Source organism: Peromyscus leucopus, chromosome 3, assembly GCF_004664715.2.
Source record: "Peromyscus leucopus breed LL Stock chromosome 3, UCI_PerLeu_2.1, whole genome shotgun sequence".
Classification (NCBI taxonomy): domain Eukaryota; kingdom Metazoa; phylum Chordata; class Mammalia; order Rodentia; family Cricetidae; genus Peromyscus; species Peromyscus leucopus.
In genome coordinates, this window is record NC_051065.1 from 45,107,958 (window position 1) to 45,168,905 (window position 60,948).

Below are 60,948 nucleotides of genomic sequence, written 5' to 3' on the forward strand. Positions count from 1 at the left end.
ACACTGAAGTTCTGAGGTCCCTGGAAGCTCAGAACGCTAGGACAAGGAGCACTGGGCTCAAGGCTGCTTGGTGTGGTTTTCCCACCTAGGTGGCTTCTGCGTTTTATCTACCTATCTTTCCCATGCTTGTTCAATGTGCTGACTTTTCTCCCCTGAAACTTAATCAACGAAAGTCTGATCATTTCTGTCCTTAGACATTTTTCATTATGAAGTGTTTCAAAGCTACATAACGAAACTGTACGTACAGTTTTCAGATGCTGACATTCTATCACTTTCCTAATCTCTCCCTCTCCTTCCTGTTCCCGCTTCCTTTCCTGTCCCTTTTCGGAAACCTAGCCTCATAGCCCCATCCTTGGAGGCAGGTTAGCTTGGACTCTTCCCATATGATTTTTACCTTTTATGTATATTTCTACAGAAGCAACATGCATTTTAATTCTAACGTTTGACCTCCTGACTGTACTGTCAATCCTGACTTCTTGTATTAGAATAGGACTTAGCGAGCATGTCAACAGCCTTCTCCCTTAGCTGGGAATTCTGAGACCTGGACAAGTAATGGCCTATACTTCCTGTCTCTTGGAAGCGCTTTATATGGCAGGACCTGTACTCTGGTTATTTGATTTTGTTCCAAGTGGTCTCTCTAAATAAACCCTGCCACTGAGCTCACCTGCCCAGAGGACCTTTGATTGGCATTCATATGGATTTATATGGGAGAAAAGCTATTGAAAGGAAATGGAGAGAGGAAGTGGAGTTTGGATGTGCATCACAACCCTACTTGGATTCAAATGTGTGTGTGTGTGTGTGTGTGTGTGTGTGTGTGTGTGTGTGTGTGTGTATTCCTCAAACACAAAACACTGAATCTTGGGATGTCTGAATATTTATTTTTGTCAGATAATCACACAGTTTTATTTATGCCTGGTATTCACTTGAGAACAAGTATTAGCCCGTCCCTTTAAGCCTTCTATCTGTGACAGAGGTATTCATTTATCATCCCCATCTCGCAAAAAATAAAAGAGGTGTAGAATGGTTGGTTAAATCCACACCGCTGGTGAAGTACAACACTGAGATTTGAGTCAGCCCCACCACTGACAGTCATTCTCTGCATTTTCCTTACGAGACCTGGCAGTGTAACAGCTGGCGTCATCACACAAACAGGGCCAGGCAGTTCATAAAGGGAGGTCAGCTGATTGTCAGGAAGGAAAGGTTTCCCACAACAATGCACTCCAACTGTCTATTGTTCTTTTGAAATATTATTTTGCACTTACTAAAGTCACACACACATAACGGTGAGATCAGTGTGGTTGTATACCGTGTCCTCTCCTGTTCCTCAGTTTAAACAGTACTGACAGGAAGAAAGGTCTGTCTCCTTTCTCCTCCCCACTACAAAAAAACGAAAGCATATTCAACAGCCCCTGCAATTCGTGTGTTTCCCTGGGCAATATATCAAGGTCCATCCATCCTAAACTAAACAGGGGCTCAGGTTCTGCGTAAGCATTCAGTCAGTCACAGAATGCCCCTGCCTTGGTTTGCTCATCCTGTACCCTCCTAGCAAATAGACATCACCCACAGAAGTTTTAATAAAAAAAGGCCATTCACACTGCTAGGATGAGACCTTCTCTAGGTGTCCCTGATCCACCTCAATGCCTTGTCGCCTGAGCCAGCGACACAAAGAAGCGTTGTCTCCTGCCAAGCGCCGCCCCTCGGGCTCCCACTCCAGCCAGGAGGAAGTGGGGAGGAGATTGGCTAGGAACCCCTCCTCTCCTCCTGCTCCGGTCTCCTCCCCGCTCGGCTCCAGGCTTTCGGCGGCTGCTCTGAGACGCCTCGGTACTCTGCCGAGAAGCCCCAGGCCCGCCCGCTTGCGCGGCCCTCGAAACGCTAAGACACTTGCCCTGGTGGAATCTCAGGGTGAGTGGCCTGCAGGGACAGCCGGTAGGCGAAGGAGCCTGTGATCAGGGCTGGGGCCTGGGTTGGAGGCGTGCGGGTGCGGGGCGGGTGGTCAGGGCTACGGGGGGGGGGGGGGGGCGGAGGACGCTGGCGAATTGCGAGAGGGACCTGGGTGCTGAGGGTCTGGGTGTGTCCAGATCTGGCCAGAGGCTCCCTAGTGCTTCCTGCCTGCCTTCTAACGGTGATTTTGCTCTGCTCGGTGGCTGAACATCCCACCCCCTACCCCCATCCCGGACCCCGCTATCTTGCTCCTACTGGCCTGTGTCTGACAGTGACGTTTGTGTGCAACCGCTTTGTGTGGGCGAGTTCCAGACTGGCCCCACCAGCTGTGGCCACATCTAATGCGCGGCTTTAGAGGAGGGGGCTGGGCGTACTTGTCACACAGGTAGCTGGTGATAGAGCACCATTCCATCCTAAGGCTTATTGAGCCTAGCAAGCAGGGTCACTAGGACCTAGATCTCTGGCCCACTCCGCATTGTTCACAGGGGACTGGAGTGTGGGTGTGTTTAGAGAAGAGGGCAGTCCTTGGTCCAGAGGCCTGGAGAATCCGCAGCCTGAGATTTTCCACTTGGCTGCCCTCCTCCTCTGCTAGCCAAACCTCCCTTTTTCTGCGCCTCCACCCCTCCTCTGACGTCACCCACATACTGTGAAGACTAACCATTACAGGGAAGGGAAAGGAAATGGGGCGGCGTGCGCCAGGCTCTTGCGTAGTTGGGGCTGCTCCGGGTGGTTTGGAAAGATCTTTATCACACAGCGAATTTGATAGAATCCCTCTGGGGCAAGCCGACCCACAGCTAGGAGGCAACACCTGGGCCTCTAATGGCGAAGGGCGCGTCTCTCAACTCCTGGGTCAGAATCCGCAGTTACCGTGTTCTTAGTTACCCAGTGAGAAAAACGAACAAACGTGATCTAGAAGGAGACAGTCCGGTGAAAGCCGTGGAAGGCAGGAGTCAGTGTGATGAGGCAGGAATATGGAAAGTAAAAGCCAAGTTTTTAATCTTACTCCTGTGGAGGATGGGATGGAGGGATCTAAGGTAGGGCTCCAGAGATATGACTTTGGGGTGCTGATGCTGTTAATCATAATCATGTATATGGAAGCCTAACCTTTTAACTATTGTATTATCATTTTATTGCCTATTCTACTGTATGCATTACACATCCTTAGAGATTGGAGATGTGTGAATGAAACAATTTAAGTTAAAATTAAATAAAGATGCAATGGAAACCGTCTAGGATGGAGTGTAAAAAAAAAAAAGAACTGAAGCAATTTCACTTCTGGTTTAGCAGAACGTGGTGGACATTGGGGAAAATATCCGATGTATAAGAAAGAAAGGCTTTTTAGACGAGAAGGGCATGGGAAAGAGAAGACATGGAGAACTGTGTTCCGGATATTAATGCAAGGTCAGGCTAGCTGTTTATTGAGAAGTACCCCTGGATGTGTGTTTAGTCTCATAACCATTTTTCAGTCATACATCCATGGAATAGCTACCTAGGGAATGCAAATCATAAAATGCATTCTCCGATCTCACATACTTAAGTCTGTGTTTCAAGATCTGAAATCAAACTGAAATGCAAGCTGTGAGGGATCCTTTTTCCCAAGATGGCCCCACCTCCAATCCCATACATCCTTCATGGGGAAAACCATGTTTGAGTCTATGGGACTGCTTTATGATAGGATTAGAAAGTCTGCTTCCAGGTTTTGCCTGGGATACGGTTTGCGCTGAAGGAGACAGTTGTAAGTTCAAAGGGACCATAGTTAGCACAGGGAAGAGAAGATAAGAACTATGGGGGAGCAATTTACAGGATGAAAATCTGTATGAGAAAAACTCTTCACCTCTTCCCTTCCTAATGTGACAAGGTTGCTGTGTTTAATGGTGGCTCCATGGAGCTCCTCTGAGTATAAAGAAAACCCTGGAACTTAGCAAATACAGCACACACATAGTGACTCAAAACTGCCTGTAATTCGAATTCCAGAGACTCCAACTCTTTCTGACCTCTGTCAGCTCCTGCAGGCACATGGTCAACATACATACTACTCAGACACATATAGTACTGGTTACGGTTACTATTGCTGAGATGAAATTCCATGATCAAAAGCAAGTCGGGGAGGGAAGGGTTTATTTGGCTTATACTTCCACATCATAGTCTTATCATTGAAGGAAGTCAGGACAGGAACTCAAGCAGGGCTGGAACCTGGAGGCAGGAGCTGATGCAGAGGCTGTGGAGGGCTGCAGCTTTGCTTACTGGTTTGTTCTCCTGGCTTTTGTTTTGTTTTGTTTGTTTTTTAAGTAGAACCCAAGACCACCAGGCTGGGGATGGCACCACCCACAATGGGCTAGACCCTCTCCCATCAATCATTAGTTAAGAAAATACCCTACAGCTGGATCTTATGGAGGCACTTTCTCAATTGAGGTTCCTTCCTTTCAGATGACTCTAGCTTGTGTCAAGTGGCATAAAACTAGCCAGCACACATATCCATGCACATAAAATAGATACCTATTTTAAAAGAATTGTACTTCAGCTCTGCATTTCCTGTATTGGGATCCTAGATTCATCATTTACCTACCTATGTGATATTAAGCAAGTGACAAATTCCCTGGCCACTCAAAACATTTGGGGTTTTCTTCCCCAGAAACTGTACTATGGGGATAATGATAATATATGCCTTATAAGTTTGTCGGAATTAAGCAAATTTAATAAATTAGGTGTTACAATATGAGAAAGCTGATGAGTGTGTTGCAATGACTGTCATTGCTACAGTTGCTACTCTTGTTATCATTGTGTTAGCCACAGAAAATAGGTTCAAAATTTACACGGGGGCTTGAAATCCTCACTAAAAGTATTATCTAGGTCATTCTAAGTAGATGCCAAATAGATTTAGCTCATGTACACACAAAGTATCTAAGAATGACTAATGAGATAGAAAGATGAATACGAATTCTCTTCTCAGAGTGTGTGACCGTCTACACTGTGGAAAGCATTGGCCAAGACAGAAGAGTCTGATGGACATCTATTGAGGGAATGTGTATGAGTGTGAGGAGATATACAATAGGACATCATTGGGGTACAATGGAGTGTCTAGGGAGATATGTGGAAATTGATTAAGTACATGATTGAGTTTCAGACCTGGAACCACATACATGAAAATGATCCTAGGAAACTCCCTTGTCTTTGATCTATGTTCATTCCTGGGTTTCACTTACTGGTGTCCATTTGTAGTTTTGTGGGGCATTCAGGATCCATGGACATATATCTTTAAATCTGCCACTCTTATTACAAGGGAGTATGGATGGGTCAATTAATTATCTTCATGTTCTCCTTCATCTTTCCCATCTTCTCTACTCTGTATCCTCCTCCTCTTAGTTCATTCTTTAAAAACCTTAATTATATTTCCTATTGCCTGTCTCATGGCATTATTTTTTTCATACCAAATGTCTCAAATTTCCTCCTCTGTGTACATTTTAACTTAGAAAAGTAGAGTTCCCAAGGACAGAAAGGTAGCGGTGTGGATGCGAGAGGGGGAGACAGAAAGGGAATTGGCAATGGAAGCAGAGCCTGTCCTAGGTAATAGTTTGAGGGAGGAGGGGAGGAGAAGGAGAATCTGTCCTGTTCTTAAAACATGAGGGAGGGAGGAGAAGTCAAGACTATCCTGGTAATAGCTGGAAGGAGGGAGAAGGGCATCCACCATAAACTTGCAGGAGCAGCCGCCCTACCCAATGGAAGGTCACATTGGGGAAGGGAGTCCAGTGGACACAGGTGAAGCTCTGTGGATTGCTCTTCAAGGACAAAATATTATTAGAGTACTTTCAGAAGAATAAAGGTAGGAACAGGCCCAAGAGACTTGGAAACCAGATTCCTTCAGTACAGACATGAATTACTAAAGAACCAAATTGGGTTAATCGCAGTGTGCTGGCAAAATGTCAGCAAAGACATTGACAGGGCTTGTGGCCAAATGGAAGTGGGATAAAATAGGAAGAGTGGTCATACTAGGACTCTGCACAGTGTGCTGCTGTCCCGGTTATTTGTGGGCAGCAGGAAGGGCGAGGAAGGGACACGCTTCTCCCTACCCAGTTCCTGACTCTGTATCCTTTAGATATTCTGTGAAGTGGTTAAAAAGTTAATGCTGGTATTTAACAGCTAAAGGCATCTGATATAATTTTGCTTAAAGAAGCTCTTCTTTTCTGTGAGAGAAGATTTTCTTTTTTTCACAGGCAGAGTCTCATGTAGCCAAGACTGCCCTCGAATTAGTGACATAGACCACCACCGTATCAGTTCCCAGAGGCAGCCATATGACATGACAACACATAGGGTGGCTTAATGTAACAGGATTTTATTTTCTCACAGTTTGCCTCTACCTCCTGAGTGCTGAGTTTCAGAAATGTACCACCATGTGCAACTTCAAATTTAAGGCTTCTGTGTTAGTGACACGCTACATACAGATAATCGCTGCACTTTTTTAGCAGAGACTTGAGTTTATTAGATACCTTGAACAGAGGTCTTCCCATCCATGGCTGTGAAAGTCAAAGCACACAGGCCAAGGACTTTTCCAGTGGTCCAGAGAAATATGTAAAAATATACGCCATTGCCATTATTACTCAGGGTTAGCATTAGCCTTAACATTAGCTTCAAAATAGAAGAACTATGCAATCACCATGAATAAACACTTAGTCTGGTGGTTGCAATATCCAACAATAGGTTATGCTTCTTTGTCTACTTTGTGAGTATTGCATATTATTCACAAACAGAAGTGAATTGAATGATTTGCTCTTAACCAAACAAGTAGAAGTGCAAATGTGTGGTATGTGCACATGACTGAACACCAATGGAAGATTATAAAGCAGCATTGAGTTGGCACTTGCAGTGAAGAAGCAAAGGGTGTTTGGAGCTGACATATACCGGTACACCTTCCTCACCTATGTCTTGGGTTCAAGGAAGAATCTGCCATAATTTCATAATTTGCTACTTTCTGCTTCTGGTTGTCTGGGACAGGTATTCAGCCACAGAGAACTTTCATGTCCCTCTTATTCAGCTTGTGACACTGACCCAAGCTGCAGATCCTTGACTGTTCAGCCTAGTGTTCTAAATGCTCCAAACTGAGGTTAGTAAGATCAGTGAGGAAGCGAAGATGGATGGGAGGAGTGAGAGAGCAGAGCAGTCTGCACCACTGCACCAGTTCCCAGAGGCTTCCACAGCAAATGATTACAACTAGAGTGGCTTAAAATGATGCTATTTTATTTCCTCAAAATCCTAGAGCAGTGGTTCTTAAGCTGTGGGTCATGACTCCTGTGGGGGTCAAATGACCCTTTCATAGGGATTGCATATCAAATACCCTGCATATCAGATATTTACATTATAATTCATAACAGTACCAACTTTGCAGTTATGAAGTAGCAGTGAAATAATTTTATGGTAGGGGTCACCACAACATGAGGAACTCTATTAAAGGGCTGTAGCATTAGGAAGGTTGAGAGCCACTGTTCTAGAGGGTTAGAATTGTAGCGTCCAGGCTTCAGCAGTGCTGATTCCTTTGGAAGTTTCAGAGGTAGAATTTGTTCCATGCCTCTCTTATAACTTCTGGGTTTTGCCAGCAATCCTTGGTATTCCTCAGTCTACAGACACATCTCAACATTCTTTATCTCCATCTTCTGATAGAAATCTACGCTATGTTTCAATCTCTCAATTTCCAATTTCCAAATCCTGCATGATTCTGTTGACTAGGTATCACCTCCAGACCCTACTTCCAATATAAGTCACATTCATAGATAACAGAGGGTTAGGAATTCAAACTACCGTCTTTTGGAGACACAATTCTACCATCATCCCTCCGTTCTGTGCTGTTTCCTTCTGTGGGTGAATAGAATCTTACTTTCTCTAAGTTTGACCCTGAGGATGGACTAAATGTGTGTATACTGAGCCTCAAGTTATTTCGATGTCAGTCTTATCACATGGTAAGGTCATTTCCACAGCTGGTGGAATAAATACCTTGCTTGGTTTTTGATTACTTAGCCATTCTTCACCAAACTGAATCTTTGCTCTTTTTCTCTGCAGAAACCAGCAAAACCATGGCGACTCCTTCTGCTGCCTTTGAGGCCCTTATGACTGGAGTGACGAGCTGGGATGTTCCTGAGGAAGCTGTCCCATGTGAACTGCTTCTTATTGGAGAGGCTTCATTTCCTGTGATGGTGAATGACATGGGCCAGGTCCTCATTGCTGCCTCTTCCTATGGCAGAGGTCGCATGGTGGTAGTAGCTCATGAGGACTACTTGGTGGAAAGCCAGCTCTTTGTCTTTCTTGTCAATGCTGTGGGGTGGCTTCGTTCCTCCTCTGAGTCCGCCATTGGTATACACTCATCCTTAGCACCATTGGTGAAAATCCTCGAGAGCTGTGGAATAGACTCAACGATTGAGCCCGAAGTGAATGACTCCCTGGGAGTTTACTGCATTGATGCCTACAATGAGAAGCATGACTGATAAGCTGGTCCAGTTTGTGAAACGTGGAGGGGGCTTGCTCATAGGAGGCCAAGCCTGGGATTGGGCTAACCAGGGCGAAGATGAAAGAGTTCTGTTCACATTTCCTGGGAATCTGGTGACCAGTGTGGCTGGTGTGTACTTCACTGAAAACAAGGCTGACACAAGTCTCTATAAAGTTTCTAAGAAGATGCCTAAGATCCCTGTCTTAGTTAGGTGAGTATCTTACCTAGTGGGAAGCTGGCCTCATATTAAAACACAGACATGATTCCATCTTCAGCTTCCTTCCAGACCAATAGAAAAGAATTTGAAACTCAGACATGTATTTGCCACAGTCCATTAGATTTTTTTTTAATACTCTGAGGCTCAGAGTATTAAATATTAGAAAAAGAAAACCACAGAACAACCCCATGGGCCTAAGTCTGGAGGGCTGTGAAATATTTTGAAATGTTTACATAGGGTTAGGATGGAAACAGGAAGTTGTTGGTTTGGAAGTTGATTTGAAAAGAGACAGTACAATTACACATACTAGACTTTCAAAGAGGACTTTTATCTCTGGGGTCAAATGATCATCTGAGAATGGAGAAGACGATGCTGGTACAGAGGCAAGCTTCACTGAAAGTTCTTGAGAGTATATTCAGGTTGGTTTTATGTACAAACAGTATTGTATATGCAACAGATTAATAAGCACTCAGCACACATTCATTAGATGTGTAATTAGATTGAGGAATGAAAGGTATTCTAAGATGCAGTCCTCTTAAAAGCAGAAAATGTACACTAGTCCACTTCTCATTATACATAAAATCCTTAGCTTTCTCAGAACAAATAACGCTGTTATTTCTGACTGATGGGAACAAAGTGAATTGGATTGAGTGAGGAAGAAACAATGAGGCCTTTAGAAGGATGAAAAGTAAGTGAAATTAATAAATCTTCATGATAAATTAACCAGACAATCTATGTACTCTCTATTTTTGGAAAGAAGTCACCTTGTCTCATCTTAACCCCAAATTGGGGCTTCTCCAAGGAATTCAAGCTCTCTTTTTGTTCATTTACCCATTTCAGAGTTTATTGAATATTGTCTCAGATATTATTTATTATCTTAGGACTGAGTTGCAAAGATCTGAGTACAAAAGGCATGGAAGATTCTCAAGTGACAATATCTGGAAGACATTTTAAAAGCCAAGTAACTGTGTAGCAAGACATTATGCATTGTAGTGCAGAAGAATCTAGAAATGGATCTAAGGCTAGTAACTGTACAGGGTGCCATTAGGATGTCCTTCCAACTCTTTCCACCTAGAAGGAGAGTGGCTAAGTACACCCTATGGGTTCCCCTTTTAGACATCATTCCCTTCACATCTTCTGGTTAGTGCTATCCTTGTGTGCTCCCAAAGTCATCAGGCATGCATAGAAATGAATGCTGGACAACTGATCATAGCCTGCATACCCACATGCTCTCAACACATTTGCTTAAACACTCACTACATTGAAACCTGAATTAGCCAACTTTCAAGTGTATGTTATACGTGTCCCTTCCATCCTGAATATTAGTGAAATGATATTGGCCATAGAAGAATCTTTAGACTTTCAGATTACTGTAAGAAATTTCCGAACTTTTAAATTTGAAAATAAACATTAGCTTGTCTCCCCCAAGTGACTTAGAAGACATCAGGGCAGGTGTAGGTAAATATTTGCAAGAAGGATCTGTAAATCCTTAGAGGTCGTTGATAGTTATGTGCTGAATATATATAGAATAGAGTAAATCAATACAATCTGTACTTGTTCGATTGAAAAACATCAGCAAAGTGATAACTGCTAAATAAACTGATCATGACAACAAGAGAGAATTAAAAATTTTAAGAATAGAAGGAGTGTCATTAATATGGGTCTACTGATATTAACAGGGTAATAAGGGAACTGATACAATCTATGCCAGTAAATTATACAACACAGATGAAACAGACTTCTTGATAGACACAAATTATGAAACTAAACATAAGAAAAAAGACAATGTGTACTAAAATAAATGAAACACAAGCAGTGTTTTCAACATATAGTTCTGGAACAACTAGACACCCTAATGGAAAAGGTGAACTCTGACCCTTAACGTAGTTCATACAATACTCAAAAACAGGTCTGGACCCAGGTATAGAAGAGAAACTGAAAAACTTCTAAATGATAGCACAGAAAAAGCAAACGAGACAAGCAAAACAACAGAAACACTTGCAACCTTGCCTTAGGCAAAGATTGCCTGTGGATGACTATGCACAAGACCACAAAATGAAAAGATTGGTAGCATCTCAGCCATCTCCTTCCTAATTATTGCCCCAAAGAAATGAAGTCATATCCTCACCAAAACTTCATGTAACAAATTATGTTCTCATCACTGAGCACACTGAGATTTTCTTCTTATCTTGGCTATTGTGAAAATGCTGCAAGGAACGTGAGAGTCTCTGATCTAATTTCTGTGGGTACCTACTCAATGGAGGATTAGCTAGGTCATATGGTAGTTCTATTTTAGTTTCTCAAGGACTCCTCAAACCTGTTTACATGCCTACCAACAGTTTGCAAGGATTTCTCCTTCTTCCCATCTTCATCAAACTTGATATCTTTTGACAGTTTGATAATACTCATTCTAATAGTTGGGGAGAGGTTCCTCACTGTGGATTTGATTTCCATTTCCTTGGTGAGTAGTGGTGGCAAGCACCTTTTTGTAGACCTGTTGACCATCTGTATGTTGTGATGTGTAGTGATCTTGTCCATTGTAGAGTGCACTGAAGTTCTGGGCTGATCAATCCTGGTTCCTGTGATGTGTTTTCCCAAACAAATGATAATCCTGGCCCTTTTGTTTCTCCATTTTCTCTTACTTATATGCATTCCAGATTCTTCTGCTCCCAGAGGTTTCTGATTCTTCTGGTTCCATCTATGTTGTGACCTCTGTAAATACCCCCCCTCCCAATTTTCTGATTGTGCCCTGTACAAGATCGGGTGATAATTACTAGTTTATCTTTATTTTAGTAACTTCTGTCCCATCTCGGAATAGTCTGTGAAAGACAAGTAAAATCAGAGCCAGGAGAGATAGTTTATCATTTTTGTGGCTAGTGCTTCAAGGAAGGAGAGGGCCAGCCTGCAACAGGGCCCCAGTTTCCCTGAAAATTTTCCTGAGCTGTGTACAGCACAGAAACTGAAAATCCATTGTCTATCTGACACCCATTTTGTATTACCTCTATGCTGATTCCTGACACATGAGTACCATGGCTTGACACCTACAGAAGTGAGAGATTCAATTCTGAAATTGCAAGCATGTAGAGGTCATCCTAAGCATTAGGGTTCAATCTCACTTTGGAGTTTATAGGGGGCCTGAGGTCCTCATGGTGGGAGGAGTTGGGTTATGCATAGGAAAAACACTGGTTCTGAGCAAAACGCCATAGCATGCAGCACTCCTGTTGGGCAAGCTACGGACAGGTGGAGTTCTGGATGTGTACTCCCTCCCACTAAGGGACCATAGGACTCATGAGAGTTGAGACTAATGACTGCTCTTACTCCATCTTCTGAGATACTGACTATTTGCTGGCACCACTAACTCTGCTTTTCACAGACTCTTCTATCAAATTAGTAGTGTGAAATGTATAAACAAAACCCATTATAAGATTAAAAACATGATGCCTCACCTAATTCTTTGGGTACTGGAAGACATGGATGGAATAAGCATGAACTTAAGTTAGTATCAGATTTTCTATGCAGTTTCCATTGAAGAATATGTGGCTTGAAAATGAGCATATCAGAATTAATGGTGATATCTTGTGTCTCCTTTCCAAAAAATTTTCATCCGCTCTCTTCTCCCAAATCTTCTACATCTGAAAATAACAATATTAGTCAAAGTAGTAGTGCTCTTGTGTCCCAGGCAGTGTTCAAGGAACTGTATGCAGAGTGGCCCCTCTAATCAAGAGTGTATGTATGTCTTTTGCAGTTGTGAAGATGACCTCTCAGATGACAGAAGTGAACTTCTGCGTGGCATCTCAGATCTGGACATCACCAACTCGGACTGTTTCCCATCCCAGCTACTAGTGCATGGGGCTTTGGCTTTTCCCTTAGGGCTAGATACCTACCATGGGTGTGTGATAGCAGCTGCCCGCTATGGCCGGGGCCGAGTGGTTGTAACTGGTCATAAGGTGTTATTCACTGTGGGTAAACTTGGCCCATTTCTGCTCAATGCTGTCCGTTGGCTGGATGGGGGCCGCAAAGGCAAGATTGTGGTGCAGACAGAGCTAAGAACACTAAGTGGTCTGCTTGCAGTCGGGGGTATAGACACCAGCATTGAGCCCCAGCTGACCAGTGATGCAAGTGTCTATTGCTTTGAACCCACGAGTGACGTGGGGGTTAAGGAGCTGCAGGAGTTTGTAGCAGAGGGTGGCGGGCTGTTTGTTGGAGCCCAAGCCTGGTGGTGGGCCTTTAAGAACCCAGGAGTGTCCCCTCTGGCTCGCTTCCCAGGAAACCTGCTCCTCAACCCTTTTGGCATCAGTATCACAAGCCAAAGCCTCAACCCAGGCCCATTCCGCACCCCTAAGTCGGGAGTAAGGACCTATCACTTCCGCTCGACCCTGGCAGAGTTTGAGGTGATAATGGGCAGGAAGAGAGGGAATGTGGAGAAGGGCTGGCTAGCCAAGCTGGGACCAGATGGGGCAGCTTTCCTGCAGATTCCTGCAGAGGAGATCCCTGTTTACATGTCCGTGCACCGACTCCTGCGGAAGCTGCTGAGCCGCTATCGGCTCCCAGTGGCAACCCGAGAAAACCCTGTTATCAATGACTGTTGTAGGGGGGCCATGCTTTCCCTGGCCACAGGTCTGGCCCACTCTGGAAGTGACCTCTCACTACTAGTCCCAGAAATTGAAGACATGTACAGCAGCCTCCATCTGCGCCCCCCAGAGTCTCCCATCACCGTGGATATCAACTGCACCAATCGAGGTATGGCAGGAGGATGAAAGCTTAGTTTTATGTGCATCAACAAAACGGGGACATGAGATTGCTGTGGTATTGGTAAGTTTGGTCACCTGCAGAGGGTCATTGCTATCCTTCACTGTCTTTCTCTTCAAGAAGACAGGGGTGGGTATTGAGCAGTGTTTGGAAGAGTCAGCACGGAGGCGGGGAAATGAGTGGTTGGCTTCATGGGGTCTGTGCAGCAATGTATGAAGCAGAGATAAAGTGCCCTTCCTGTGCTTTGGCAGGCACACGATACTGCTGGATGAGCACTGGACTCTATATACCCGGAAGGCAAGTCATAGAGGTCTCCTTGCCTGAAGAAGCTGCCTCGGCTGATCTGAAGGTAAGGCCACTCCCCATCTCACCACCTGATGCAGAATCCAAATGCTCCTGCTATTCCAGTTGGCATTGTATGGGGTCAGCATAATGCCCTACTGGTAATTCATGGCAGTTTTTAAACACTTTTCCCTTCTTAATGATGAGGAAACTGTGTTTTGATATATAACAAAATATATCCAAGTGACACATTTTGGAGCCTAGGACTCTGTATCATCTTGCCTCAGAATGCCAACTTCTACTCTTAAAATTTGCTCTTTTGACTTATATCATAGAGTGAGGACTAAGAGACCTCAATGGAAGGTTCCCTGACATTCCATAGGTATTCAGTCGGTGGATATTAGTTTACTTTCTACCTCATAACTTAGTACATATGAACTCAAGAAATGCTCTGATTTCATGACGATCATACACGATGTCATCAATGGTACATGCGGTCATAGCCTAATGCTCCTTCCTGAGTTTGCCTCCGATTCTCTTCTACCACCACTACCACCCCATCACTCATGTGACTGTGAGGGTGATTTCTCTGCTCTAGATACAAATCGGCTGTCATACTGATGACCTGACCAGGGCCAGCAAGTTGTTCCGAGGCCCCCTTGTGATTAACAGATGTTGCTTAGACAAGCCCGTGAAATCAATCACCTGCCTCTGGGGTGGTCTCCTTTATATCATCGTGCCTCAGCATAGCAAGTTGGGGTCTGTGCCCATCTCAGTGAAGGGGGCTGTCCGTGCTCCATACTTCAAGCTAGGTAAGTCAGCACTACAAGGTGCACAGTGAGAGGTGGGAGATGTGGAGAATGAAGACGTTTCTGGGGCTGTTTATTACAGGGGACAGGGGTAGACCAGTGGAGGGAGGTGGTGGGTTTCTTACATTCTGCTTTGATGCCAAGAAAAAAAAATCAAATTATACCCATAAGGGCTTCCAAGAAGGGTGGAGGAAAGGGATGCCACTGGTTTTCATCTTGGGATTCTCATCTGGGGCCCAAGTTGTAAGTATGCTTTTACTTAAGGGATTTGAAAAAGGACAGTTCAAAGTCTATGGCCTCTCTTCATAGGGGAAACAACCCAGGCAGAATGGAGGAGGCGTCTCCAGGAACATCCTGGTCCGTGGGGAGAGCTGGCCACCAACAACATCATCCTGACTGTGCCAACTGCAAATCTTCGAGCTCTGGACAATCCCGAGTCCCTGCTTCGCCTCTGGGACGAGGTGATGAAGGCTGTGGCGAGGCTGGGTGGAGAGCCTTTCCCTTTGCGGCTGCCGCAGAGGATTGTGGCAGATGTGCAGATCTCAGTCGGTGGGTATTCCGAGTGATGCTCACTTCCTCAAGTACTTCCCTTCTTTCCACAGCCTTGAAGGTACAGAGAGTAAAACTGTTTTTGCTAGCAAGACATATAGATATATCTCTTGTGGTTTAAATGAAAAGGGGAGAAATTACATCAAGATAAATAGTAGCTTAAGTTAGCATGTCAAGAAATGTCATCAAAGAAGTCAAGAGATGTCGCCTGAGCTTTGCTAGGTTCCTCTCAGGGAATCTTAAGAAGTGGGAAAATACAGTAGAAGGCCTTGACCTAGTTGAGATTACTGGAAGACTGTGAACAAAGAGCTGTTTGAAAATGAACCAAGGAGCCTGAACTAAAGGGGTGGGTGCAAACAATGAAGCCCCATGGAAATTTCTCTAGATCCTTATTTTTACATTGCATAAATAAATCCTGTAATATGGTGTCAATGTCGGTAATCCCATATTGAGGAGTGGGGCAGAGGCATCTTCAAAGAATCTGAGAAAGGGTTATAAATTACACAGTCTCCCGTGGGTACCACGACCACCCTGCCCCATAAAATAGGACACTCCAATAACAGCATATATGGGCCTCAGCAACCTATACCCCCCCAGGGCTCAAGTCAGAAGAAAGATGAAATTGTCACTGCAAAAAGAGCAGAGGGAAAATCTGGGAGTGTCTGGGCTTGGATGACCTCTTGAAGCTGCAGGGTGTTAGAAGGAGCCTGGGGCTACTGTGTGTTTTGGAAAAGAAACAGTTCCGAGATAGATTTCATGATGAGGTGAGAGGATTCTGACCTTATCCTCTTTCTTCTGCATCTCCAGGCTGGATGCATGCAGGGTATCCCATCATGTGCCATCTGGAGTCAGTGCAGGAGCTCATCAATGAGAGGCTCATCAGGACCAAGGGACTGTGGGGCCCTGTGCATGAGCTGGGCCGCAACCAGCAGAGGCAGGAGTGGGAGTTCCCGCCACACACTACTGAAGCCACCTGCAACCTGTGGTGTGTTTATGTACATGAAACAGTGCTGGGCATACCTCGAAGCCGTGCCAATATTGCCCTGTGGCCCCCTGTTCGGGAAAAGAGAGTCCGAATCTACCTGAGCAAGGGACCCAATATAAAGAACTGGACTGCCTGGACTGCATTGGAAACATACTTACAGGTACAGAGAAAGACTGGGAGGTGGTAAGACAAGTGGGGCCACCAAGCCCACATGGTTAATTCATAAGCTAGTGACTCTGGAGATTATCTACTCCATCTGCTTCCCACATTCAGCCATATGAAACCCTGAGAGAGTCTGGGGATAACAGATAATGTAATGATGGCTCTCAGTGCAATCCTTTGCATGACCCTACAAAGTGCATAGCCCTGCACTGACTTCATAATGTCCGCCACACCCCCAGAGAGAGGCACAGAGAACATAGCACTGAGAAATCTAAAATCTGGTTGAGGCACATGGAGTACTACAAATACACTTTACTCAATGTGGCTTTAAAGCCAGGCATACTGATGATTGAAGTCACCTTTCCTACTTCATAGCTATCAGGCCACCCTCCTCACACATTCTATGATGGGTTGTGACCCAATTTTTTCCTTAGATGAGTATACTTCTTCCTTGCTATGGTTTAGCCATGCCACAGATTCCACTGTATGTAGGCAGTTCAGGACTCCTCTCTGCCTTGGGTCTGGAGGTTCACCTTGCCTTTGAACTGTCTTTCTTTGCTCCAGTTTTCAGCCCCAGTGCCTAGATCAGTCCCTAGATCACTGGGGGGGGGAGGGGGGTGACATCATGTTGGATTCAAGCCCGGCATGATTTATTCTGGTTCTTCCACCTGTTCAAATCCTTCACTCTCCATGCTTACTGCTACTTTCACTTTGTGTGAGCTACTTGGCTCATCCATGAAGTAAAGACAGATTAGTTCTAATAACTACAAGGGGCCCCTTAGCTCCAAAACCATGTGACTGTAGATAGCATGGTCTCATTCCAATAGTCACATGAAGGTTACTTTTAAACAGACCCTATGACTCTGTCAAGCATGGGCTCTTTCCAATAGCCCCAGAGGATGACGACTTCTAACACTTTTAACGAGCTCATTCTTTGTTACAATTATCTAGACTGTACCTAATAGACTTCTACCTGATTCACTTTCTACCTCAAAGGCCATTTTTAGTGGCCTTGTGAATTAGTATTAGGATGAATGAGGGTTGTGGGGATTTCCAAGCTATTGGAATTTAACCTTGCAACTTTGAAAGATAATGAGGATTGTTCTACCCCACCCAGTGTGAAATCCCGTGTTCTTATCACATTATTCTTTTCATGATCTCACGAGTAGATGAGCAGTGACAGTGGAGGGAAGCACTGATCGTTGGAGCTGCTTCTGCAGCTGCCACTCACTGAGGGTCTGCCAAGCGCTGTGCTGTCCTCGACACTCTCCTTAAGATTAGTGGTGTAAGGCCAGCACACAAAATGGTCAGTGATGGATGCAAAGCTAACTAACATTTAGGAGACTGAACTGACTAACTTCACTTGTGTGGGTTGGGGGGCCTTCTTTTGGTAGATTGGATGTCTCACCTACCTGGAACTTTCCCTTTCCAGCTCCAAGAGGCCTTTGGTTGGGAGCCATTTATTCGCCTCTTCACTGAGTACAGAAGCCAGACCAACACGCCCTCGGATAATGCTGACAAAATGAATCTGTGGGTGAAGTTGTTCTCCCAGCAAGTGCAGAAGAATCTGGCTCCGTTCTTTGAGTCCTGGGCCTGGCCCATCCACAAGGAAGTGGCTACCAGCCTAGCCTATCTGCCTGAGTGGAAGGAAAATATAATGAAACTGTACCTCCTCACACAGATGTAAGAAGTGCCCATCGAGGTGGCAGGTAGAGAGGTTTGGGGAGGTAGGCAGAGGTGGGGGTTTATTCCTCTGCCTCTGTCTTCTAAAGTTCTGGCTTTGTCTTCTTAATTCATTGCTCCTGTGTCTTATTCCTGACTTCTGTCTCTAGGAAGTGGGTTAAGAACATGGCACAAAGTGAAGCCAGAATCCCTTAGGAATAAGGCCTGTGTTTTTGAGCTCTACCCCTTTGCTTCTCAGTTGTCAGGTACCCTCCTGACCCTGCCCAGCGCTGGGAGCTTGGGCATTTATTTCTGTGCTGGCCCTTGGTCTGTCTTGATGAACCATGGAGGACAAGCCTTCCCTTGGCCTCCTGGTCTTCGGGATAGGTGCAAAAGTCTCTGCCTCTTGGAGTGGTCATGGAGTGTCTGACTGATGGTTTTAAAGAAACGTGTGAACTATATGGTGCCTGATAACTAAAGCGTTGCTTCATTTCATGCTGACCCATTCTCTTTCACAGCTCAGAGGTTAACGTCACCCTTTTTCTTAGTAGACTCCCTGTACTCAAACTTCAAACTCTAGGTCTTTTATTGACCATTTCTATGTTATTGGCAAGATCCTTGACTTGTCCGTGGCTCTATGATCTCATTCTATAAAATGGGATCTATTGCATCTGATTATTGGGAGAACTAAGTTTTACAATGCCTCTAAAGTGATTACAGAAGTAAGAGGGTATTGAGGAAATGTCATTTGGCATTTTTATTACCTAATTAACCCAAAATTATTCTAGAGCCAGACTTCACTTTTAGGTAGTATTAACAGATGCTCTCATAGCCTTTTCATTTTTCAAACTGATACATAAAATATAAAACCTACATATATCAACAAGATACCATGTGATGTCTAATGCATGGATACATTTTTATACCTGAATTGAGCATAACACATCTGTCTACTCGAGCATCTGTCATTTCTTCAAAATCATTTATAGTTTTTTTTTTTTTTTTTTTTTTTTTTTTTTTTTTTTTTTTTTTTTTTTTAGATAGACAGTGTGTAACTGTTACTGAAGGCTAGAGAGAGTGGTCAGTGGGTAAAGACACCTGCTGCCGGGACTCAAGAGCTGAGTTCAATCCTCAGAAGTCACCTGGTGGCAGGAGAGACCCAACTCTTGTGTGTTGTCCTCTGACCTCCACATGTGTTCTGTGACACACACACAAACACACTAAACAAACTTAAAAGAAATAATTGTTATCTGTCCTACCCTATCCTACACTACACATACCAGCCTCTAAGATTATTTTGGTATATTACTTTATGAATCTAAAGAAAGCATTCTAAACTCACAATGGAGTTCTTTTGATCATTGTTTGAGACCAGGCCTTTCTATTTAGGCAGGGCTGGCTGACTTCAAACTCAATGATTTTTTCATCCTCAGCCTCCAAGTGTTGGTGTTACAGATGTGCACAGCCACACCCAGTTACACAATGCAGTCCTTTTTCTTTTGTCTTTCACAGCTACTTATGTTTGATCCCTTTACCTAGTTCTTTGAGCTCAAATTTCTTCTTTGCTAAAATCTAGAGATCTTGACAAAAAACAGAACAATCATAAGATAGTGTTTAGCCTTAGCAAACAATAGATACCAATCTTTTATTATTTTTCCACAGTGAGATTCAAGACATAGTTGCTGTCAAGGGTTACCGATTACACACATATAGAAAACTTCACTTTGGGACAAGATAATTCCACAGAGCTAACCCAACTTTAATTTAATTACTACACACTCGAAGATCTCTTGGTTTTCCCCATTTTCATTTAAAGCATCTTTTGTGGTTTTAATGAGTGTTACCTCTAGGATTGATGTTGTGGATAACCAGTTTTCCCACTTATTTTCAATTTATTTTAGTCTAATCTATTTTATTTGCATATCTTGTTAGTGAGTGAATGCACAGACTATAAAATTTGTGTGTGTGTGTGTGTTTATTTACCATGCAACTTCTCAATTCTAGATTTATTTCATGTATATTTATCATTTAGGCATTTTGAACATAAACATTCAATATTTAAAATAATTATGAATTATGAGGTATTGAGTGTTTCCAGGCATTATACTCATCCCCATATATAGGTATATCATTTTATCTTCCCAATAATCTTATGAAGTAGAAATTATTATCACTTATTTTATGAATAAGAGAACTGGATTTTATGGAGATTAAGTAGAATATGTAAGATACCACTGCTAAGGCCGGGCGGTGGTGGCACACGCCTTTAGTCCCAGCACTTGGGAGGCAGAGGCAGGAGGATCTCTGTGAGTTCGAGGCCAGCCTGGGCTACCAAGTGAGTTTCAGGAAAAGTGCAAAGCTACACAGGGAAACCCTGTCTCGGAAAAAAAAAAAAAAAAAAAAGATACCACTGCTAATAAATTGTAGGTCCATGATTTTGAGGCCAAGCATTCTGATTGCAGAATGGGTATTCATAATTGTGGTGCTTTGAATAATTAAATTAAGAAACAAGCCAGCAACGCAGAACATTTATATTCTGGATTGTCAGAGCCTGGAGTCTTCATACTTAGCCCTTATCTAACCTTAACAGGACAAAAAGTCTCTGATTCTCCTGAACATCAGTGGAGAGGAAGAATTTAAAACAGGCTCCTAAGGTACCTCCTGGTAGAAGTGTGAGAGAGCCATTAGCATCAGGCAACTCCTCAGGTTCTGGTTATTCAGAGTGCTTGTCATTCTCTCCTGGGTACATGAAAGCAGCTTTTGGTTTATTGGATTTTGAGTCACAGGCTATTTTAGTGAAGTACCTGATTTCCCAAAGTCCCAGATGCTTCATGTTCTCAGAGAAAATTAGATTCTCAATCTTTTAGAATAAGCTTTTTTTCCATTCTCACTCCCTTCCCCTTAATCTGTTTCCATTCCCACCCCACCCCTTTAATCTGCTTTCAGCAGTAGAGCCTGGGATCTTTTAAATCAAGTTGTCTATGCTGTTCCCCTGTCTGAAACTTCCAGGGGTGCTCCCGACCTAGGATGATGGACTAAACATGTAAGTTTATCTTCCCTCCTTTCCTAGGCCCCACTGAAACTGAAGTGAAGGAATACAAGAGAGAATTGAGACCATGCAGCAAAGGAATCTAAAAGCATTTGGGTGGAGAAGATCTCAACACATTTCTGGAAGAGATAAAGTAAATGAAGCTTGTTAATGAATGGGAAACATGAAGGCACATTTCAGACAGAATACCCAGATCTGACCACCGTAACCCCAAAGAGACTTGAGCACTAGAAAAGTCTAGCTACTAAATAATTGTACCAGTTGTAAATTGACCCCCATTCTATTCTGCCCCAACTCTTGTACATAGAACACAGAAAATCTCCCATTGGTCCTAGTGAAGCTGTCATTGTTCTTGTTGTTTGAATAAAGGAATCAAATAAACCACCTGAGGAGAGGTAAGAATTAGTGCTCCAGATGATATTTTTTTTCGTGGATGTAAGTGGCTCCCTAGGCTGTCTGTTAATTTTCTTCTGAGCATTGAGGCCCCTACTCACATACCCAGGGCTTCTAGTCATAACAGAGACTTACTAGAGAAACAGGAGTCTTTTACAAAGACAATAGTTAGCACGGTTCTTAATGTGTGCTTTCTGATAGGAATTTCCATGCATGGAAGGAACCAAGGGAGACTCATAAGAAAAATAACCACTTAGATGTAAAAAAAAATTGAAAAAGTATTATAAAGTAAAGGAAACAAAGCTCGTATGGGAAAAAAAAATCCTTAAAATTCTGACCATCTCTCCAGAGAGATTTGAGGTGCATTTGTAAGATAATTTACTAAGAGAAAATTCTGAACATTTGTAAAGCAAAATAAGATTGCCAAAAATATTCCATAGATAGGCTGGAAAATGAAGTAGAATGAATCTCCCGATATATGCAAAAAAAATGAAATAACAAACAATAGGAAGGAAGGAAAGAGAAATAGACAATCACTGTTTAACCATTGTGAGTTCCCAGAAGACAGGATATAGATAGCATGAATGAAGAGTGAAGAAAAAGGACTTGAGGAATACCAGACTGAGGGGACCCAATACCAACTACATCTAGGTACAGTGCTAAGAAAACTTGGAATGGTAGGGTTAGAGAGAACTTACTCAGAGTTCCCAGGGAAGAGAGGACAACTGAGCCAAACCTGAATGAGAAGAGCCTGGCAATGTCAGCTGAATGCTAGAAGTCAAGGGAGTAATTGTGTTTACTTGTGTTTACTTTTGAAAACTTTTGTTTCCAGAACTCCATATAGGTCAGACTGATGAGAGCAATGTAAAAATAAAGATATCTTTTGACAGGTGAGTTTTTAGAAAACCTACTTCTCTCCTTTGTACCATTATTAAGGAAGTTTTCCATTTAAAAAATAAGAATGAAAGTCCAAAAAAAAGAAGAGGAAAGAGGACCTGGCCACCAGTGGACCTCACCCAGGATGTCTCCGTCTAGAGTGGTAGTTATCTAATAGAAAAGAACACAACCTTGGACTCTGAGAAGAATGTGCCAGAGTAATACTGAGTAAATGAGACATTTGGAAATGTGGAGGACATACAGTCTTTTATCACAAAAAATAAATAAATAAACAAACAAACCATCAAGAAATTTAGGCTCAACTGTGAAGAAAAACAAAATGAGATAGGATTTTGAAGACTTGTGGACTATGAGAAGAGACTTGATTGGTCATTGGCAGTAGGTAGGTAAGTTTCTTTTCCAATGGTACAGGCATCATGACATTGGGAGTGTAGGAACATGTTTATCTTCCACTTGGCTCAGTAAAATGAATTTTAATAGCCAAAATAATGTAGATGCCACTTATAGATCTTCAGTATGGATCCACCTATGAACAAAGCCTGAAAGTCTAAATGTTTTACCCAGAAGAGAAGTTGAATTGATATCAGCCAGCTGAGGCACAGGAAAGTGGAGACTGAATTAGTTGGGAGAAGAGAAGTAGAAGGAAGAGTGGGGCTACTTGAATATTCAAAGTGGGGTTGTACAGACACTGTCTTCAATTAGTGGAACACAACTACATGGTTAGTGTTCTGGCCAATGCTATATGTTAGACCCTCAAAAGAGTTAAAAAATAGTATACCTATCAAACATTTAGAGAAGGGCAGGCAGGGAAAGGTGGAGATGCTGTACGTTAAATTCTTATCTTTTGTAAGGGTGAATTATTAAAGATTGTCTACAGTTAATAAGTCAAGAGATTATTGTTCAAACATGTTATTTAAAGGTAGGAAGTTAGCCACCAGAAGATCCAAAAGTAGATATTGTTAAAAGCATCTAGGAAATGGGATTAGAGAAGAGGGTGGGATAGGAAACTCTGTTTTCATTTCAAGTTCCTCTGTACTATTTAATTTTTTACCTTGTGCATGTATTACTTGGACAAGTTTGTAATAAACTGAAATAAAACATCCTTCAGAGGCTTCATATTGATGAGGATGTGGTTGAACCAAAACTACTGACTAGCTGATGAGGGCAGCAGGCATTGGGGTTCATCTGCTGTGCCAGTCTAAGTGATCACAAGTCCCCAATGATTGCAATTCTAGCCACTCTGTCTGGCAAGATTCAAGGACACTTCACCTTCCCTTATTTCTATGGCTGTTCTACAAAACACAAAACCTGCTGCTCTTCTTGCATGTCTTGTGACTAAGGTTCCTATATAGCAGGCTTGCAGGATTTTTGGAACGAAATAGTGTTCAAAGAGGCATTGGTATTAGATGGTTAATTACTATTCTTTCCCAAGACCCTAGTGCATGGAACACTTCATGAAGAACCAAAAAGGACTTTAAGATGTTCTGTTCTATTCATTTACTAACTTTAACAAGTTTTACTCTTGCATGGGGCCAGTTGGTAGAAGATTCTTACCCATTTTTCAGGTTTTGGCCACTGTCTACACATTATGATCTACTTTTCAGCTATATTCCCCTTGCACTTGGAAGAATCTATCTTCATGCTACCACATTTTTTAAGCTTCTGTGTGACTTGAGAAGTAGTTTGGATACTTTAGGAGAGGGTGGGAAAAAATAAGGCTCTCCTGTGGATATGATGCTGTCGAGGAGCACTGGCAGATCTTCAGCCAGAATTCCAATTAAGTCCATCTGCACTGAGGCAAACTAAAATGGATAGAAAGCATTTTCTGCTTTTGAAAAAGTTGCAGCTGCTCATGCTCGAAAAGACTGAAAGCTGTCAGCATTTTGTGGCTTGCTTAGACAACGTGGCCTTGTTTCATCTCCTGGTGGTCTCAGAATGATCTAGTCTGATAGTGTGTTAGGAGCCTGTTTATCTACAACAGGAGAGTATGGCCTGGCTGAGTGTGCAACGAAGGTTCCTGAGTGCCCAAGGCTTTCACAGAGCAGGAGGCTTTGTTCCTCAGACAGTGGTTTCAATCTGCATTCCTCTTAACTAGGCACAAAGGACACATTTTTAAAACAATGAGTACAAAGTACACAAGAGGTACCGTGTGTAAGGACTATTTGATAAATGTGTTTGGTAAACCAAAATGAAACTGGAATGGTATCACCTCCTCCGAGTCACTTGTTGGATGGTTGAAAGTATTTTTACTTCCCAGTACAGATTTTCTGAACCTTTCCTGGGAAAAAACAGGAAGTGCATTGGGGTAATTATATGTACTTCCTTGGGAGAGGTAGCTATGTCCTTAGGGTCCATGGACCCTCCAGCCAGAGATCCATTCTACAAATATTCATAAAATCCACTTGCAAAGTGCTATAATTGAACCACATGGAAAGAACTGAAAGTCAAAATGAATTTAAACATTCATTACATTAGATTGTGTGTGTGTGTGTGTGTGTGTGTGTGTGTGTGTGTGTGAAAACATTTTCTTTAGTATCCAAATTACCTCACTGAATATGTAACCTGTGTGTGACAGGAAACTAAGCTGGTAAAATTGGCTTCATTTGACTTTCAACTTCTCTGAAAAACTAAATGGAACCACAAGGATAATTACCTCCCCAAGTTAAATCAAACTTCTTCATATGGAAGGTCTAGAGGGATGTCTCAGCAGTGAAGAGCACTTGCTACTCTTGCAGAGGACCGAAGTTCAATTCCCAGAACTCACTTGACAGCACACAACTGTCTGTAACTTTAGTTCCAAGGGATATGATGCCCTCTTCAGGCCTCTGCAGAACCACCCACACATGGTACACAAACATCCCTGCAGGCAAAACACCCATACACATTTAAAAATAATTTTTAAAGAAACATTCATTGAATCATCAAAATTTGGGGCTTTTGTACAATAGCTACTCAACATTGAAGTGCCCTATTTTAGTCTAGCAAGTAAATTCACTCATACATATTTATGTACATTTACCAAAATTGTTCTAGGGCCTAGAAATATAAGTAAATAAAACAAACCTCTTGCTACTCTAATTTTCTTTCTGTTACTGTCATAAAACACCTTGATCGAAAGCATCTTGGGTAGAAAAGGGTTTATTTGGCTTATACTTCCATTCTTATATACCGATAGTCCATCACTGAGAGAAGTCAGTACAAAAGCTCAAGCAAGAACTTGAAGCAGAAACCATGGAGGAACACTGATTGCTGGCTCTCTCACTGACTCATGCTTAGCTATCCTTCTTATAAAGACCAGGATCACCTACCTACCTTGGGAATGGTACCACCCTCATTGTACTGAGCCCTTTGCATTAAATTATAATAAAGGCCACGCTGATGTGAGCAATCCCTCAGCTGAAATTCCCTTCTCAGGTGACTCTAAGCTGTGTACAGTTTAGATAAAGTCGACTGGGACACTGGTCCTCATGGTGCTATGTTCTAATAAGAACATGAAAATTCTAAGAGAAGATGTGATGTGATATATAGAAGGAAAATATTATAGCTAAGAATAAGAAAGTGGATCTCTGGGTGGGGGCCCATAAAATGGGCATGCTTGCTGTTTTATGTAATGTGGTCTAGGGAAGCTTCTGAAGGTGATATTTAAGCTGATTCTCAGAATGATGCAACGAACCATACAATTAACTCAAAACAAAGGGAAGTAAAATTATATGAAGCACATTGAAGCAGACACTTTGGAATGTCATCACTAGGTAGCTACTTTACAAGATGTAATTTTTTTCTGATACTTATTTTTATCTATGTGCATTTGTATGTATCTACGAATGTATGTGTCTGTCACATGTATACAGGTGCCATGGAGACCAGAAAGGGGCATAAGATCACCTGGAATTACAATTAACATGTGAGTCACTCAACATGAGTGCTGAGAACTGATTTCTGGCTCCTCCTTGAGAACAGTAAGCATTCTTAATGCCCAAGCCATTCTTCCAGCCCCCACCAGACGAAAGTCTTGACTACAGAAGTCTAGTGTAACCATTAGTAGGACTCACCAACTGTTATTGTTATAGTTAGAAGTATAACCCCCAACCCCAAAAAAAAAAAACACTCCTGTGTTAAAGGCTTAGACTCAAATTAATTAGGTCCCTTTAAGAGGAGAGACCTAACAGAAATTTGTTCATTAGGAATGTGACCTTGAAAGGGGTGTTAGAAGTTTGACTCCTCCCTCTCTCTGTTTTTCAAACACCATGAGGATCACAAGTATGCTACACTACACATTCCCTGACATGATGTTCTGCCTCTTCCCAAAGCAACAGGAAACAGAGCACAGGCAGGAATGTCTGAAACTTTAAGCCCCAACAGACCCTTTCTTAAGTTTGTCATTCTAGGTATCTTGTCGCAGCGATGCATGACTGACCAACATACTGACCTAGTAGAAACTCAGTTGGAAAACTTGAAAATGAAATTGTATTTTTCAATAAAATTTTGGCCTCTCCATTCTGAAATTACTGTCTGATAGGGAGCAAAGTAGGTTCATTTTAGTGGTTGCCATGTCTTCTGTCAAAGGTATTGAATGGAAATACTCTACATCTTAACACACTAGTCTCTGGGTCCTTATCAATGACCTGATGCATTCAAGGAAACAGAAATTTGAACCAAGTTCATATGAAGAAGGTTGATTAAAAATATGATTCAGTTTGCTTAACCATGAAAGTTTTAGTCTTACTTATTGGAACTTACCTGGACAAAAGATTAGAGTACTGGATAACTCAGGCCCTGTGATTCTGGGCTTCTCATTCCATATCCACCCTCATCCTACTGACCAGACTGGTGTCTATTTGACTTCAGTTGAAATTAAAGACATCCATGATCAGAAACCTCAGTACAATGGGAGACCTTGAGAAGGAATTTTTTTTAATATCATAAGAAATTTTGGGAGAGAAAACAATAATTGTTTATGTTTTCAGAAAAAAACAATAAAGTGCTAGTTTTGCATGCACATGGATATTAACTTACTCATTCTCTGCAAGAGGTTTTCTGTTTTTTGCTTTTTGTTTTTAAATAGAATCTTTGTTTTGTGGTACTGGGGTAGAACCAAGAGACTTGAACGTGATTAGGCAAGCAGTCTATCCCTAAACTACATTCTCCATCCTTCTTGTGAGGATATTGACCATCACTGAGTCCCAGTTCCCACTCCTTCCCCATTGGTATCTCAGTATCTTCAGCCTGAATAAAGTTGTGCATTAAAATGTATATGAAGATATGGGCATCATATTGGTCATGTTGATTAAAGATGATTTGTCTATTGTGCCTAGTGGATATATTTCAGAGTCTGAGATGAAGTTTCAATTCTGAACATTTATGTCCCAATACAAGGGTACCCACATATGTAAAAGAAACATTAATAAAGCTTAAATCACATATAAAACCCCATACATTAACAGTGGGAGACTTTAACACCCCACTCTCACCACTGAACAGATCTGCCAAACCGAAACTTAACAGAGAAATAAAGGACTTAACTTATGCTATGACTCAAATGGATTTAATCGATATCTACAGAACATTCCATCCTAACAAAAAAATATATACCTTCTTCTCAGCACCCCATGGAACGTTCTCTAAAGTCGAGCACATACTTGGCCACAAAGCAATTCTCAACAGATACAAAAACTTGGAATAATCTCCTGTGTTCTATCAGACCACCATGGTTTAAAGTTAGATTTCAACAACAACAAAAACTACAGAAAACCTACAATCTCATGGAAACTGAATACTGCTCATCTGAATCACCAATGGGTCAAGGAAGAAATAAAGAAATTAAAGACTTCCTAGAGATCGATGATAATTGTTAGTTTCAGATTAACTTAATTTTGCTGAATCCCAGACAGCTCAAGTCTTCAATAAAATACTGAAGTTTGTATATGACCCAGAGGTGGCAGAGTTTACAGATGTAAGACCACCTTCGTTTCTTACTAGAGGAAGAAATCTAGACAGTAGTCTGTATCTCTGCAGTGGTGATGTGTTCTAATATGTCACTAGAGTATTAGTGGCTCTCACCGCAGATGTTCCACACACCTCTCACACAAGCAGACAAAAAATGTAGGGTCTAGTTAATTTCACAGACCTACCAAAGGAGAATATAAAAGCTTTTCTAACTATGACTTAGGACTGGGTGCCTGCCAAAAAAAAAAAAAAAAAAAAGCAAAGGAGTCCATTGTTTTCAATGGAGCAGTTTGATGCTTGTCCTTGAAGACAGACTTTGAGATAATTCGAATAAAAGTTATCACAAACATAGCAGAAAATGAAAGTGAAATAGTGGGACTTACATGAATGTGCTCGTTAATAATTTTCCCCTTGCTCCTATTAGAAGACAACTTTAATAAATACACTTGAGAGTTAGACTTTGTGGAACTATATTTCTAATAGTGCTTATGCTCTTCTGTCTCCTCGAAGAGGAAGATAGGATACCATGTGTTAGACATTTATTAAGGGAAGTGACTGTTAGACGATGTGAAGAAGGAGTCAGAGAAGGTTAGAAATAGCACTGGGCTGCCATATAGGAGAAAGAAGGAGCAAAGGCTGACTTTCATACAGGTCTCATGAAGGCCACTGTGGAGTTCTTGAGCCAAAATTACCATCAGCATCATCCCTTGTCTTAAGATTCCTGTTACACTCAATCATTGGCTGGAGGAATCCTTTGGGCAGAAAAGCCTTGGCGCCAAGGGTTCCAGGACACACCAGCTGAGACCGACTGGCACTTGCATGTTCTGCAATTGGGAATCTGAGAGCAGCACTTTCATGGCCAGCACATTATCTGTTCTTAAAAACAGCTGTAGACACCTGTTTTGGACCATCTCTGTGGCTTAGTGAACCTCTCCAGCAACTCACACCACTAGAAACACATCGGTGGGTCCAGCCATCTCTTTCCCTAAATTAGATCAGAACTAATCTTTTGCACATTCTTAAGAACATTATGGGAAAGAATATACAAGACCACATTAAATTTAACTCATAGCTAAAAATAATTGAAGAAGGACAAGGACTACTAATAATAGTTCACAATTAGAACACATGCATATAAAGCTATCCTCATTTGGCTTAGTGATAAACCAGAATAACCACAGATATTGCTCTCTAATCTACAAAATTGTATCAGCATACCATGAGTAATAATAACTATTCAAATTTTCTCTTGCATGGTGGACAATTAAGTCTATTTACTATATGTGTCTTTGTTAAGATTTCTATTGCTGTGACAAACCAACCATAACCAAAGGCAATGTGGAGAGGAAAGGGTTTATTTCATCTTACAGCTTACAGTCCATCATTGAGGAAAATCAGGACAGAAACTCAAGCCACAAACCTGGAGATGGGAACTAAAGCAGGAGCCATGGAGGAATGCTGCTTACTGGCTTACTCTCTGTGGCTTGTTCATCATACTTTCTTATACATCCCAGGAACACATGCACAGAGATAGCATCACACCACCATGGGCTGGGTCCATGCACATCAATCATTAATTGGGAGTTTTCCTACAAGCCATCAAATAGAGTCATTTTCTCTATTGGGGTTCCTCTTCCCAGATAGCTCTGACTTTTTTTGAGCTGACACAAACTCTAACCAGCACAATTGACCTTTTGTCATCTTGACACACCAATATGTTACCATGAAACCATAACTGTTCCTTTCTTGTTTATCCCCCAAGATCTCACATTAATATCAATATCACAGATAGAACATAAACAACTTAGAAACACCCACAGTCTGTAAAATGTCAAACACTTTAAAATTTTAGTCTTTTAACATATCCAACATCTCTTTCAAAATTCAAAGCTTCCCTAAACTATTCAAGACTCTCTAAAATATCTAAAGTATATTAACTGGGGAGCTCTCTTGAAATCAAAACACAAGTTAAATACTTTCTTATTCCAATGGGGAATAAGCAGGTTACATTTATACTCAAATCAAAGTAAAACCCAAGTCTAACCGTGTAAAAAGTTCAGTGTTGAGCATCTGGGATTCTCACGATCTTCTGGACTCCAAAGGGCCTTACCAGTTCCATTCCTCTAGCTCTGCCCTCCAAAGCACACACAGCTTGTCTCCTAGGCTCAGGCTGGCTCCCCTCCACAGTTGCTGTCTTCAGTGGAATGTAGCATAGTCTTAACTCCTCAATAGAACAGACAAGTCCCTCCAAACCCAGATCAAATGTCTCCATGGAGCTTCCCATATACAAGACCTACTGACAAGTTCACATGACGGTGGGCATATTGTCCTTTTCAAATGAAGCTTTTCTTATTTATCTGTCTTTGTTTTTTTTTTTGTTGTTGTTTTTTTTTTTTTTTGATATAATTCAGTCTCATACTCTAGCATCATCCAGTAGACTATTCTCACAGACACTGTGTGGTTTGTTGTTGTTTTTGTTTACTGTCTCCAAGTTCTTCTCTGATCAGCAATAACTGCTTCCCCCTTCTCTTCTATTGCCTTAGCTTGCTGACAAATTCTGGCCCTCAGATGAAATTTTAGCTTTGATATTACAGTTTCTGGTTAAGCCTAAGGTATAGGGGAGGTCTGGGGTCTGGACCTTTGCATGACCAGTGTTTCAGGCTAGCCCAGGCTACACAGTAGTCCCTGTCTTAAAACAAGCAAGAAAACAAAGAAATAACAGATGTGGTGCTTTACCCTAAAGACTCAGGTTGACGAAGGGTGAATCTGACTAAAGCCTGTGAGTGCCATGTGTACAAGAGGTGCTGGGCTAAGCTTCCAATGTAGAGGTTACAGACTGAAGCCTTGTGTTCTCCCTCTCTGTCTCTCACCTTAGTTCTCAAAGGCCAGTGTCTTAGCATGAACTCTAAGAATTCAAACTGCTTCACAGCACAATAAGTTTTTAGCATGAGATATTCTGAAAGCATGATAGGTCCTTTCTCATCTAAGTTTATTATTCTTATTATGTCTGAAATCTAAATGTGTGTTGTTCTTTAGTAACCAGATGTTCACTAGTCGCCCAAAGACCAGTTATTCCACTAATCAGCGGACATTTGTGAGACACCAGCTATGTATTGACTTATGTTTATGTAATTGTTTAGAAGCAAATATCAGGACTGGAGATACGCTCAGCAATGAAGAGGCACTTGCTATTCTTGCACAAGATTAGGACTTGGTTCCTGGTTCCCATATCAGCAGCTCACAATCTGCCTATAGTTCCAGTTCCAGGAAATCTAGCCTCTGCAGATACCTGCACACATATGGTGAACACACATATATTCAAGCATACACCTGCACTTAAAATAATGAACATAAAAATCCTTTTAAAAAGAAGCTAATGCCCACTACAAGACTGAAAAAAAAAAAGGAGACAAAATTCATCAGACTGTATTCCTGAAAGGAATGACTGATAAGACATAGGAAACATAGGTTTGTTTTCTAGGGGGAATTTCCTCTTTGACAATGGGGGTCGCCGTGCATTCCGTAAATTTAAAGGACTTAATTGGGCCAGAATCCTAGGAGAAAATAGGAACCACAATGTCAATAAAGGATGGTTATCCGCACAAGCCCATGTGAATGACATGTGTCTCGATCAGGATCCTGGGGTTATAGAGAGTCAGCACATGGCAGCTAACATGATCATCATTGAACTTTGGAACAGACACTACAATGATACCAAGATGTCTCGGTGGTAAGAATGCTTGTTATACAAAGCTTGCTAACCTGATGACTGTCTGGATTTTTCTGAACTGTCACTTTATTTCAAATAACTTGGCCATGAATATCTTCTTCTAAACAACCATCAATCCATTTACATAGAGTGAATTTCTAAAACTGAGATTGCTAGGCCATGGAGAACATGCATGCAAATACACACTTTAATAAACATCCCTAGTTTTCCTTACTCTTACCGCTAGTATTGCTTGTTCTTTTATACTTTATTGACTTCTTCTTGGCAATAAGTGGAAGGAGGACATGGTTCTGTTGTAAAAGTGAGCCTTGAAAATGTATTTTCTACCCTAAAACCAGATCAGGAACTGGGCACAGTTGTATGAATGTATATGTATGTGTGTACACATGTGGGCATGATATATGTTTGAACGAGCATATCAAGTACTTGCTTGATTTTCCTACGAATACACCTTTAACATTCTGTAACATGCTTACAGTAAGAGAAGGACATGTGTATTACTTGTCTAAGACATAATCTGCCACAGACTGGGTTGTTTGAACAAAGACACTTCTGGCAGCTCGATAGCCTGGCAGTCTGAGATCAAGGGACATGCAGTCTGCCTTTTCCTAAGGCCTTCCTCCGTGGCTTACAGGTGGGTAGTCATCTTTCACAGTGTCATCACACCTTATTTCTTCTTCATCCTGTCTCCTTTTCTTCTTATAAGGACACTGGTTATTGGCCGGAGGCCCCACTTTAATGGCCCCCTTTTAACTAAATCATCCCTTTAAAGACTTGCTCTGCAGATACAGTTATATTATGAAATACTGGGCATTGCAACTTCATTTGAGAATTCTGGGGTAGGGAGGCACAAGATAATAAAGTTTGCTATACAAGATCTCAAAGTAGGGAGACAGCCCTAGACTAAATTTAACTTAACTGAAAATATACCTGATAAAGTTCCAAACAGAAATACAGTTGACATTTGCCAGCTGTGAGCTGAAGTCGAGGAGGGAAGCCCCCATTGGTGACCCTGGAAGAACAGGAAGAGCTAGAAGCAGAAGCTGGTTACAATGTTGACCCTCCTCACCAGCAGAGGGTGGACAGCAGGAAAGAATGCCTTGTGTATACAGAAAAGCATGGACGAGAGTTTAATCAAGTACACTGTCAGGTATCACAAAATAAAAAATGCAAAATGGTGGACAACTTGTCAGCAAGGTCCTGGAGTAGATGCTATTCACTTATAAAGGGAATGAGCCAGAAATCTGGCTCAGCAAGACAGAGCGACTGCTATGAAAATTCAATATGATGTTTATGAGAATAACTAGTGCTTTTAGATAATGCACAAATAGAAAAGCAAGCATATAGCTGTTTTTTAAAAAAACACATAGTTTCATAAACTGCAGTGTTTAAATGCGTGGCTAGTGGTAGCACCAAAGGCTCTAAAGTCTCTGTGTAAGTATTCTCATCGTGTCTTCTCACCTCTTTTTCTGTCCCCTTCCTTCCCATCAACAGACAAAACCTATTAATATATGATAAAAGTAAAAACAACATACTGCTATGCAAAACTGTGCTCAAACGGACATGCTAATCTGCCCTTCCTTCGGCCTTCATTTTTCTGACCCCTTTTGGGCAGAAATTCGGGCAGTATCCACGCTTTAACTTTAGTTTAACTCCTCCAGCTTAGTCTTGCCTGTGTAGATCACGTCACAGTCATGTTTTCTGCCCAGCAACAGAGTCTCTGGAACAGATTACTATGCATACTCAGGCCAAAATGCCTAGCATGTCCTCCCAGCAGACCCCTACAGGTGCACGGCCAGTGTCAGCCACCAGGGGGCAGGCCCTGACGCCCGAACCAAGCTGGGGTTAAGCCCGGGCAGTGCAGCCCTGGCGTGCTACCAAGCCAGTCGGTGCCGGATTCCGGGTCTGGGGTGTAGCTGTTTGGTGATTTTCGCCCTGAATCTGATTTATTGAAGATTTGGAGTTTGATTTTTCTCCCTTGGTCCATCAACAGCTTTGCAGAGAGTCCTCTCTCCAGGTAGGTGGGGTCTAGAATCAGGCAGATCTGCGTGAAGGTGAGGTTCCCATCAAGGGTGGAGCCAACCCGCCGGGTTATGGTAATAGCTCAGCTTACCATGGGCCTCGCCTCCGGGACAGCCCCACACCTACACAGCCCAGTTCCCAACTAGCCCACCCCAATGGACAGCCCCGCCCCTAACCACCCCAGTTTCCTGGTAGCAGGGCTCCTGAAGAAGCTCCGCTCTCCAGACCCGACCAGGTGCCCTTCTGCATGACAGCCTACTTCCATGATAGCCCCGCCCTCTACAGCCCCGCCCCCGGGAGGTCCCGCCCCTAGGCAGACCTTCATTCGGACTGCACTCCTCTAGTCTGTCCCTACAGTGGGCAGGCACAGCGACCTCCTCGGCGTGAGTTTTTTAGTCCTGGTGTGCTCTAGGGTGAGGCTGGGTGTTCGAGCAGCTGGACGACGCAGGAAGGAAACCCCTAAAGTGTCAGAAGGTTACCGGACATCATTCCCGAGAATCAGTGTATCTTCCACAGGTCTGTTTTTCTTTTAGTTTCATTTATCTGGTACAATTTTCTAGTTAACTCAGAACTGATTTATGCCCGCTCTTTGAACTTGAGTCACAAATTTGATAAAAATATGTGTTCGCGTGTGCAAGAGCATTTAGTTACAGAGTGGTGGGCCTGTCGTTTCAAGACAGATTACCCACGTGGCTTTTGTTTGTTTGCTTTTCCTGCCAAGCTAGGGAAAAGTAAGAAAACTTTCTTCTCAGGCAGACTTAACAAGAGATTGAACTTGGGGTTCCTGGTCTATCTGCTGCCTTTTTCTACCCCAGATCACTAAGCGGAATTCCCCACTGCTCACTTTCCTTGGAGCAGTGCCATAAAGTGGGATGGGAAGTGGGGGGTGGGTGGGGGGGGTGGAGCACATATGGACATGCCAAGACCAATACTTTCACCACTCGGGGAGTGGCTGAAATGTGAGGGCTCTGTAGAGTTCTTAGTCAAGCATGATGAAGGTGGGAATGCGTTCTGCAGGCTCAGACCAGGTCAGTTCAGCCTGGTCGTGGCCGTGAGCTAAGTGGACTCGACTCTGAGGACAGATGAGAGGAGACTGGCAACATGAGCTATTGACCATTCATAAGATCAGGAGGAACAAAGGAGACAAGTGGCACAAGGGTCTGATATGCTCAGGTTCTCCCCTGAAGCTTATTTGGGAAGAGAGCCCTGAAAACCTAAGTCAAGCATCTGGGTCAAACAAACAGGAAAGGAGGGAGCCAAGCAAGGGTGAGTGCTGGCTGTCTAGAACTGAGCCTGCAGAGCTCAGTCCTTCCAGGAACCCTCCTAGGAAGCACCTCAGGGAGGCACTGGGTGTGTATCCATAGTCTCCTCCAGTACCTGAAACTAACTTAAGATATCAGTCACAGCCAATGGAGGGCCCTGTTAGTCATATGAATGGACAGAAAGTCCCCAGTGGTGAGCTACTCAGATGTGGGGATAGAGAAGTTGTGTGGGATACCTGCTATGATCCATGGCACTTGGGGAAATGAGAAGTGGAAGAAGAGAGAGGGGAAAAACTGAAGGGAATACTGGAATGAACTAAGCTGTCAGCCTACAGGCTTCAGAAGAATTTGAAAAGACCTCTGACCAGACAGTTGGGGGTGGGGGGATTGCTTCCCATTAGGGCAGATTTGACCATTTGGAAGTCATTTCCAACAGTAAGGAAAGCTGTCAGAACTAATGCAGTTTCTGACAGGTCATGTGATCCTAACTAATGCAGCTTCTGGCAGGTCATGTTACTCTTTTGTCTGACGGAATACAACAAACACTAAGTCAACTCCTGCATTTGATCCACCAGGCCATTTAGGAACCTGCACCTCCTTATCTACCTCAGGTCCTGTTCGCCTTTCCCTGACTCTACTGCTGCCCTGGTGGGCCTCTTACCAGCATGTTCTTCCCACAGCACTTCAGGTTTCAGCTTCAAGGCCACATTCTTAGGTGATCTTTCCTGTCATTCAGTCTAAAGCAGTCTTCCAGTTTACTGGTCTGTATCTCTTCATCACACAGCAACTGGAAATTGCTGCACTTTTATTTATAATCCTACTTATTTATCATCTTTACTCTTCTTATATATTGGAGTCATAAAAGTGGGTCCTAATAATTTGCAGACTAAATGCATTTAGTTGCTTGCCTTTTTTTTTTCTGGTTCCTCAATCTATTTTGACCAACATGGGTCTCTGTGTCCTCTTGCAGCATCTGGAAGAACCATGGCAACAGCTCCTGATGCTGCTTTTGAGACCCTCATGAATGGAGTGACCAGCTGGGATCTTCCTAAAGAATCCATTCCCAGTGAACTCCTTCTTACCGGGGAGGCCGCCTTCCCAGTGATGGTGAATGACAAGGGCCAGGTGCTCATTGCTGCCTCTTCCTATGGCCAAGGCCGCCTGGTTGTCATATCCCATGAGGGCTACTTGTTGCATACTGGCTTTACCCCATTTCTTCTCAATGCAGTGAGCTGGCTCTGCCCCTCCCCAGGGGCTCCCATTGTAGTGCATCCCTCCTTGGCATCACTAGTAAACATCCTAGGTGACTCTGGCATAGAGGCACTGGTTCAGCCTGAACCTGCAGAGACTCTGGGTGTTTACTGCACGGATGCCTACAATGACAGCTTGACTGAGAAGCTGGTCCAGTTTGTGAAGCGTGGTGGGGGCTTGCTCATTGGAGGCCAGGCCTGGTACTGGGCCAGTCAACACGGCAGTGACAAGGTGCTATTCAGTTTCCCTGGGAACCAAGTGACAAGTGTGGCTGGAGTGTATTTCACAGATGTCTATGGGGATGGAGATAGGTTCAAGATCTCCAAGAAGGTACCAAAGATCCCACTCCATGTCAGGTGAGTGTGCCACTATGACCCCTAATAGATTCTAACTCTTTTTAATAGTGCTGATATTCCTTTTCCAGTGAGTTTCCATTTCAATGCAAGTGATTGTTGTTATTCAGTTTTCTAACTGCTGCAAAATCAAAAACACGGTCACTAAAATGCCTCAAGGCACAAGAAAAGCTGGTCCTGCTGGCCACTCCCTTCTATCCAGTTACGAGAAAAGCTTGTACTATTTGCCAATGTTTCTCCACATGGAGTGTCTAAAACAGACTGCTTATCAGTGTCCTAAATGAGTCATAAAACACTAGTATATCTATATGAGCATCTATGATTGGGCCCAGCCCTATGCTGGACACTGGGAACGTAGCAGGAATCAAAACAGACACTGTGTGCTACCATGAAGCTTACGAAACTGTGGAAAAATAAGCAGGAAAGCAAACCAATAGACAAGAAGTCCATCAGATGTTGATAGGAGCCACAAGAAGGGAAGAAGGCAATGACTTGAGATATAACAATGAGGAGGAGAATAAAGGCTGTTTAACCTCTTCAGGGAAGGCATATCAGTCCAGTTTGGTTGGAATTCTGTGGTATTTCAAGCAGAAGAAATTTAGTAAACAGAACCCATAGTTCAGGTGAGAGAATATTAGAAAACCACATAGGACTGGACCTCAGCCCAAATAGCAGGGCAGATTGAGGAAAATGGTGGCACTACTGGGCCCCAGGTGTGGCCATCACCATATGGATGCTGAACTCATGATCAGTCTGCCAAGCAGCAGTAAGGCCCCTGATAAGAGGTCAGTCTGGTGTTAACTGGAGTCCTGGAGAAGACCTGGTGTTCAATAGAAATAAAACCCAAAGAAACCACCAACCTTGGGGCCTTCCTTCTTCCTTCCTGCTTCACTGGCTAGATAACCTCTGCCTCCCCTAGCTGAACTCACCAGAGTTAGGGTAAGGGAGCCCGGCAAATGCAACACAAGAGATGGCGGAGTACAAACAATGGCCATAAGTGCGAACAAGCAAATGGCCAGCAAAAGGAACTCCATGGTTGGTGAACAGATGGTAGGGTGCAATGGAGAGGAGGACACCCATAAGAGGCCACTGAAACAGACCATATGAGAGCTGCTGATGACATGTCTAGGATGATGTAATGGAGCTACTGGAAAGAGGTATGGCTGTGGCTTTGCTCCCAAGGTAGGATCCAGCAGGCTGGGTCAATGGACTGGATATGGAGCAAGAAATGAAAAAGAGAAATTGTTAATTTTGATCATAGTGATTAAAGATGATATCATTTAATGAGAGTAGAGGATATTGAGAGTTTAATTTTAGATTTTTGGGGTTTTGAGATATTAATGACTAACTGTGCTTTTTCCATATGTAAAAAAGTTACTATAGTGGTTTAACAATTTCTGATTTTATATATTTTATGAAGCCCAGGTAGCCAGCCCAGGGTTATGGCAGTTTCTCCATGATGTCCCCCACTACATGCTTCCCTCTCTGTCCCCATTTCTACTGTGGTTTGTTGCTTTCACCTTTTGTGATGATGGCCAGCACTGCTCCAGGCTCTCTAGTTACACCCAGGCATGATTCCTGGAGCAGACACACTAGTTGGGTCTATCTGTTTTTCTTTTTTGTAACTTAGAAAATAATCTATTTTCTTCCAGTCTTGACATGGATCTCCATTGATATTTTAATGAATAAAACTTAATCAGGTGGTCAAATTTAACCACAAAAGGGTCTGAGAATATTTTTAAAAGGGCATCTCTGAAGAAATCAAAGTCCTTCCCTAAGGAGAAAGGGAATGTCAGTGTTGGGTGAACAGTTAGCAGTGCCCATGGCCCTCAGCCCCAGGGAAGGAGTGTGAGAGTCCTTCCCTACGGAGAGGGTTGGGTTAACCAGTCACAGACAGGTGAATCTGATTTGCTCTAAGCTGGCTCTGATTCTCTTGTCTGATTGACAAGCTCAGGCCTGTGGGCCAGCCCCCTGTTTTTGTAAATAGGGTTTTTACTGGAACAAGGCCATGACCATGTATTCCCAAATTGTTTGTGGTGCTTTCCAAGTTACAGTAGTCCTTCCAGGAGAAACCATGAACCCCTAAGTGTTGACCTGGCCCTTTAAATGTCTCCTGACCTTAAGTCTGAGCACTGTAGTTCTCTCAGTTGCCTCAAAGACTTCTCCCTTTCAAAAAAAGAAAGCTGTTTTTCCTCATCTCCACCTACATTTTCTTTCTCTGCTCCTAAACCTGAAGTTTTCTGGTTTTCTTGTTTTAAGTTTCATTTTCTATGGAACTTTAAGTATACGCAGAAATAGAGAGAGCAGTACAATATTCCTCTGGGCAATTGTGGCCCAGTACTGAGAATGGTCAACTCGTGCTCAGTCTCATTCATCTACTGCAAGAAACTAGTTAGAGGAGGAAAATGGAAGAGTAGATGCAGTTCAACCTCAAAATGGTAAGGGCAGACTTGATTGGCTCAGTACTGGAAGGTCCAGGATGATGTGTTGTATAGAGTCTGAAAGTCAGCTTTTTCCCCATTTTGTAAGACACCAACATAATGAACTACTTGCTTTACCGTAATATACACCCAACAGTTGCAAAATTCAAATGACAGTACTAGCAATAGCAAAATGACTGTGGGATTGGTGACTGATGGGAACTGCAAGGAGTATTTACTAGCATTGCCAAGTTGGCTGTGTCAGTTGGCTTCCTAAGAAGATATATATAGAGACATAGAGAGTTCCCCTTTGGAGGTTGGGTTTCCCAAGAAGCTGACTTGGACAGAGTCATAGAGTCTGGGGAGTTCCTTAAAAACTGCTCTCAGTAGGGAAAAAGAAGGAAGGAAGGTGGGGCAGAGGGAAAAGATAGGCAAATAGCAGCAAATATTCCTTAGCAATAAACCATAGCAGTTATTATTTCCTGTGCCTTTCATCCTCCTAGTATATTTTCCTAGGGATATTATATGAAGTTAGATCAGTGAACTTTGATGCCCTTTAGAACAGTTCCCTTTTTTGTGCTTATACCACTGGGTACCTGGAAATGTCCGGTTACGTGTTTATTTGCTTTTGCTATTTAACCTTTAGAATTATGCCAAATAGTTCTGTAGTAGCTCAAAAATAAAATTTAAAACCTGTATTCTCTCCCCACATGTAATGCCTTTCTCCCCTCACTGTTTAAATTCATTAATACTGCAATATTTCTTTATGTACATGAGCAGACATATGCATACATATCAGTATTCTCTTTGAGAAAGCAGTGGTACACTATCAGTTTTTCTCACTTACTCTTTCTGCTCAATAGTATTCTGGATTATCAAGCTAGGTATGGCTACATAACAGAGTGCTAAGATGCCCTGTTGTTCTGTTGTGCTTCCGTGTGTAGATATCATATAATCTATTAAGTTCCTTAATGGCAGACATTTGAATTGCCAGTATGAATTTTTATTTTTCCAGTATTTTTACTATTACAGATGGGCTGCAAATAATGTCCTGATATATGTATCTTTATAACCTCACTGTGTCTGTAGAATTGGGATAGCTGGCTGATGGGGCATGAGTGTGTAATTTTGTTAGCATTACCATGTTACCCCATTACAGATTGGGTAAGAAGCTTCCTCAGAGACAAAGACGGGTATGCAGAGTCCTCATAAAGAAGCATCCTCAATGGGGAAAAAGAACAAATACAGGACAGAGGCAGAAAGTGACCTGTGAGGCAATATTCAGTACATATTTCTTTCTTTTTTTTTTTTTTTTTTTTTGATTTTTTCGAGACAGGGTTTCTTTGTGTAGCTTTGCGCCTTTCCTGGAGCTCACTTGGTAGCCCAGGCTGGCCTCGAACTCACAGAGATCCGCCTGGCTCTGCCTCCCGAGTGCTGGGATTAAAGGCGTGCGCCACCAACGCCCGGCCCAGTACATATTTCTTAGTGATACTGTCACTATTAAGTGAAACACAGTAAGACACATATTGTCTGCCATAGAAGATCTTGAATAATGTATGGTATATACTACAGTTACAGAGTGAATAATTATGTGGCCATTAAAAATCCCATGTTCAGAGACCTCAAAAGGAAAGCAATATACTCACAATACAGTAAACAACATTAAGATACACAATTCTGTTACAATGATGCCAAATTCATGGAAATGGTACATATGCAGGTAGAAATATGAACATGAGAAAACAAATGTGATAACAGGCAGTATATAACTGAAGTGAGTTGATAATGGTTATTTTAACATGTTAAATCCTCACCAAATTCCCTATAATTACAGCATTATAATTACATTTTAAATAACTTTATCTTATTAAGCCCATTAACAGTAGGAAAACGCTTCTTGATCACATTAAGATGCCATCCTTTTACCTTTGCCATGCTGTTACTTGAATATGAAATATCCCTCACAGGCGTATGCATTGGAGGCCTGGGTTTTTGGTTCATCAGGACTCTGACCTTGCCAGTGCATTGATCAGCTAATGGAGTCATAATTTGATGGCCTTGTTGGGAGGCGGTAGAAACTAGAACATGGGCCGCAGCCAAGGAAGTAGAACACTGAAGACATTCCCTGGAAGGGCGTATCTTGTTCCCTGCCTTTTTCTTTCTTTCTTTTGTACTTTCTGCTTCCAGGCATCCATGAGATGAACAGGGTTGCTTCACAGCATTCTCCCAGCTTGGATATTCTGCCTCAGCACAGCCTCAAACAATTGAGCTTGCTGACCTGAGCTGAAACCAAGGGCTAAAATGAACATTCCTCTTTTAAATTATATTCTTCAAGTATTTTGTCATAATGACAAAAAGCTGGCTAACACAATTTATGCTGAGTTTTCTATTTAAAATTTGTATATATATATATATATATATATATATATATATATATATATATATATATACAATATGAAGCCTTGATGCATACACATATTATATACATATAGGATGCTTAAGTTAAAAGAATTGATATATCCATTACCTCACATATTTATCATTACTTGTAGTGAGGACATTTACAATTTCCTCTCAGCAATTTTGAAATACACAGCAGTATTTATAATCATTACCAAGATGTGTGATAGACCACTAGAATCGACTCTTCCTGTCTAATCTAAACTTTTACCCTTTGGCTAACAAAGATATGACTAGATAGTTTTAATCTGTTTAAGACAGTCCAAAGTGACATTTGAAAGCTCTGATATGCAAAAATGCAAGTTGCCAAATAATCAAAGAATATGTTATAATTTCTGTTAATATAAAATTCATATATATTTTATATATGTCCATAGAAAATACGAAAACATTAAAATACCCACTAATATTTATTAATTGAATTCTAATATGTTAATAAATACTTTTAAAAATAAAAATGACACTAGGTATTATTTTTATAATTTTAGAGAAAAATCAAGACTTGGAAAAGTGGTTTTAATAGGTTTGAGTAACAATCCATTGGGAGTCATTAGATCTCAGTCTAATTTTTGTTATGCTGGCAAAAATAAGATTTTCTTTTGCAAAGAACTTTAGGTGTAAGTTATTTTCTAATTCATTTCATAAAGATCAATTAATATTAGTAGAATTTTAGTTTTTTCACTCTGGGTTTGCATAATTTTATGCTTTGATATGAAGGATACGTTTGCAGACGTGTTGCTGCCTAGCTGTTTACTTATCTTTTGGTAGTACTTCTGATAGAGCCAAGAAACACTTGACTAAAGTCATGGTGCCTGAGTCAGAGAGGCCTGGGTCTGAATCCCAGTTTTTCACTTTTCTTTGCCTTGTGTCCATGTGCAAGTTACTTGACCTCATTAAGCATCATTTATGCAATTGGCTAAGTGATGCCATGTATTTGAGTGCCCAAAGCAATAAAAGGAACAACCCAAAATGGGTTTTCTTATTGCTCCTTTTCTCCCCTGTACAGTATCTCTTACTTGGTTCACATGTAGGTTGTTGAATGCCTGTTAAACTCTACCCATCATTCTTGGCAATCGTATTTAAACCTTAACACAGACAACCAATACGAAAATAATTTTTCACATTGCTGCTTCTCATAACTTGAACAAAAAACTAAAAAAGGCAATGTGACACTAAAGCAATTGAATATTTGGAGTTTTCATTAATGTTTTCACAAAGTATTTACTTGCATGCATCTTTAATCACTATGCAACCAATTGTTGGTATCATTACACATTCCTACTTTATGTTCTGTTTAAAAATAATTTGATGTTTAAAAAGAATCTTCTTAATGAGAACTTTTAGCCACAATATAATATCAAAACTTTCCATAACTAATTAATTATTTTCTTTTGTTGAGTGTGCAGAATTTTATAGTTTTGTACTTTGAGGAAGAAAAAAAAACCCTACAATCATTAGTTTGGCGTTCTCTACCAAGGCAAACACTATAACATGTAGCATTAAATGTCTTGTTTTATTAAAAAAAAAATTAAGGTATCAAGGCATTTGGAAATCTGGTTATTAAAAAATATCTAAACAATTAATATAAAACACTTGACTTTCAAGTTGCTTTCTCTATCATACAACTCTCAGCTGTTAAGATGCAGATCCTCCTTATACAAACTGAAACTAAAACGCTGAAGACAGGAGCCCTCTCACGGCCCTCTTAAATCAGAACTATGTTGGAGTTTCACTTTAGCATACTTCCCAACTCCTGGGCACATCACCTAGCACTGTCTCCATGTTAGTCACTTGGCCACCTGCTAATGTCTCTAGCCTACCAGAACGTACAGCTTGGACAAGGTCTGGATGTCATCTGTCCTGTCCAGTGTTTCATTCTGTTACAACCTTGGAATCTTGATTGGTTTTGTTTTCTCTGTCAGTTAAAAATTAAAAGGCAGGACAAATCCCTAGGATGGCAGACAGCAGCAGGGAAAAATCTCAAGTACAGCTGATCGAAGCAGATGAAAGGAAGGCTTTTGTTAGGGGTGAAAAAACACACATGCACAGAAATACACAGGAAGAAAGACCCTCCACGGAGCAGAGCAAGGAGGCATCTCCTGGAGGCGTGGGGTTTTTTTGAAATCTTTGAAGGAGCTTCTTCCCTAGCTTAGGTTGGTCAGTTTGAGGAAAGATGGACTAGCAGATCTGCCCACAGCTGCTGTGGATCATACCCAGATCATACCGTGAACTTGTTGAGCCAGTTCCTCAGCAGGGCCCCTACTGGTGGGAGGGAAAGCCCACAAGACCTTTGTCTGAAACTGGCATGCTGTTGTCTCTGGTCAGGAGGGTGAGAAAGAACCCAGCCATCTTGGAATTTCAGTATCTTTATTACCTAGTTATAGCTCCCGTCCTAACTGTCTGCCTACCAGGGAATCTAAATCCTAGTCCCTCAATTCTAAGTGCTCAAAATGTGAAAAGAGAGAGGCTAACAAACATTGGTAAACTATATAAATGAATGAAAAACATGAGGCACAACTATCACAAGAGAAAGGGTGGCCTGTGGCCCAGTGTTAGCTCTGCAGAGAACTTTGCATTATGGAAGGCAGTATAAAACTGAGTTTCAGGAAACAGAGGAGGAGGGCTGACTACACCTTTAAACTCTGAACTCTGAAAAGATCCCTAGCTTAGATTCTGCCCTACTTCTTTCTGCCTTCCGGTTGAGGTTTTCATGAATTTTCCTGCTAACAAGTCTTGGTCAACCGCCCCCGCACCCCCCTCCACCAACCTGACAGGTTCCTTAACTGCAAATCATTGCTGAAAGGTCCTGAAAGCAAGGTGATTGTCCTCTGCAACACCCAGCTTTATCTGCCTAAGGGAAGGGAGGGTCATAAATCCATAAAGGTCTATCCCCTCCTAGCACCAAGAGCAGCTGATGTACCTGTTTGTAGGAATTCACCCTCACCACCATCTTGTGGAGTAGAAAGATCTTCACACAAGGACCTCAGCTTGTAAGCAGCATGGTTCTTAGTTAATAGTTTTGTATTTCATATAATCCATAAATATTGACCATTTCCAGGTAAGAATTTGTGTGAAATGAATGAATCAAAGTACTATAAAAAGCCTCACAACCAACTGTAGGTAATGGAAAATTAAAAACTGTGAATGGGAAATAGCATATAAGCAGGTAGACATGGAAGGTTTTGCTAACGATTCTGTACATGGCTAAGGTACAAGCTGTACCTAGCTAAGGACTGTATTAGATTGCTAGAGCTGCTATAACAAAGCGCTGCACATTTCTGGTGCAATAGATATTGATCATCTGATAGGCTTTAGAGGCTATTATCTGAGATAAATATTTGTAGGTTAATCCTGCCTGGTCATGTGGAAAAAACGGTGCAGTGCCTTCCTCTGATTCATGTTTTGATGGCAATCTTTGCTGGCCTGTCCCTTGGCATCTAGAGGCATCATCTTAGTGACATCATTGACACTGGTATTCTTGAATGCACGTTCAGTGTTCCGGTCTCCATGCTTTGTAAGGACTGGCCATAATGAGACACCCTACTTGCATATGGTTTTATAGCTCACTATGGTGCTATTTTCACTCAAGATCACATTCTGAGGTACTGCCGTCTACACTTCAACATGAATTTGGGGTGGGACAGAATTCAGACCATAACAATGACCAGTATTATGTTCCTTGTTTATCAGGTACAGAGTCCCTAAAAAAATCAGATCTTCTTAGTGAATTTGTATTTGTTAAATAATCACTAGCAAGTTCAAGGCTTACCGTATATATCAGACACTGTATTAGCTCATGCATTAGTGATCTCTTTAAACTCCCAGAAATAGATGAGAAATGGTGGCTTGGAGAAGGAAAGGAGTTTACACATGATTATCTAGTTACCTTGCCAGAATACAATGACTACACTTTGACAAGTCAAAATACTGAGTGACCCACTTCCTGGATCATAGCAGCTGTGTACAAGAAAAAAATCCATACCTTCATGTAGCTGATTTCTGTCATTCCCACTCCTTATGCCGAAAGCTTTCTGCCCGCAGCTGAGATTTCACAGAGTGTGGCCTGTTTTATTATCAGTTCTTGTTGTTCAGTGTCAGGGTGGCTCAGAATAAGGCTTGAGCCTCTAAAAGAGGAAAAAAAAAAAAAAACTTAATCCTGAGCCCACATGACACTTGCTGCGTTTGTTTGAAAATGAGATGATGAAATTGAGACACGATATTTGTTTTGTTCTGCACTGATATGGAATTAAGAAGAAATGGCACAAGATGTACTTTCTTCTGTAGACGAATTTCTAAATGGTCTTATTAAATTAAAAAAAAAAAAACAGAGCCAAATATAGGGGTGAAAGTTTTAGAGATCAGGGAAATAGGGAGAGCCACCAGCCAACCTTACCTCACCAACCCTGCAGCTTCCAAATGCACGTTACTTCCTGTCTACCCACACCTTTATTGCCTTGCTTTTCTGCTCTCTCACTGGCTCTTAACCCAGCTACCTCACTTCCTTGTCACTGCCTGTCTGTACAGACCTTCAGGTCTCTATGGTTGGTATTGGTATTAAAGGTGTGTGTCACCACACTTGGCTCTGTTCCCCAGTGTGGCCTTAAACACACAGAGACCCTGCCTGCTAAGTGATCGGATTAAGGGTGTGTGCTGCCTGACTTTGTTTACTTAAAATGGCTGGCCTTTCCTCCCTGATCTCCAGGCAAGCTTTATTTATCAAAGCACAAATATCACCACAATTCAGCACAAATAAAATATCACCACATCCTTACAGTAATTAAATGAGCTAACTAATTTTACTTTTAGAAATATTGTACTTTTATTTAAAAGTATGTTGTTTTCAAAGTTGAAATGATAAAATTATACAAAAATGATTTAAATGACCTACAACTCTAATAGTCAAGATGATCCCAGAAGATAAATTTTGACAAATATGGGTTAGATTCTGTTTCAATGTCTAGTTTATGATTTTTGGATCTTAGATTTTTAAAATTTGACTTAGTCTCTTGAGGGTCTAATTATTACATTCCATTAATCCTCTCCCAATACTGTCTAATTACTGACTTACTATATAATGTTAACATGATTTATTCAATCCATTTCTTATTGTTTGATACTTAATGTATCTAGAAATTATGTTTTTTAATTTTTGAAATAAAAGACCTTTTAAAAATTTGTTTTTTATGTTGACCACTTCTAAGTAAAAAATGGTAAATACTATCAGATTTAAATAAGAATTTTTAAATATTTTTTGTATTTGCTTATTCAATGAGTGTGTGTGTGTGTGTGTGTATGTGTGTGTGTGTGTGTGTCTGCATGCGTGCTTGAGTCTGATGTGCATGTATGTGTGTGTGTGTGGGTGCACATGTCTTAGAGGAGTTTCAGGCGTTGGTTCTCTTCTTCCAGGGATTGAACTCAGGTCATCAGGCTTGGTGACAAGTGCCTTTACCCTCTGAGCCATCTCACCTGCCCTAAGCAAGAATTTCTAAAAGATATATGGCTGTATAAATTAAGTAGAAGTTTAAAAAAATTACTTGTAACATGTCGCTATTTCTGAGCAAACCTGTCAAGAATCCAGTGTGATGTTTCTACAGTCTTATTTCTCATCTTGTATCTGAAGATTACTCCAGGGGAAGCATTGGAAGAGTGCTGTCTCCATCCAATATGCTAGATTTTCCAGCTTTGTTTACACGCTTTGATAATGTTCAAGACATGAAATTTGAGCTAGAATATTCACTTGGCTGACTAATGTCAAGAATTCTTGGAGGGGTTCATCTGGAGAATGTGGATTTGGGTATTATGAATAAGATCACTGCCACTCTTTTCTTCACATCTATGATAGCCTCAGTTATGAGAAACACTGGTGTTTTGTGTGTTGCTAAGAGCAAATATGAACGATGATATGTGATTAATGGTGAGACAAAGAAAAAAATGCATTATGTTGATAAGACACACATTATTAAACCCCAAAATACTATTGGTAAGAAAGGAAAGTTGCTGTCAACTATGTCATCTTTCTCTACTTGGTGGGCTATAGTGAGTGGCTCATTAACTGAATACGGGCTCTTCTTCATCTCTCTCATCTTCTTCCCAGGTGTTGGGAGGAGCTCGGGCGTGACCAGGAGCAGCTGCTGGATGGGATCTCTGAGTTGGACATCAAGACTGGAGGTGTCCCCTCACAGCTGTTGGTGCATGGGTCCCTGGCCTTCCCTCTGGGGCTCAATACCTCCCTCGGCTGCTTCCTAGCAGCTGCCCACTATGGCCGTGGTCGTGTGATACTGGCTGCCCATGAGGCCATGCTCTGTGCTCCTCAGATGGAACCATTTTTGCTCAATGCTGTACGTTGGTTGGCCAGAGACCAGAGAGGCAATATTGGGGTGAACAAAAGTCTCAAGAATCTGCATTCCCTGTTGTTGGAGCATGGCTTGAGTTGCAGCCTGGAGTCTCATCTGACCAGTGACGTGTGTGTCTACTGCTGCAAGGCTTATAATGATCGGGATGCCAAGAAAATACAGGAGTTTGTCTCTGAGGGCGGGGGGCTGCTCATTGGTGGCCAGTCCTGGTGGTGGGCTTCCCAGAACACAGGCAGCTCTGCCTTGGCAGGATTCCCTGGGAATGTTATCCTCAACACCTTCGGCCTCAGCATCCTGCCTCGGACTCTCAGCCCAGGCTGTTTCCCTGTCCTTTCTACAGAGATAAGGAACTACCACTTTCGAAGGGCTCTCTCTGAGTTCCAGGCTATGTTGAACCACAAGGGTGGGAACTTAGAAAAGCAGTATTTGGCAAGGTTGGGAGTAGATGCCGCAGGCTTCCTTCAGATTCCTGCACAGGGAATTCCTGCCTATATGTCTCTGCACCGGCTGCTGAGGAAGATGTTGAGACAGGCAGGCCTCCCAGCTGTGAGCAAGAAAAATCCAGTTTCCAGTCACTCCTGTGAGGCTGCAATGCTCCATTTGGCCACAGAGCTGGCACATTCTGGGACTGATTGCTCCCAGCTAGCCCAGGGCCTTGGCACTCAGACCTCCTCCTCCAATCTGTGTCCCTCAGAGCATCCCATCACTGTGGAGATCAGTGGAACCAACCCAGGTATAGAATGGACAGGGAATGCTCCAAGTATTCTTGGCCTGGGAGAAGGTGGGTTTGGTTAACTTTGCAGAACCTGGAAGGTTCTGATCCTCACAATGAATAGCTCCATGCTGTGCTAGACAATGGGAGCTGGGATTTTGCTTAATTAAGGCCAAGGAGGAAGGGTACAGGAAGTGAGGATGGATGATTTGGAGTTCATGGAAGAAGTTGCATCTGTGGGAGGCTCCAGGTAGAGTCAGGCCATGTAGGAACACAACTCAGCCTTCTCTGTGACTTGCCAGGTAACAGTGACACCTGGATGAGCACTGGGCTCTACCTTCTGGAAGGTCAAAGTGCGGAGGTCTCTCTCTCTGAAGCTGCTGCCTCTACTGGCCTGAAGGTAAGGCTAGACACTGGGAACCAGCACTTCCCCAAACATAGCTAAGACTCTCCCACACCACAGAGCCCAGGAGAGGGTTATTCTGCCCCTCTTATAGATGGAACAGCAGAAAGTCCAAGCTATGAATGACCCAAGCTCATTCCTAAGCCTGATTTCCATGTGTGACAATTTTACCTACTTAGAGGGATAAGGAAGAGTGACCTTATTACTTATCAGTACTCACCAGTTTTCCTGGTAGCAAAGGCCGGAGTTTGACCTCTTCATTTTGACACCCAAAGCGTGCTGTTTAGTCCCATAACCTGTATCATGAAAATATATGACTTCCATGGGGAATTTAAATTCTTCTGCCCTCTCAGTTCTGAGCCTCATTTCCTACTACAGTTAAGGGCTTTTATATCGGCATTCTGAGATAACAGATTTATCTGCTTCTATCTGACAAAGGCCAAGAGGCAACCCCACAGAGCATGTAAGGGTGAGCTGGACAGAGGAGAGCAGATGAGTTCTCTGCCTCCTGGCTCAACTTGGTAGCATCTGGATGGACTTGTATCTGTTCACAATGGGTAGTCTGAGATGCCCTGCATCATACAAAGCATCAGAGTCACTCTGCTGTTTAAGTCTGATATAAGAGCCCAGGATTCTGCCTGGTAGTGAGACTAGTAATTAGCCAACTCAAATCAAATGGAAATTCACTATTAGACTGTTTTACACCCCTAAATAAACCTTAAATTTACATTTGAGTCCAAAAGACTTTGGAGTGCTGTAGTCTCATAGACTACATGTATCCTTCACAGAAAAGGGAAGTTAGGATTTCATATGTAATCACCACCATCCATATGCCCCTAACAAAACCCTACATGCTTCTTGAGGCCTCAAATTAACTTTATGTGGTGTGATTGTCTGTTCAGGTACAGATTGGATGTCACACTGATGACCTAAGCGAGGCCAGGAAGCTGTCTCGAGCCCCTGTGGTAACTTACCAGTGTTGTATGGACAGAACTCAACGGTCAGTCTCCTGCCTCTGGGGTGGTCTCCTCTACATCATTGTACCCAAAGGCTGTCAGCTTGGTCCTGTCTCTGTTACTATCAAGAAGGCAGTGCCTGCCCCGTACTACAAGCTAGGTGAGTAGACTGAGCATTAAGCGAAGATTGAGCTCCAGGTGTCTTGGTGACTATGGGGTTGTTGTTGAAGAGAGAGAGAGTAACAAGGGTCATTAGAGGGAGAAAGGCAGAACTGTTGAACATGAATCTGTAAGCAGGAGGTAAGATCAACCTTGTCTATGGAGATTTTGGGTACAATGGAGAGGCGTCTAGCAGTTTGACCTTCACCTACAGCCTATGGACCTGAATGATAGCAAGTTCAGTTCTTTCCTTCTAGAGTTTCACTCCTCTGTCTGTCTGTCTGTCTGTCTGTCTGTCTCTCTCTCTCTCTCTCTCTCTCTCTCTCTCTCTGTGTGTGTGTGTGTGTGTGTCTGTCTCTGTCTGTCTCTGTCTCTGTCTGTCTGTCTCTCTCTCTCTCTCTGTCTCTCTGCCACTGCTCAAGGGGAAATGGGTGGCAGGTTCCATGCTATATATTTCCAGGTAAAACATCCCTAGAGGAGTGGAAGAGCTGTATCCAGGATAACCTGTGCCCCTGGGGAGAGCTGGCTACAGACAACATCATCCTGACAGTGCCAACTGCAAGCCTCAAGGATCTGGAGGACCCAGAGCCTCTGCTCCAGCTCTGGGATGATATGATGCAGGCCGTGGCCAGATTGGCAGCCCAGCCTTTCCCTTTCCGAAGACCTGAGAGAATTGTCGCAGATGTGCAGATCTCATGTGGTGGGTGCTCCAAGGGAATGCTCCTAGTGAGCAAACTCCATTTTGTTATTATTTTACTTTTCTTGTAGTGCCCAAGATTTGTAAAGCATAATTTTGTTATTAAAATGCAAGGAAAGAAGGACAAAAAAATCTTGGACCATGATGGAAGTGAAAGATGTTTACAAACAAAAGGTCAATCGTTGACATCTTACAAGATACAATTTCCTAAGATAGTAATCACGGCCAGAAACTCGATGCTGGGAGGCCACGAGTGTCTGTCAAGATCTTTTCAAAAAGCATATTCAAAGTGGACTACTTCCTTCAGACATAAGTCATAACTGAAAAAGAAGGGGGAGGGTGAATAAAGAAGTCTGAGGTAGGTATGGGTACCAAGGACTTTGTAGAGAAGATACATACATGTAGGGAATCAGTTCAGAGTCCTGTTCCCACATAGGGAAGCTAAATTTTTATCTACAAAACTATCTCTATTATGTCATGCAAATCTAGTTAACAATGCTAATTGGTGGGGGGGATTGACATTACCCTAGCTTCTCTAGTCCAGGCTCAGAGCATCATGCCATAGACTCACAGGCAAAGGAAGATCTGGTTAACAATGCTGGTTTGGGGGGAAACTGACATTACCCTAGCTTCTCTAGTCCAGGCTCAGGGCATCATGCCATAGACTCACAGACAAAGGAAGATCTTGAAAACAAAGCAGTAAATTCCAGCAAGGATGGTACTGTGAAGTATTTCCCACCCTTCAGAGTAAGGACCAGGACAATACTTAATTGGGGGAATCTGGGAAGGGGTCAATTACTATAGAAAAGCCAGTTGCTTTCCAAACAGCACAGATGTCTGGAATCACTGAGGACAACCAGGATTGTGAAGGAAAAGCTCAACAGTGGAAGGAGGAAGTTGAGGCAGACCCTGCTTTCATGCTCCATCTCTTTCTTTGCATCCCAGGCTGGATGCATTCAGGATACCCCATCATGTGCCACCTGGAGTCTGTGCAGGAGCTCATCAATTTGACAGCCATGAGAAGTACAGGCCTGTGGGGACCCATCCATGAGCTGGGCCACAATCAGCAGTGCCATGGATGGGAGTTCCCTCCCCACACCACCGAGGCCACCTGCAATCTCTGGTCAGTCTACGTGCATGAGACGGTTCTGGGGATTCCCAGGGCTCAAGCCCACCCTGCACTGAAACCTGAAGAACGAGAGAAGAGAATCAAAGACCACCTTCAGAAGGGAGCACCCCTGGGTAACTGGAATGTCTGGACAGCGCTGGAAACGTATCTGCAGGTACTGAGCACAAACTCAGGGAGATGGTGCTGACAGACTCCTCAGTCATGTAGTGTCCTGCCTCCTAAGAGCTCTCCAATTCCTGCATGACCCCTAAAACCTGGGACCACCACCCCTGGATGTGAGTCACTGTGGTACCTCTCAGTTTATATACTTGTATGATAAAAGTGATACCCATCCCACTTCCAGAAACAGGATGTTGGAAGATGCAAGGAAATGGAAAGTATTCTGAGAAATTACAAGGCACATTTTTCTGTACTGTCCCAAACTTGGACTGAGAGGGAAGGATCTGAGTCATACTCCTGACTCCTCTCACTGGCTTGACCCTCCATCCTCTAATAGCTGTTCCATAACAGCCGTTGTTTGGTTATGTTTTGTTTTCCTTGCTTTTATGGGTTATAATGACAGGGACATGTCTACAGGGCAACTGCATTACAAAAAGGTATTGTAAGAAGAAACATATCTACTAACAAGGTCCCAGGCCTTGTTTGAATAAATAATGACCAATCAATAGGAGAGCAATGAAGTCATAAAATTAGTCCATTTCCTGTGGATAAGCATCTATCCCTGCCCCCTTTCAAAAAATGTGCTTCCAGTTTTCATGGCCAGTCATCAAAGCTTCTGGCCACACCAGACCTTTTGCCCTGTCTACTGCAACCCTGTGCAGAGGCCTTATCTAGCTCACATGTCACAGAGGCACATAAACCCTAAGTTAAGAATTTAATCAACCTGTTCAAAAGCACCTACCTAAATGACAGATCAAGAACTTAGAATCAGGAGATAGCAGCAAGCCCTGGCTTCTTAGACTGCTACACTCTAATGTGTCCCTTCACTGGCTTTGAAGAGTGAGATGTGGTCTCAGTTGATGAGCAACCCAACTCAGTCCAGCTGGAGAAAGCACTTAAGATCTGGATAATACATTAAAAAACAAAGCTAATAATAGTAACTGTCGTTTATTGAGTAACTCTTTGTACATTAGGGTTCTAGAGAGCATCTTTACTAGATTGAGGGGTAAAATTTGGTTGCCAAGAGCCACTGAGATCGAATAAGGTAGTTTTATATGGAGACACAGGATGGGAGGTGGGACAAACAACAGGTTTGAAGCTGATGGGAAGCAGTCCCTGATATACCTATGACCGTGCACACAGGCAGCAGTCAGGTTCACAAACTCAACACCTTATTCTTCCTGTTCTCTCTCTTTCCAGCTCCAGGAGGCCTTTGGGTGGGAGCCATTCATGCACCTCTTTGCTGAATACCAAACCCTCTCTGACCTCCCCAAAGACAAAGAGAGCAAGATGAATGTATGGGTGAAGAAGTTCTCTGAAACCGTGCAGAAGAACCTGGTCCCTTTCTTTGAAGCGTGGGGCTGGCCTATTCAGAAGGAAGTGGCTGATAGCCTGACCTGCCTGCCTTGCTGGCAGGATCACCCTCTGAATGTGTACATGAGTACGAAGGAGTAAGGGCTATGGAGCAGGTGGGGCAGGGGTGGGGGCGGGGTGAGGAAGGACTCTGCCACACTGCCAACTTCACCACTGTGTTCTGGCTTGAGACACTCACTGCCTTAACTATTTTTTCCTCAAACATTTGTCTTTAAAATATATTTTAGGTTGTTTTAATATCATTACAGGCTTTCTTTAGAACCCAGAGCTTCTTGTGATAATGAACCTAGAGAATATCCCTTTTCACATTCCATCAAGCACATCCTCAACTCAGGGACCATTTCCTTAGATATTAACATTCCTTAGGTATTTGGCAAGTGCCTTTGCACATGAAAGGCATTAAGGAAATACGTGCTATGTGAAAGAACACAAAGGTCTCCTGACATAGACGGAAAAGTCAGTCCATTGTCCTAGGAACTTCGTACAGCAGTTTCTGAGTTAAGTGAACAACATTCCAGCAGACTTCCAAGGAAAATAGTTAACATAACCTCATCATACAGGAGAAAATGACGCGGATATTAAACAACTTCTGCAGTCAAAACTTTGAAGAGGAAGTGTCAGGGTTTGGCAGATGTCCATAACAGTGATAGACTGTAGAGCTTATCCTTGACAGATTTATAATTGTAACAAAAATTTGCCTAAAAGACAGATGAAAGTTTAAAGACCTCTATTTTCCCCTGTGCTAATTATTGCATTTGACTAAATATCAGATTGAATCTCTAAATGGTTTTGGCGTCTGATTTTCTCATTACCTCAGCCTAGACTCATCTGCCTTAGGGACCCAGGCTTGGGAAGGTATTTGAACTAAGGCATTTCAGTTCCCCAACTGGTGATGTCTTAATCCTGATGGGAGGAAGGGGTGAGTAGAGGAATGATGCTGGAATTAGGAGGTTACCTAGGAGACAAAACTGAAACCTAAGCTGATACACACCTCTATGTAGGACCTGGAGCCCTGTGGTGGTTTCTTCTCATTCCTGCAGACAGACACTAGCTTTGCCTCTTGTTTTAATGCTCATGGTGTATTTTTTTTTTTGTCTGTGACTGCAACTTCCTCAGGTTAGTCTTGGATGCATAAAAATCAATTTTGTGCCTGAAATTTTATTGTTCCAAGTTCAGAAACCTTATTAGGAGAAAAATATTCAAGAATTTTAAGCTAAGACAAGTCCCAGCATGAGTGTTGTGTGTGTGGGATCATGAAGTCCCACCCCCAGCTGAAGAGCTGTTGGCCAAGTGTAGCCATGAATTCTCCTTTGTCTACAATACAAAGAGTCAAGCTGGTTTGGAAGAGGTTGATTTACTTGTAGCTGAAGTGGGCACAGGATCCCAGCTTGGTACATCTGATTCATACCTTCTAACCTCAACTAGTTCCAGTAATGAAAGGTAGTCCAGGTCAAGCTGATGAAGTGCAGGTCACAGATTTCTATTGCATAGACTGGAAAGCAGACATTGCCTTTAGTATTGCGGACAAAAGCTTGATTAGATTGCCCACAGCTTTAATAATTGTAGTTATACCAAAAGACAGTTGAGAAATGGTTATTCATTTTCTTTTTTGGGTTTAGAAATTTCATAACAAATTTGTATTATACATTTTGAAATTGTATAATGTAAGCATATTACTCAGAGCTATAGAAATAAATTATAATGATTTATTTGTTTTTATTTTGTAAGCATTGGTGCTATGCCTGCATGTATGTCTGTGTGAGGGTGTCAGATCACTTGGTGCTGGATTACAGACAGTTGTGAGCTGCCATGTGGGTGCTGGGAATTGAACCCGTGATTTCTGGAAAAGAAGCCAGTGCTCTTAACTGCTGAGGCATCTCTCCAACCCTAGAAATAATTTTTGTAAAGAGTTTGAAATAATCTCTTAGAAAAAGTAGGTCTGAAAGAGAGTAGAGATGGAGACAGGGAGATGGGATGGACTACTCTTGTTTTCAGTTCCTTGTTATTTATTTAATACTTCACTTCTGTAGAGCATTTCTCTCTGGGTCCCACCAAGCCCCTTCAGTCCCGCAGCCCACTTATAAAATAATCACTCAGAAGCTCATATTAATTAAACTGCTCAGCCATTAGTTCAGGCCTACCGCTGCCTAGCTCTAACACTTAAACTCAGCCCATTTCTATTAATCTATACCTTGCCATGTGACTCATGGCTTACCAGTAACTTACATCTCACTACTCATCACGGCAGCTGGCAGCATCATCTGACCCAGCCTTCTTCCACCCAACATTCTTCTCTCTCCTTGTCCCACCTACACTATCCTTCCTGCCGGGCTACTGGCCAATCAGCATTTTATTTATCAATCAATCATAGCAACATATATTCACAGCACATAGGACATCCCACAGCACACTTCTGTTGTATACTACCCTGATTATTTTTTATTTTTATTACAGTTTTGCATACAATATATTTTATTCAAAATTTTCACATATTTTGACCATATTCTTTCTTCTCCTCCAACTTCTCCCAGGTCTTCCCTACCTCCCCAACTTCATGATATATATTTATATATATATTTATATATATATATATAAAATAAAATAAGTTGATACAGTTTTCTATGATTGGATCCCTATGTATATTTCCAGATCTCTCCCTTTCTTCTAGCCATGATGCCCATGTCATTTATGGACATCATCTTTCTCATCTCTAGACTGTTCTCTGCTTCTGTATCTTTTTTGCCTTTGTCTACCTGGATTTCTTGTAATTCATAAAAGAGTAGAGACACTTCTGGCTTCTAGGTTTCCTCTGTGGTAGAACGAAAATGGACAAACCAACAAAGAACATGTCCTACTTGAAATTATATTTACCTGTTATTTAAATATCAGTAAAAAAAATAATTCATATGGTTTAGTATTGTGTTTAATAAAATCTTGCCCTGTAAGGAAAGATGTGCTGTCTTGGAACCCACACTATAGGGTCATGCAGGGTACTGGGGCACATCTCACCACTTGGAGCCAACAGAAAGGCCTTTCCTAATTCACATGAATCTCCTGTGGCTTTAAGAAAGACCTCTGTGTATTAACTTGGGTTAATATGCCATTGCCTTTAAGGTCTCCTCCTCCTCTTTCAGCAGCCCTTCCTCCTCCTCCTCTACTTTTTTCTTCTTCTTTTCCCCTGGACTTGTCCTCGTGCTCCAGGCTTTGCTACAGTCTATGTTTTTCCTTACACACCAGTCATCTCCTTGGAATTGACGTATGTAAGGTCTCCCACTTCATGGAGACTTTGTCAAGGCAGGGACCACGTCGCTCTTATGCACTGCTGTGCCTGCTACCCCAAGCAAGAGCCTGTCACATACCATGTTGCCCGTGACCATGCCCTGCACTAGCATACTCCAAACAAGCCTGCAACTGCAGGAAAGACCAGAAGTGGAGCCACTGCCTATTCCTGCTCAGTCTTCAAAGGGCCATCCTGCCCATCACTATGCAGGAAAAACACTTCCATTCTTCCAGAGTAGAGTTTTCGTGCTGCAGCTGTCATTCCCCGGGTCGAGCCTCTGAATGCAGGTTTTATTGTGAGCATGGCTTTTCCCCATTCCTTTCTTTTCTTTAATTTTCTGTGTATGAGTATTCTGCAGCTGCCTGGTGCCTCCACAGACCAGAAGATGTTATTGGATCTCTTGGAATGGAGTTAAAGAGGTTGTGAACCAGAAGAGCAAAGTTTACTACATGAAAAACAAAAAGTCACATCTATACACACCTATAGGTGGTGAAAGAAGAAGAGTTCATCACTTTTACATGTTAGGGGTAAATTGAGAAAGAAGGGATTGTGTGGGGTGGTTAGGATTGAAACTGGAAACTCCATCAAGCCCTGGTCTAAGGAACACAACTGAGTAAGAAGCACTGTAGACAGTTGGAGAAGGGAAACTCTTCACCCTGGGGAATAAAGAGCTCACTCTGAGGTGCAGCCCCTCAGCAATCACTTAAAATGACACACTGCATCTTACCAAGAAGGTCCACATGCTGCCAGCCCAGAAGAGCAGCTGTACTAGTTCCATTTAAGAAGTCTTAAGTGGAGCCTCTATTTTTTTATGGTTTCCAACAAATTTCTGAACACTGCTTGACTTCATTGTCCTTCCAAGCAGCAGGTACAGAATGGGAAAAGGTTTTTTTTTTTTTGTTTTTTTTTTTAAACCAATTACACATCTGAAAGAGGGCTGTATTAGTCAGGGTACTCTAACAGAACTTAGAGAATGAGCATATATACATAGAAAGGGTATTTGTTAGAATGACTTACAGGATTTGGTCCAGCTAATCCAACCATGGCTGCCTATGAACATAAGGTTCAAGAATCTGGCAATTGCTCTTACTCCACAAGGATGGATACCTCAGCTTGTCTTCAGTACATGTTGGAATCCCAAAGAAGTTCTAATGCCAGAGAGTATGGGAAGGCCTTGCTGGCTGGGAGAGGTTACAGTCTCTCTGGCCTGGAAGCTCTCTCCCCAGCAAAATTTTCTTCCTCTATCTGCCCTTATCTGGAGAATGTCCCTGGGCCTGCAGGGCTGACATTATCTGAAAGCTGTCTCTAAACCAGATGCCTGAGGTATCTTTAGCTTGACCCTTGGCAGAGGCCCTGCTAAGAAGACATGTCTAGGAGCTCTGCTGTAGGACCCAAGTGCCGCATAGGAAGCCTTGTGATAGGAGTGCACCACTTCATGCAAATCAGGGTTTGTCCCCAGGCTCCCTAACCTATATTTTCCTTATACTCTGGAATGAAGTTGAGCTGATTCATTGAAGTCTGTCTCCCTGGGGGACTGTCTCCATCATACCCACAGCCGTCCTAATCCTGTTCCCTGCTTCTGCTCCCTCTGCCCTCATGGACCAATGAAGCCAAGGATCCCAGGGAAGAAGCAGAACCACAAGTGAGGAGGACTTGCTATGGAGGGCTTCCTTCTTTCATGTCTTGTATGTAGGCTGCCAGCAGAACATGTGGTCCAGATTAAAGGTAGATCATTCTACCTCAAAAGATCTGGATTAAAAATTTATTTTCCCACTTTAAAGATTCAGATTACAAGTGGGTCTTCCCACTTCAATTGATTTGATTAAGAAAAAAAAGTCCTTCACAGTTGTGTCTAGTCATTTGGGATTTTGTTAATTCCAGACGTAATCAAATTGACAACCAAGAATAGCTGTCACAAGAGTTAATATCTAATCTATCTATCTATATATCTATATCTATCTCTCTCTCTCTATATATATATATATATATACATATATACACACACACACACACACACACACACACACATATATATATATATATATATATACTCAAAACTGGAAATCAAGAAAACAAATAGAACAATTTAAAAATGGGGTACAGATATAAAAAAGGGAGGAAACATAAATGACTGAGAAGCACTAAAAAAATACTCAAAATCCTTAGTCACCAAGAAAATGAAAATCAAAACTACTTGAGACTTCATCTGATACCAGTGAAAACAGCCAAGATCAATAAAACAAGTAACAACTCATGCTGGTGAGAATGTAGAGCAATGGGAAACACTCATCCATTCTTGGTGTGAAATTGTACAAAATTGTACAACCACTATAGAAATCAGTGTCGCGGTTCCTGAGGAAGTTCAGAATTGATCTACCTCAAGATCCAGCTATACAGCTCTTGGGGATAAACCCAAAGGATACTTCATCCTATTACAGAAACACTGACTTAACCATATTTATTGCTGCTCTATTCATAATAGCCAAAAATTGGAAACAACCTCAACGTTTTTCATGAAAGAATGGATAAAGAAAATGTGGTATATTTACACAATAGAACATTACTTGGCTGTTATAAAAATTACATCATGAAATTTGCAGATAAGTGGATGGAGTTAGAAAAAAAATCATCCTGAGTGAGATAACCCAGAGCTCAAAGAGACAAATATAGTATATATTCACTTATCTGTTATCTGTTAAGTCTTCAACAAGCAGTCTATAATCCATATAAGCACAAGAGTTAGGTACAGAATAAGGGACTGTGGGACACTGGATCACTCTAGGAAAGGGAAATATACTAGATGGATGGAGGAGGCTACAACAGGAGAATCAAATGGGGAAGGAGAAGGTAACGTTAGGAAGGGAATATGCGGAAGAACAGCTAAAACTAATGGCCATTTGAGGGGCTGTATGGAAACCTAATACAGTAGAAGCTTCCTAAATTATATACATATATGAAGGTGATCTAAACTGAAATGCTTAATAACAGGGGAAACAGAGTCCTAACTGGACATCTCTCATCACCAAATGAAACTTCTAGTATCAGGAATGAGTTATATGTAATCAAGTTGTTGGCCAAAGGGGTCCCATGGCCAGACAACCTAGGCTATGCTAAGGCTATAGGCTGCTATCCACAAACAGATAATAAGCCACAATTGCTGAAGACAACACCTACACAACTCATTGAATATAGAGAAGTTGAGCTGGTGCTTACATAGAGCCTTCACACCTACTGACTAATGTTCACAGTACTGGAAGGTACTCAGCATACTACCAAAGGAAAAGGTAAACAATTCAGCTACAAATTCTTCAATCTGCAATGGTGATCTGCATACAAGATGAGGCACAAATCTTGTAAGACTAATCAACCAATACATGATTGGATTTAAGATCCACTTGAATGTCCAAGAACCCTTGATTAGATAGGCCAGGGACCTAGGGCAAACCAATTACTATTATTTTGCTAAAGGAACATAGCAATAAAATGACTCCTAATGACATTCTGTACTCATAGAACAGTGCCTTGCTCAGTCATCATCAAAGAAGTTTCTTCCTGCAATAGATAGAAATAAATACAGAGACCCACGGCTGGACAAAGTGCAGAGAGTGAGAAACCCTGAAACACTCAGTCTTAAGTGAGACATCTCCATCAATTTCCACCCCTCACAGCTCAGGAAACCCTGAGGAAGAAGAGGAGGAAAGAGTGGAAGAGCCAGAGGGGACAGAGACTACCAAGGAAAGAAAGGTCTTCTAAACACAGCAGGATCAATGCACATATAAAGTCACAGAGACTGTGGCATCACACACAGACCTGCACAGGTCTGGGCCCAATGGGGCTCTGGTGTTGAGAGGAGAAGTGGACACATGCCCCCATCCATCCCTAATCAGAAGCTGTCTCCAATTGATAACCACTCACAAATGGAAAATTAGTTTTCTCCAACAGAGTCTCACTGGAGATATAAACCAATTTTAAGGCCAGGTCCCATGCCCACCAGTAGATTCCCAACACAAAATGAACTCAAGGATACTTTTGGAGGTTCGTTTGTCATAATGCTTTGCCTGGTCTTTTCCCCCTTACCCTACAGGTCTTTGCTAATATAATATGGTTTCTGATGT

The 60,948-nt window shown here is 42.2% G+C and overlaps 2 protein-coding genes across 2 annotated transcripts; both read left to right on the plus strand.

The window, feature by feature from the left end:
• Window positions 1–1,743: 1,743 nt before the first annotated feature.
• On the plus strand, window positions 1,744–23,283 carry LOC114698009 (TRPM8 channel-associated factor 1). The gene is given in 10 exon segments (XM_028876448.2): window positions 1,744–1,902; window positions 7,990–8,399; window positions 8,401–8,624; window positions 12,376–13,370; window positions 13,631–13,728; window positions 14,260–14,473; window positions 14,780–15,019; window positions 15,827–16,164; window positions 17,599–17,849; window positions 20,899–23,283. Coding segments are annotated over 9 exon segments (2,766 nt in total). The 5' UTR covers window positions 1,744–1,902; window positions 7,990–8,003; the 3' UTR covers window positions 20,909–23,283.
• Window positions 23,284–34,173: 10,890 nt separating this feature from the next.
• LOC114698011 (TRPM8 channel-associated factor 2-like) lies at window positions 34,174–55,277 on the plus strand. The gene is made up of 8 exons (XM_028876449.2): window positions 34,174–34,381; window positions 36,098–36,734; window positions 47,706–48,697; window positions 48,979–49,076; window positions 49,982–50,195; window positions 50,655–50,894; window positions 51,837–52,174; window positions 53,380–55,277. Exons 2-8 carry the CDS (start codon window positions 36,112–36,114, stop codon window positions 53,632–53,634), a joined length of 2,760 nt encoding a protein of 919 aa, XP_028732282.1. The 5' UTR covers window positions 34,174–34,381; window positions 36,098–36,111; the 3' UTR covers window positions 53,635–55,277.
• The last annotated feature ends 5,671 nt before the right edge of the window (window positions 55,278–60,948 follow it).

Excerpts from the sequence above, each read along its gene's own strand:
- LOC114698011 (XM_028876449.2), top strand. The coding sequence starts at position 36,112 with ATGGCAACAGCTCCTGATGCTGCTTTTGAGACCCTCATGAATGGAGTG. Across the intron at positions 36,735-47,705 it reads AAGATCCCACTCCATGTCAG|GTGTTGGGAGGAGCTCGGGC; the intron begins GTGAGTGTGCCA and ends TCTTCTTCCCAG. Across the intron at positions 50,196-50,654 it reads TGCCCCGTACTACAAGCTAG|GTAAAACATCCCTAGAGGAG; the intron begins GTGAGTAGACTG and ends ATATATTTCCAG.